This window comes from Hirsutella rhossiliensis (assembly GCF_020360975.1).
Source record: "Hirsutella rhossiliensis strain HR02 chromosome Unknown scaffold00001, whole genome shotgun sequence".
Taxonomy (NCBI): domain Eukaryota; kingdom Fungi; phylum Ascomycota; class Sordariomycetes; order Hypocreales; family Ophiocordycipitaceae; genus Hirsutella; species Hirsutella rhossiliensis.
In genome coordinates this window covers 2,663,106-2,735,194 of record NW_025408667.1, presented here as the reverse complement: position 1 = coordinate 2,735,194, position 72,089 = coordinate 2,663,106, and the positions used below count along the sequence as shown (strand labels likewise).

At 37.0% G+C, this 72,089-nt stretch overlaps 2 protein-coding genes across 2 annotated transcripts; both read right to left on the bottom strand.

The window, feature by feature from the left end:
- Positions 1-39,258: 39,258 nt before the first annotated feature.
- On the bottom strand, positions 39,259-39,591 carry HRG_00342 (uncharacterized protein; the record flags this gene model as incomplete). The annotated part of the gene is made up of 1 exon (XM_044858813.1): positions 39,259-39,591. The coding sequence occupies one exon, from the start codon at positions 39,589-39,591 to the stop codon at positions 39,259-39,261; it is 333 nt and encodes a 110-aa protein (XP_044725213.1).
- A 5,311-nt stretch (positions 39,592-44,902) lies between these two features.
- On the bottom strand, positions 44,903-46,204 carry HRG_00341 (uncharacterized protein; the record flags this gene model as incomplete). Its single annotated transcript, XM_044858812.1, has 5 exons — positions 44,903-45,095; positions 45,147-45,219; positions 45,311-45,407; positions 45,590-46,028; positions 46,083-46,204. 5 exons carry the CDS (start codon positions 46,202-46,204, stop codon positions 44,903-44,905), a joined length of 924 nt encoding a protein of 307 aa, XP_044725212.1.
- Between the last annotated feature and the right edge of the window lie 25,885 nt (positions 46,205-72,089).

The window sequence follows — 72,089 nt, the reverse complement described above, 5'->3', positions numbered from 1 at the left end:
AATGGGAATTGATGCCAATTTACCATCTGATCTTTGGCCAGAGACTTGGAAAGCTGCAGTGTTTTTGCACAACAGATCGCCCATGCAGAACCACAGCTTCCGAACGCCTTTCCAGCTGCTTCATCAGTGGCTGCGAGACAACAACAGAGACATAGGCTACCAGCAAGACCAGCCTGACATCACGTTTCTCAAGGCATACGGCTGCAGAGCCTATCCTTGACACCCCAGGCCCTTCAGAACAGACAGAAGAAGGACCTAAAGACCGACCTCACACAGAAATCGGTTATCTCGTTGGATATGATTCCACGAACATTTTCAGGATCTGGATTCCGTCCACATCAGAAGTCCGAAGGGTCCGAGATGTGACCTTCAATGAAAGCATCTTCTATGACGGAAATGATCAGCCACCAGAACCTATCCCACAGCGCGTGGAAGTACAGCTTCCAGCCCACATCGAGGACGAGTCGGATTACGAGAAATCCCCACTCAAATCGATGAACCTGAACCTGACCCCGTTGAGCAATCTCCCTCAACCTCAGACCAAGGAGACGCCACCACGATTGTGGTACAACGAACCATCTGATCATGAGGACTCGGATGATCAGGATGAGTTTCATGACATTCAGCACCCATATCCGACACCGGACCCCGGTCCGAGTGACTCTCAGCCACGGCGCTCAGCCCGCACTCCAAAGCCTCGCAAGCTCAGTGCTTTTCGACCAACACTAAGGGTCAATTCCACAGCTCTCTTTCTCGGCAGAAGAAAACTTCACAGACGACACCTTCCTCCCGAACCTACGACGTATAAGGAACTTCGCACCCACAGATTTGGTCCTCAGTTCAGAGAAGGAGCCCACGCCGAGTGGAAAGCACTCCAACAGAGAGGAACCTTCAGAGCGGTCCCCAGAGACCAGGTCACGGGCAAGCTTTGCCACTTACCTGGGTCTTTAAGTATAAGTTCGACAAGCATGGCTTTCTTACAAAGTTCAAAGCCCGTCTTTGTGTTCGAGGAGATCTTCAACAGCTAGGTGACAAGGACACCTATGCAGCAACCCTTGCAGGACGTTCTTTCCGGATTCTCATGGCCATCACCGCCAAATTCGACCTTGAGACCCGACAGCTCGACGCAGTTAATGCCTTCACAAACGCCCTCTTAGAAGACGAGGAGGAGGTCTATGTAGCCTTCCCAGACGGATACTACAGACAGGGATGGGCTCTTCGCCTCATGCGAGCCCTCTATGGCCTCCGACGGTCCCCTCTTCTTTGGCAGAAGGAACTCACTGCTGCATTCAGAGAGCTTGGTCTTACACAGTGTCCCGACGAACCCTGCATCTTCCAGAACGACTGGCTCACTGTTTTCTTCTTCGTTGACGATATTGTTTTCCTCTATCGCAAGGAAAACGAGGACGCAGCTGATGAGATGGTTGCAGCCCTCAAGAGGAAGTACGCGATGACAGACCAAGGGAATTACAATGGTTCCTTGGTATCAGACTCTACGTTGCTAGGGATCTAGTTTCTTTCTTCAGTTTGCACTGCCCACTAGCCAGCACAACCTGGGGTATGTCACACATAGGATATCAGCCTCCAACAGTCTGACCCCTATTCGCACAGTCCGTTTCCACATTTCCCACAGAAACTTCTAGAGGCATCATCAACGCATCAGTGGCTTCCAGATGATCTGATCAGATGCTTCCATTCACTACCATTCCCTTCCATTCTCATATTCAGGCAGTCTATAAAGATCTCGCCTCTTTCCCACCTTAGATAGCAGAATCAAGAGTCTTCCAGTCCTGATCTTTATGCCCACTTGCTCATCCTCCGTGCGATAGGCTTACCGCTTAGCTAGAAGGATAAGGCACTAATCGACTAGACCTATAAGGACCTATACTAAAAGGGGCGTATAGAATAGGCCATAAAGGTAACCCCGTTCGCTTACCCTATATTCGTAGTTTAGAGAACTATATATAGTAACGAAAAGGGCCGAATAGTAGTAGACCTACGCGCTCTTAATAGCGTAGCTCTCCTAGACGCCTACTTAATACCGCTTTAAGGAGATATAATCTTAAAGCTATAGGGGAAACGCTTTATTTCCGCTATAAACGCTCGGTCTTTCTTTTATTAGTTCCTTATCTATAAGAAGTATCGGGAAAGGTTTATAGTAATTAGCTATAGAGGATTAAAATAACTAACGGTAGCCTTAATAGGATATAAGAACTTACCTATATACGTTTAAAGATTTATAGACTAAATCCTTTAAGAATATATAGAATATTCCTCTAAGTATATTAATAATATCGTAATATACTTAAATATAGAAGATAACTACGTTCGTTACCTTTAGGCTATCTTCTAACTCTTCGTAGACTATAACCTAGCCCTAGCTAGATCGAAATTATTCCTAGGCTACCTATCTATAAAACTATTAAGATTTTAAGTTAATAGTATTAGCCTAATAAACACCGAAGAATAAGTATAGGCATTATAGGATATAGAGTTTCTAAATACCCTATAAGTACTAGAAAAGTAGCTCGGCTTAATTAACTAGCTACGGCACCTAGTAGCTTACTTCTCTTAGAGGGTAGAGGCGCTCTAAGTTCGGAAAATAGCGATACTTAAGGAAGTACGGGATAGTTAAGCGCCGCCTAAAGGACCGGTAAGGAATAGATATACCTCTAAGATAATATACTAACCTTCCTTAGCGGAGGAATAGGCCTTTTAAGATATTATAAACGCTCTTATAGAACTAACGTAGCTATACTATTTCGACCTACGATAGCTATTATTCCTATAAATCGACGCTAGCCGCGAGCTAGGCTTTATAGTAGTAGCCTTCTACCTTATACCGGGGGTAGACTAGAACCTAAGAAGGACCCCGCCTTAGATAAGTATCTAGCTAATCCTTTACCTTAGTAAACGCTTAACTAGCGGAGAACCTAAATACTAGCCTATAGAACTTAAAGTCGCCTATCTTTCCTAGGCTTATCGGAAGCTCTAGTCGTATATTATCTCTACCTTACTACTAAAGGTCGTCGTGCTAACTAACTACGCCGCTATAAGTATAATCTTAAAGTAAATATCGTTATTTACTACTAGTATAAAGATAAATAATTAGCTTATACTTACTTTATAGTACCTTAGCTAGTTTCCCTTAAAGGTCTATTATATTCCCGGAACCGTAAATATCCTTACTAATATACTATCTCGACTACTATCTATAATATCTAGGAAATATAAACCTAGGGAATTATACCGCGTCTAGGAAGATAAAGTACTAGTCGAATACGTATATATAGTTATAGAATCCTTTATCTAACCTAACCTATGCCGGAAGATCTAAGAAGTATATATAGAAGAACCTAGGTAGGCTAGTATACTAGAGTAGCTTAGAAGCGATAAGTCCTAGGTTAGTCTCTTATTCGTTAAGCGGAATAAGTTACTTTACTTAGTTAAGACCTAAGGTCGTTACCGGCTCTATATCCCTACTACCTACGCTAAGGAAATTATCGCCGATAACTATACGCGTAAATTCTACCTTAGACGGCGAAGGATATAAGAGGAATTATCCTCTACGTTCGCTATTACTAGCCTTAAGAAGCTTATCGATAGCTTTATCGATAAGTATAACGCTTACTATAGGAACTAAACTAACCGGTTAAAGGCCCTTAGTAAGTTGGTTCCGATTACTTCCCTAGCCTTACCTTTTTATATAATAGCTATAGATTTCGTAATAAGGCTCTTAAATGTCTCCGCGGACCGAACTCTATAAATACTACCTATTAAGGTCTACTATAATATACTACTAATAGTAACTAATAAGTTCTTAAAAATAGGGCTCCTTATCTTAGGCTATAACTAGTTTACCGCGGAGGACTAAGCTAAGGTACTATTTACTAAGTTAATACGCTATAACTAAGGGATTCCTACTTAGATTATTTCCGACTAGGACCCTAAGTTCTTTTCGGCGTTTTAAAAGGGACTATAGATAGCGTATAGGTCTAAGTTACTAGTATCTATAGCTTAGTATCCCTAGACCGACGGCTTATTAAAATAACGTAACTAGGTAGTTAAAACTACGCTTTAGTTCTTTATAACTAACTTCCTATCCCGTTAATAGGTTAACGTATTACTATTACTTTAATTTACCCTTAATAACTCTTACTCCTTAGTAATTAGCACCTCTTTAAGCGAGCTACTAACCGGGATATAGATAGATAATAGTAAGCGATACCTTAGGGAAGGCCCCCTATAGATAGATAGGGAGATACTCTAAGACTAGGCTAGGATCTCGATCGCTCTAGCCTAGGCGGGAATAAAGAAGCGGTATAACGCGAAGTACCGAGCGCTAGAGTTTAAGCCTAGGGACTAGGTATAGCTCTAGCTAGGGAAAGGATATAGCGTAGCCGGCGGATAAGTAGTAAAGTTAAAGGAGCGCTATATAGGACTATTCGAAGTCCTTAAATAGATTGGCTATCTAGCCTACCGCCTCGACCTAGCCGGATCCTTAAATATCTATAACGTCGTTTCCGTTATATAGCTATAGCCGGCTAAACGACTAAACGCCCGACCCGGCCTAGAACCTAATACTAACTACTAGGAAGTCGAAAGAATCCTTAACTCTAGAACTTATAAATATAGCTAAGGGACTACTTATACGGAATACCTTATTAGCTAGAAAGGCTAGCTAAGTAGCTATAATTCCTAGGTAGCCGCTAAGGATATTATCGCCGAATACCTTATCGAAGAATTTAACGTATAGTAAGGAGCGTTATAAGGTTATATTACCTATACTTAAAAGCTCCGCGCGCGCGCTATATAACGGTATAAGCCGCTATAGCTAGGAGAGAAATAATAGTATATAGTACGCGCCGTTACTATTTATTCTCTTAGAAGTCTAAGGATAGGTTAACTAGCTAATAAGTATTAATAGGCCGCCCGCGGTAAACGGTAATCTAATATTATATTTTAGTACCTATATTTATTTTATTTTAGGAACCCGATTTCCCTATCCTTTTACGCTCCCCTTTCTATACTAAACCGCGCCCCTCTTATACTTATATTTAAGGTTCCCGCTATCTAAGGCTATAAGTATCGTAGTAAGGACCTAGTATTTTACTAGTATTTCTCCGACTAAATCTACCGCCGACCGCCGCGCCTAAGCCTTAAGGGGTTCCGACGAGTAGTCTAATTATATAGGAATAAAGTAGAGCTCCTCCGAAACCTTAAGTCTAATATAGCCGCTTTTACTAAGTAAAAGTAAGATAATTATAGTATATATACTAACTACCGCGACCTCTTTACTAAAGAAGGATATAACCTTAACGTAGGCCTAGTAGAAAATAGTATATACTACGCCCTACTATCTCTTCCCTTATCTAAAGCCCGCGACCTACGCGACCGTAACTAGCTATACTTCTCTATACTTAGTAGCGCCGCCGCTTATTATAATATTACTATAACTCCTATAACTACCTAAACTAATAGGAATATAACGTTAACTATCCGACTATAGTAGGTTAGCGCTTCCTATCGCTACGATCTTAGTACTCCTTTATACGTTTACTTCGATAACCGTGCCCTATCGCTATCGAGCTCTAGTAATTCGTTTAGTAACTCGCTACTATTAGTCTTTAGTATTATAGGAAAAACCCCTAGTACCCCTTATAATACTTATAGGTAGTTCGCCCTATTATCTAATAAGGACGAGCTTCTCCCTCTATCGCTACGCGACCTAGACGGGGCTATCTTCCCCGATAAAACTAAGACGATAACTAGCGCCCTTAGAACCGCGTAGATCGCTACTATCTTAGCCGACGTCGTTAATAAGCTCCTATCTAGATAGGTCGCCTTTACGGACGCCGAGATACTTAAGATTATTACTACCGTTACTAGCGCAAAGTACCTTCCTACCTATCTAAAGATATTCGAGGCCGCTACTATAAAGGAGCGCGAGGCTACTAGTATACTGGGAACCTACAAGTTTAAGGAGAGCCTTAAGCGTACCCTAGCTAAACCTAGAGGATCTAGTATAGTAGACCTTACCTTCGACGAGCTATTAGGAAACCTATTCGCTAAACGCTTACTCGCCGCCGCCGCGGCCCCGCCCTCTACTCCTTTTAAACGGGCTAACTTATTCGCCGAGGAATAGGCCTTAATACTAGTCCGATAGAAGCTTAACCCCTTCTAGGTTCTAAGCCGTAGAAAACCTAGACTATTCCCTATTATACCTTTTATAGTATACTACGATAACCCGGCCGATATAGATAGCTATATAGGTATCGTTTACTCTAGGTTAAAAGCACTAGTCTATAAAGCCCTAGACGCGGCCATAATTTAAGTAAATCTATTCGCTACTATCTATAAGGAGGCCGACGCCGACCTCTCGCTCGGCTAGTATGCCGCCCTTACTAAAGTGCCTGCTAGCTTTATCTATTAGTTTGCTTTCGCCGCCTACCTCTTATACGACTCGCCTAAGCTCGCCGCGGTATATTAAAGAGCGGCCCGCGTTAGCCCCCTTCGTACGCTAGTAGCGGCCCGCCCTTATATAGCTAACGTAATAGCCTATTTTAACTTATTAAACTAGAAGCTTACCGATATATACTTAGGTAGGTTCTAGAACCTAGGCCTAACTATATAGGCACTAGTAGTAGTAATCCGTAACTAGGTTCTAGCCTCTTACGATAGACTAGCTATAATGCTCCTAGTAGAACTAGCCCTAAATAACGCCTACGGCGTGCCTATCTATAGAGCCTCCGATATATAGAATACCCTAGATAACGTGCTAGTAGGCCCCGAGGATCTAATAGAGGAGGAAGCTAAGGAGGAGATTACCCGCCTTACCCCTACCCCTACGGCGTAAGATAGTCGGTTACTAGTTTAGCCTCGTTATATCCTTAGTCTTAGTCGTTTTTTCTACTAGCTTAGCTATAGAGCGCCCTTAGTTATAATTAGTTTTCCCTAGCTTAGCCGCTCTACGCCCCTAGCCCTACTTATTTATTGCCCTAGCTTAGCTACCTAGTACCCTTAGTTCTAGTAGTATTTTACTCCTAGATTAGCCGCCTCGCGCCCCTAGTATTAGTTATACTAAGTTATATCTTAAATAAGATATAAGTTATTCCCTATACTAACCTTAGAAATCTATATAACTCTACTATAATTTCCTATTAGCGCGACTCCCGCTTAAATACTATAGGAGACTAATAGGGACGTCGGTTAATTCTTTTACCCTAGGTATTTATTATAGGATACCCTACGGTCGATAATCTAGGTACCTATAATAATATCGGCCTTTCTTAAGGAAGTTACCCCTAACTCCTTAAGGCTCCCCGCGGAAGAAAGAACTTAGTAGCTACTAGGTAAACTCTAGGAAATTACCTAGAAATCCTAGAAATAATAACTAAGCGGATTATATAGACGTTTTACGGAGATTTCCCTTAAGGATATATTATACGGGGAATATACTATAATTTCCTAAGTAATAATAGCTCCTTAGGGATTATACTAATATTTCCCTAAGAAGTTACTATAAGAATATAGCGGGGAAATTATAGAGAAATACCTATACCTACTTAGGGAAAATACTAGGAAATACCGCTAATACGCTATACTACCGTCGTACGATTATAAGGTTAAGATATTACTCGGTTAAAACCCTAAGTAAGGTCTTACGCTCGCTATAGTATATATAGAAGATAGAGAACCCGTTAGATCTTAGGCGGGTAGAGAAGAATATAGATAGTTATTACTACTCTTACTTTAACTTATAAGACTAGTAGCTAGTCTATATTTAACGCGCGTAATAACGTACGGTAGCTAGTCTATATAATATATTTAATTATATCCGGTAGCTAGTCTATTTAATTACCCGTTAAACCTATACCGGATCTAAGTAGACGGTAAGGTTAATATACTAGCCCCGTACTAAGGGACTAGTATATAATACGGTCTATCTAAGTAACCCGGTGCTCTTAAGCGGCTCGGCTAAGTTAGTCGGCTTAAATTTCTCTTATTTTACCTACCCTACTAGTCTAAATAGATACTATACTATAGACTCCGTTATTAGTTATATATTATAGCTAGAGCTAAGCGGGAAAGGGAGGTAGGTTTAGTCCCTTATTATAGCGAGAGAGCTAACTATTATCTAGGCTAAAATTAGTACTATCTAAAGATAGGAGCGGAAGGAGAGGCCGACTAGGATAGCTAGCATAGATCTAGTCTAGATCCTACCGCGTCCTCTTAGCTATAGATCTTTTTATAGAATAGTCTAATAACTCCTATATCGGTTTATAACCCCTTATTACTAGATATCTAGCTAGCACCCTAAGAGATAGAAAACTAACTCTTAATAAAAGGGGGGACACTTCTTATCTTTCTTAATTTTTCTTTTATTCTCTTAACCCTTAAGGATAAAATATAGATATATTTAGTTTCTATATATTATAGCCTCTCCCTTAAAGTTTAAACTATATATTCTTATACTAAAAAGATAGTAAAAGAAAAAACACCTAGATCCCGCGCCTAAGGGATATCGTTATATTATATTAATAGAAGCTCGCGGTAAAGGCTAATCTTTATAATTTAATATAAAAGGCTTCTTAGAGATAAATAGTATACTGTAAAATAAAAATTCTACTAGAGACGTTAAATTACGGCTAATATCCTTAAGACTAAGAGGATATAATAACGCTCGATTTAACTAGCCTTACTTAGTCCGACGATATATAATCTATCTTATTATATATAGATATATATTATACTTTTAGTACTACTAGAAAAGATATCGATAAATAATTTAGTAATTCGTCTATCCCTATACCTTAGCGTAGGGTAGGTAATCTATAAGTAATTCTAGGTAGTTACCTCCTAGAGTATTATCGAATTTATAAAACTTATAGAATATTATTTAGGTTCTAACTTAAAGATAGAAGATATTAAGGAAAGGGATAAGGGGGCTACTAAGATATCTCTAACGCTAATAGACCTAGCCTTTTTAGTACTAGTATTAGATCCTACTATTACTTTTACCGATAGCGATATAGTATAAATAGCGTTAACCTAGCCTAAGGCTAGTACTACGATATAGTTACTAGACCTTTTAAGGCTCGGTATTAACTAGTATAAGAATATACCCTTATATTCCTATTTTACTATTATAAAGAAATAATAGGCATAGGGAGGCTTTATAGAATAAGCTAGTAAAAAGAGGCTCTATAATACAGTCTAAGGGAATAACCCTTAAAAGACAAAGACCTCTACTAGATAACTATACCTTCCTCTAGGAAAGGCGGGTTAGGATAAGCCTATCCTTATAAATAAAAATATGCTTAAAATGCATAAGTTAATTACGAGCAGAACGGATACCCTATTGCCAATTTTAGCCTAGTATTTTTCCGAAGATATCCGCGATACAAGAATAGGTAGGGCATAGAACATTCTAGTTAAATCCACTACTTATGCTAGAACCCATAGTCTTACGTTAACTATTACGCTACTATTAGACCACCTACTAAGTTAAGAAGATATACTATAGATAGAGCTTTTTAAGCACTATAGAATGTGCTAGAAAGCTAACTAATTGGTCCACTAGTAGGCGAGCAATGGTCTATAAAAGACAAAGGATTTCCCTAGGAGTAGTAGATAGAATAAGCAAGTTCGCAAGCATCTTTTATAACGCTATTCTTTCAATATATTATTCAGCCCCTTATATGCTCGTTATAAATTCCGGACGAAATCCTACCCTATACTCCTTCGACCGATATTTCCGCTTACGTTATCGATTACCTAATTCTACGCTTATTGCTTATACCTTCTTATAACTAGCGTAGAGGTCGCTACTATATCCCTATTTCCTTAGTAGCTTCTAGCGTATCTACTTTAGTACCCGCTAATACTAAGAGTTTATCTTTAAAGAGCCTCCTCGATAACGATACGGGCTATTAAAGCTAGCTAGATTCTTAAGGTATATAAGCAAAAGCGGAATTTTAGGAAATCAAGGAATCACGTAAGACTACGTAATAGAGGGGAAGAAGGAGTATAAGGTAGGATTTTCAATAGAATTTATTAGTAGTGTATTGGTGTGTGGAAGAGGTGTTAAAGTTAATAATTCTCTATCTATCTACTAGCGGACATGCTGTCTTATATAGACAATTATAGCTGAACGGAAGAACCTTTCGGGACCAGATTTAGGCTGCCGTATAGCCCTAAGACTAGGGAATTCCGTGATATCTCGAGTAAATCTAGAAGTGTCTTGGTTCCACTAATATTCGTGTTTAGAGGAGGTTGGTCGTGCCGGTGTTCTTAAGAGGTCTTAGCTAGCATTCTAAGCTAGCTCTGTTCCTTCGATTCCCGATTGTACGATAACCGGCAACCCGTTTAATGCATAATGACATGCAAAATGACGAGCGATTCTTGCTCTATAGGATGAGATTTTGTCTATAATTAATATACTACTTATTGGCTTATATAATCGGGAGAGTATATTATAGCTGCTTTATTTATAGTAGGAACACCGTTCCTTATATAGATATAAGCTAATAGTAAGATATCGTACTAATTTTCAAGCGGATAAAGCCACTACTAAGAGATAGCTAGGATAGTAGTAGCCCTAATAATTTATAAGAAGTAAAGAGACTAAAGTTACCTTCCGCTACTAAATATAGTACTTTACTATATTAGCTAAGCGTTTATAAGGTTGCCTCGATACTAGTTAATAGTACGATTAATACTTAAGACTAGGTTCCTAGACTATTTTAGACTCGTTATATTAATAGCAGCTATAGTAATAAATACTATAACGATCGATCGGCTATAAAGGTACTAGCCTACTATCCTATAAGCGGCTCCCGTTTAGCGACGGCGTATTAAGGCGGCCTTATTAGTCCTTTAAGCTTACGCTTAGATACTATTACGTTTTCTTTAAATTAGCCTTTAAATAAACTCGCTTCTTATTTATATAGAAATATAACGATAAGTTAACCTCGCCTACCTAGTATACTATAGTCGCTCTAAGTTAAGCCCCGCTTAGTAGTACTATTTAGTAAAGTATAGGAGATAGGGTAAACTAAATAATATAAATTATATATAATTTTCTATATAGCTCTCTTCGAAGTATTATCCTTACTATATAACCTATTACCTAAGGATATTTCGAGCAAAGTATAGCGTAGCTAGCCTATAAGTAATACCTTAAAGTAGTATTAGAACTTATATAAACGGCCTATAGGTCTAGAGAATAGTTATATAGAAACTTTTAATAAAGAGTCTTTAAGTCGTACTAATAAGAATCGCGATAAGGGTAATAAGGGTATATCTAGTAGCGACGATTATCTAAGCGCTAAAAGTAGTAAAAGAAAGGCGTTTACTAGGCGCCGCTAGTAGTCTACGCTAAAAGAACGTCGGCTAAGAGTATAGAAGAAAGAGAATAAGTTAAAGCCTTAGATTACTTTAAAGCTTAATTAGATAATAACTATAGTTAAATAATAATAGCGTAAAATAAGTAAAGAAAAGTAGTATAAACTACTTAGGGTAGTTATCGATACGATTAATATAATATCGATACCGACTAGCGATATCGATTAATATCGATATATATAAACTATCTAATTTCCTATATATATATAATTAAAAGAAGTAAGTCTTACTATTATCGGTTTTAGCTAAACTCGTTTTTAGGTCCTATTTCTAAAATTATAATATATATAGTAGCTCTATTTAAGGAAAACGGACTAAATAAAGGTCGGATTAACTACTATTAATATCGTTTAATATCGATCCTTATATTAATATAATATCGATTAGTAGTTAAATCGATATCGATATTAACTAACTACCCTAAAACTATTTAACCTATATAGTAATTTAGCTTAGCCCTCTCCTATTATATATTAGTATAACGGATAACGTAAATAAATATTTATCCGGCGAATATAGTACTATATATCTTAGAACGTTAGTTACTTAGAGCTTACTACTAGCTTACCTCTTCTCGATAGAGCTATAAAGTATTTAGTCTCTTATAAAGAGGAGCTAGCGGCGAGAATTCTCTTAAAGCTTCGGTATCTATAAGCCTTAGATATTTCTCTCCTATATAAATATTATATAGCGTAACCTAAATCTACCCCTTAAAAATTTACCTTCTTCTAAGGACCGCTTAAGCTACCCTAAGCTACCTAAGTATACCGCCTAAGCTAACTTAAGCTGCCTTAAGTTACTAGTAGATAGTATATATAGACTATCGACTAAGCTATTTATAGACTAGCTCCTCTATATTTAAGATATAGATTTCCTTAATCGTTTTTCGCTACTTCTTTCGATATATAACCTTATCTACTTATATATATATATTAACCGTCTAACTATAAGGATAAGTATATATTAACTATACTTAAAGTTTCCTTACCCTACCGATATACTTCTTTTATCTATAAAAAACTAATTAGATTTCCTTCTTAAAAGGATTAAGAGCTTTTAGTCTATTAATTTAATACTAACTACTTATTTACTTATCTTATAATAAGTAGCCTTTCTAGCTATAAAAGACCGGAGCTTATCCTATATATATTAACTTTACCTATATACTAAATTACTAATATATAATATAAGTTACCCCTATAAGCCTCGTTCCTCTCTTAGTAAAAAATATATATAGAAAAAAACGTAACCTAAAAACCTCTTAAGCTATTTTATATATAGCTATAACTGTCGCGAAGCGTGGCCTAATTTCGTAGTTCTTAGAGATATCCCTTAGTATAAGGGACCTAGGAAGCTAAAAAACAGGTTTTAAGGAAGGAGCTAAAAGGAGGTATAGAGAGGAGGGTAGGGGTATAAGGGGAAGTAGAAGTAGCGATAGCTTCCTATAGAGGTAGCGAGAGATAAGACGGATATGCCGGCAACGGCTAGAAAGGAGGAGAAAAACCAGCAAAAAGCTCGGTAGTTAAAGGGACATTAGTAGCTTCTTTAAGCAGGATCTTCTTTATTAATTAAGATGCTAGACGGGTATAAAGAGGGGCGTTAGATAGAGGAAAGAAGGATAATAAAGGCAATATAATAATTACTCCCCTACCGCAATTGCTGCTACCGTAAGAATCAAATCTCTCTGCCCTACCTATCCGACCCCTTACTTCTAATTTTACCTTCGTGCATTTTTTATATACTTCTTATATCTCTCTTTGCGAGAGTTATAAGCCCGGGAGGAATAGAATTCCTATACCTTCCGGCTACTGTAAAAGGCACCTTTCTTATATCCCTCGTAGCTTCCTTTTACCCCTCTTACTAGACAAGCCGATTTTTAACCGACTTTTCTGCCCCCCCTCTTTCGCAACGATAACGAAAACCGACTCCTCTGCCGTCCCTATAGTCCGTAGGACGATTCTTATAGAGCCCTAAGATTAGGATAAGTAGGTAAAGGAGCTACGGGCTCGTATAGATAGAACTATCTATAATTTAGTCTTCTCTAATAAGCAGGACCCTCTCGAGCCCCCTCTTCGTCCTAGAGCAATAGAATTTATAGAGGGAGCTTCCCTCTTCTCCGAGCTAGCCTCCGCATAGCAGAGAGCTTTTTCTACTACCCTAGGCGACTACGAGAGTTACCGAAAGGAATACCTTTACGAGACGAAGCTGCTAACTACTGCTCGTATAGCAATAACGGAATCCGTTAGTGCTATAAAGCTAATCTCTCTTCGAGAGGAAGAGACTCCTAGGCAGTGGCTTTTAAAGCTCGAGACCTCGATAGCTCCCTCGAGGGGCTATATAACTAACCGTATTAGGAAGACCTATACGGCCTACCTAGGAGCCTTTTCTACTAAGAACCTACTAGCTTCTTCGTGGCTAGCTAAGTAGGAAGAAATCCTCGAGGAAGCTAACTAATACTTCCTTATAGAAGCTCTTTCCGGCTAGTAGCTATAGGATATATCTCTGCTAATAAAGCCTATTAGTAACGGTTACTCGACTATCTTCCGAGAAGCTAGCCGGGAACTAGATAAAGAGGCTGCTAGAGTGCAACAATAAGCAGTCTTATTCCTTCGTGGCTAGCACTTAACCTAGACGGCTCGACCTGCTGCCCCTATAGCTGCTGCAGCCCCTGTTACTGCGGTTCCCGCTGCTGCTGCTGCGGCTGTTGCCCCTCCGGCTCTACCTCCCTTAAGAGCCTTAACACCGTCTTTAACGGCTGCCCCGGTCCTAGCCCCGGCTTCGTATCTTGCTCTGGGCCCGGCCCCGGCCCCGTCTATTAGAACGGCCCGACTAGTCCCTTAATAGACCTTTTAGTCCGTTAGTCGAAAAATTAGGGAACTAGTCGAAATCGAACCTCTTCGTTAAAATTAATAATAAGGGGTAAAAAGGGGGGGTTTTTAAGCAGACCTTCCGGATCGGGACGAGGATTCCTCGAAGAAATAGAAGACTAGACGACGAAACGGCTGCCTAGCCTATAAATCCCTAGGCTATCGATTATTATAATGCTAGTAGGTCTTCGAGGAAAACCGACCTAAAGGATTTAACCCTTTAAAGAGGCTATAAGAAACGATATAATAGTCTCTTAAGGAGGACCCCTCGTTATAGAAGAAAATAGATAAGATTCGGGTTACTAAGAAATAGCAACTAACGCCGCTGCCCTTATTCGAGCCGCAAATTTAAGGGAAAATCGTTAGTATAGCAAATCCGGCATTCGTCTTCCCTATAGATTAGCAAGACCAACCGTTAGGACCCTCCGACTATCCCCTACGAAAATTAGCTATCCTTAACTCTAATGCTTCCCTCGATATCTATAATATACTCTTACGATTCCGGTCCTTTAAGAAGGCACGAAGGGAATATCTTATTGCCGGGGAATTAACCGTACGGATAGAAGGATACGGAAGGGTGAATTTCACGATAAAATTACCTAACGGATCTATGCGAATTCTTTAAAGAAAAAGGGTAGCTTTTTACCCTCGATTTTTAACGAGCCTGATTTCCTTCCGCTTTCTTTAAGAGGAAGGAATCTTCTAGGATACGACGTCTAAGCCTACGAGGCTAGTCTAGAAGAATCAGACTATTAGGCTTATCGAGGAGAAATTCGGTTAATTCGTTCTCGAATTCTAACCTATTTATAGGAAGGAAACACTCGAGAAGTTAGCTTTCCCTGCTAGGAGGAATGGGTCTACTATAAAAGACCCTCTTCTAGCAGCCTAAGGAGACAGCATTCTTTACGCACGACTCGGTCACCGGGCCCCTAGCTTTATATAAGCTAGGCTAATAATAGGGCGTACGAATAAGGGCCTAAAGACCGTCGAATGCGAACACTACGGCTGAAAGACTAGGAGACGAATTTCTAGACGAACGCCTTTACGGCTAGACTAGCCGTATAAGGAAATTTAGGTCGACTAGACCGACGTCTCTAGGGATTAAGAAAGCTTCGTTAGGGTAATGTTTTTTATAGACGCCTTTTTAAGGATAGTTTTCCCCTATTTCTTACGGACCTACCTAAGTAAGTATAACTAGTCTGCCCTCTAGGACTTCGTTAACTAGATAAAATCCTACTTTAGGTACGAGGTAAAAGATAAGTCTAACGGGAGCTATTTACGAAGGATATCTTAAATTAGCTTCGAAAAGGGGCATTTACCCCTCCTATTAGCACCGAATACCTAGGCCTAGAACGGAGGGCAGAAAGATTAGGGGTGCTATAATAGAAAGGGCGTACGATAAGACTTGCTGCAAAGCTTCATACGACCTTTAGAGGGAAGTCGTTAAGACCGCCTATTACCTTCGGAACCGGACCCTAGGGACCCTAAGGACCCTAGGAACTAAAACTAAGGAATAGACTAGAAATTACCCTTAAGCTCTTTACGAAGAAGAGGGCCTCGCTAGCCTACCTTCGTGCCTATAGCTATAAGGCATACGCAATAACTGCCGATATATAGCTAAAAAGGAAGAAGAAAAGAAAGCTTAATCCTAGAGCCTTTATTAGTTACCTCGTTAGTTATAATTCTATAAATATCTTCTAGATCTAGATTCCTCTTCTACGGAAGGTTATTTCGGCTAGGGATATAATTTTCGACGAATCTAGCTTCTTCGACGGAAAGAGGGATTAATAGCCCCTCTTACTCTCTTAACGTTAGCTAATTTAGAAGATTTAAATCCCCCCTTCCTAATAGTCTTAAGAAGAGGTCCTAGACGAGGAAACGGAAGAAGAAACCGACGTCGAAGTAGTCGAAGATAACGCCGACTTCGAAGAAGAGGAAGCTACTATATTAGATAATCTAGACGAAGAAGGAGACTATAGAAAAGCGGTAAAGCTAGAATACGCCTACCTACCTACGCCTCCTCCTACGTAAGAAGAAGATCTAAAAGTAGCTTTTTTAGTTAGTCTTCCCGTCTCGACCCCTAAGGGGGTAGGAAAGGCACCTCTCTTAAAGGATTACCCGGCTGCCTTTATATCCCTACTTCGAGAAGCAAAGGAAGGTATAGGGCCCGATATAGATACTAAAGAAGACTAACCTCTCCCCTATTTTAATCGTTTTTCCGACTTCTACCTAACGCTAATAGAAGACGGTTCCTACGGAGCGCTTATAGCAGGCCGGCTTTTTAAGCCACAGCTATCAGCAAGGAAGGTATATAAAAGAGACCTCCCGGACCTACCAGCAAACTAAAAGCAGCTAGAAAAACACCCTTTAAGAGACTAGTTTTTCTAAGCCTAGAGAGACTACCTAGCCTTATACGAAGAGATAGGGTCTTTCGAAGAGGTCCTTAAGGAAAAAGCAAGAGGAAAATAGGTCCTTAGCTATAAGTAGGTCTTTATCTATAAGACTAATAAACACAGCTTCCTTTAGAAGTATAAAGCCCGGCTAGTTATCTGCGGGAATTAATAGGAAAAAGGGGATCTACCTACTAGGGCAACCACCCTAGTAGGGATATCTTTTCGGACCCTTATAGCTATAGTAGTAGAATTCGACCTCGAACTTAATTAGATAGATATAGTCAACGCCTTTATTAACTGCCTACTCGAGGAAGAAGAAGTTATCTATATACGACTTCCTCTTAGTTTCTAATAACTAGGAAAGGTTCTATAGCTTAGGAAAGCTCTATACGGACTACGAAGATCACCCCTTCTTTAGCAACAGTATTTAATAGGTTCCCTCGAAGCCCTAGGCTTTAAGAAAGTCCCTTAGGAACCGTATATAATATAGAAGGGTAAAATCACGGTCTTCTTCTACGTCGACGATATTATCTAGGCCTACCTAAAAGAGGAAGAGGCTGCTGCTAGGGAGGCTATACGAGGCCTGCAATAAAGGTATAAGATAACTAGGCTAAGGGAGCTAAAGCGGTTCCTAGGGATACGAATCCTTCGGAATAGGTCCTAACGGACTATCTAGCTTACCTAAGACGCCTATATCGATAAGGTCGCTTATAAATTCCTCCCTAATTCCCTCGATAAGAAGCTTCCCTCTACGCCTATATTAGACGAAGAGCTTTTACCTAATCCGTCCTTTTAAGCTAGGGAGTAAGAAACACTAATATTAATAGAAGGTAGGCTCCTGCTTTTTAGCTATTTCTACTAGACCGGATATCTCTTTTACGGTCTCCCGGCTAGCTAGGCATAACTAGGATCCTAGCCCTAGGCATTGAAGTAGCAGATAGAGCTATCTTTATCTCTATTTAACGAGATTATATAGTCTACGCCTAGGAGGGTAGGGAAGGAAATCAGCTACTAAAATCTTTCTTTATTCGAGCGATTCGTCCTTTACGGACAATTCCTTAGATAGAAAGAGCTTATAGGGGTATATTATATCCCTTTTTAGAGGAACTATTGCTTAGAGAGCTTCGAAGTAAGCTACCGTTACTATATTAACGGAGAGCAGAGCTACTAGCTCTTTTAGAAGCGTTAAAAGAAGCGATTTTCCTAGCGGCTGCTAATATCTTTACGACTATAAATTCCGTCCCCGTTAGCTATAGAATGCGATAATACGCAGACTATACGAATTCTTACGGAGGAAAATAGTAAGCTATCGACCTAGCTACGGTATATCGATATCTACTAGCATTAGTTACGCTAAGAGGTCTAAAGGGGACTAATTTCCGTCCGTTAGGTTCTAACGGCATTAATAAAAGCCGACGGTCTTACGAAGCCCTTGCCGAAGTAGAAGCTAGCTGTCTTTTTATAGTAAATTAGGCTAGAAGACGTTCGAGAAAAGCTATCCTTAGAAGCCCGCCTTAAGAGTCTACGAGAGGAGCTAATAGTATATAGGAGGAAGGAGACGTCTATAGCCGAAGAGAGGAATTAGGACTTATCCTAGAGGAGGGCCTAGCTTAGTAGGACTTATTCTTCTTAAGGCCCCTTTAGGGACTTATCCTTAGAAAGCCCCCTTTCTTATAAGACTTAATTTCCTCCTTAAGGCCCCTTTTTCTAAAGTAGGTCTAAAAGAGCCCGGGGCTAAAACCCGGATTTCTCGAGTAGGGGATAAGTATAGACTAAGACCTCCTCTATACGCTTACTGGCCTATTTATTTTTTACCCTTTCTATAAGGGCAGGCTATAGCTAAGGGGGTATGTCATGAAGCGGCTAATTTCGTAGTTCTCGGAGATATCCCTTAGCACGAGGGACCTAGGAAGCTAAAAATAGGTTTTAAGGAAGGAGCTAAAAGGAGGTGCAGAGAGGAGGGTAGGGGTATAAGGGGAAGCAGAAGTGGCGATAGCTTCCTATAGAGGTGGCGAGAGATAAGACGGATATGCCGGCAACGGCTAGAAAGGAGGAGAAAAACCGGCAAAAAGCTCGGTAGTTAAAGGGATATTAGTAGCTTCTTTAAGTAGGATCTTCTTTGTTAATTAAGATGCTAGACGGGTATAAAGAGGGGCGTTAGATAGAGGAAAGAAGGACAATAAAGGCAATATAATAATCACTCCCCTGCCGCAATTTCTGCTGCCGTAAGAATTAAATCTCTCTGCCCTACCTATCCGACCCCTTACTTCTAATTTTACCTTCGTGTATTTTTTATGCACTTCTCGTATCTCTCTTTACGAGAATAACTCTATATATAAAGTATAGTAGTTACCGCCGCTAGGCGATAGTAAGGGTTATAAGTATCGAACCCGCGATTTCCCCGCTAGGTAGCTAGTATAGTAAGGCCTACTTAGGATAGCCTAGCACTAAGTAGTCGTCTTACTACTAGACTAGCCGACCCCCTATAGTAGTATATTAGTCTATCGGAAAATTATATATACTACTTAACTTAGTAATATCTTAAAGGCTGCTTAAAATTATATAGACTTATTACCGCTAGCTAATAAAAAGGTTTCTATTAGCTTCTCTTATATAGCGTCTAATAGGTTATAGTAATACTAAACTAATTATACCTTTAATTTAGAGTTAATAATATTCTAAGCTTTAGTTCTTATTAGTTAGAATCGTTTATAATAGGAAGAGCTTATTTATAAGCTTTAAATCGTAAAGTAGACGCTAGATAAGCTCTATAATCGGTAATATTATAAGGTATACGTAAACTTATTATATAAAGGCTCTACCTAGCATTAAAATTCTCCTTAACTAAAGTACTTATTTCTTTAAGAGCCGAATCCCTCCGCTTTATAATAGTATACTAACTTAAACGGGAATATATACTTTAATATAATAAGCTAGTTAGGATAATAAAGGGGGCACGTTAGCGACTATTAGCCCCCCCTTAAAGTCCGGAGTAAAGTTATATATTAACGACCTTAATATACTAGCTTACTATACCGTACCTACTATTATTTATCGAGCTATAGAGCTTTTACCTTTAATAATTAGATACTATAATCTTAGATATAGCTTAGTAGGCAGGGAGCTAGAAAAGCCTATATTATAAAAGAGTCTTTTTTTTCTATAACTTATATATATCTTAAGAGCACCGTTATAGGTCGGACGGTATTAGCGCCGCTAAAAAGTATTATTTTTAAGGGCTAGTATAAATAATAACCCTTACTATAGCTTAACGTCTTCGCTATAGTTAGTATATATATAATATATACCTAGAAGTAATATCGCTAAAATAGGCTAAAATAAGGGACGCTCTTTAGTAATATAAGTTTTAGTTTTAGGCTATTCTCTTATAGGCTACTCCGAGACCCTACGGCTCCTACCTTTCCGTCCCCCTCTTCTTTTCTCTAACTATACTTTAGAATACTTTAACGCTATCTCGGCTATAGCGCTATAATCGAGCTACTACCTTAAGATGCCTTATTCGCTATAATAACCTTTAATATTTTATCTATATAGCTAAGTAAGATAAAAACGCTATATATCTAAAAATACTAGAAATAGATAATAAGCTAATTTACCTAGGTATACGAAGCTGCCTATATAGGTTTATAGCGCCTATATCTATTACCGCTATAACTATAGGTAAAGATATTAGCTTAAAAGGTAGCTACGATTCGCTTCCTCGCTAAACTAATAATTCTCTCTACTAAGTAAATATAGCTTTAGGAACCCTAGGTAATATAGGCTTATCCCGCTACTATCGACGACGGAAACCGAAACCGAAATCACCCTATAGCTTAATAATTCCTTATAAGCTTCGAAATAAATATATTAAATTAGGCAAGGCAAAGACCTTAGAGGAAAAAAGGCAGCGGCCTATAGTTTTCGGGTTATTTAATAAAGTAAGCTAGTTCTATCGCTAGCTAGGCCGCGGAGTGCCTAACTCTTTAATAGACTTCCCTTTATCTATACTTATTGCCTATAATAAAATTATATACCGCTTATTATTTATAGGATTATAGTATAAGTAAGTATAGATAGAGGTATTATAACGTTTAGTTAAAAGATATAGTTCTAATTTAGAACCTAGTAAAATATAATAAATATCGTCTTCCTAACGGTAAATAGTTCTTTAATTAAACGGTAGGTTCTTATACTCTAGAGTATTATTGCCTTTTATAGGCTTAGGGAGTCTTATCTAGCGTTTAATATTATTATAAACTAGCGTAGGTACTAATCTAAGGAGATAAGATATATAACTACTTTTTAAAATACTATCTTTATTTAGAGCTAACTTTCTTTAGTCTAGATATAGTATACTACTTCTTAATTATACTTAAAGGTTCTAATATAGGTAAGGGCATAGGTATCTAAGCTATCGGTACTACTAACGCTTACCCTTCGGCTAGTATTATTAGCACCTATATTAGCTTAATCTAGCTAGCGTAAATACCTTTAAACTAAACTAAGTATAAAGGCTAAAGTACTTTAAAATGCTCCCCTAGAAAAGCACCTTAAACTACTAGTATTCTCTCTACCCTTCTCCCGCTATTTGCCCTCGTAACCCTATCTAAGTAAAAGAACTATAGCGTAGGTATAAAGAAAGAAAAGGGGATCCTACGATGCCTAAAGAGAGGGTATATATAAAACTAGCCGGGCGAGCGACTTAGATAATATTAGGAGGCATATACCGTATCTTCTTAAGCCTATATTAAAACCTACGAAAGGCCTCCTAGATATAGGGAAGGCACGATCGGGGTCTTGCCCTCGCTAGAGGCGGCCTACTTACGGAAGCGCTTGCTATTATACTAGGTAAAGGAGGTCTAGCGGTACCCGGAATAAATAACGCATTCCTCGCACGTTATTACCTTTATATGCTCGTCGGCCCTACGGGGCGCTAGAGGGTTATATAGTTTATCTCGTCCCCTTCTTCCTCGTCCTATGGTCGCGCTAAGGGACCTTAACCGAGTAGTAAGACGCCGCCCCCTTAAGGAGGTTAACCTTAGCCTTCTTATAGTTCCTAGCGGCTTTATCGATAGAGCCGCCGGGCACGACGCCGTCGAGGGGGTTATCGCCGATAACTAGGTCGGCGTCCGCACCCCTATTATCCGAGTCTTTAACGTTCTTACGCACGTCCTAGCACGAGGGCCCCGAGCGATTATCGCGGTCGAGGGGGAGAGACGGAGCGGCGAAAAGTTCGAAGCAGACAAAACAACGGTCACGCGAAACGCTATAGGGGCGAGCAATACGCTATTTAATTAGGTAGCGCCTCTTCGTGCCTTTGCTTTAGGGTGCTTCGAATGCTGCTCGAAAAAGCAGTAGGTGTCGCGAAGACCGTTGCGCTACGTAGGCAAAAGTAGAACGCGCTCCGATAAGAGCACTGCAATTAACATATATCTTTCTTCTTAATAGTAGGAAAAGCAATATACCTTATCGTAGTATCCTATTATAGTATCCTATATCTATAGTTGCGATGCGTATTCCTTCTATAGGACGATGGTAGGCAGCTATAGATAAATATTCGTAAAACCTATAAATAAACTGCCTATCCGAGTCTAGGCAGAAATAAATTAACGTATTATCGCTAGGATAGTATCGAAGTATTCTTAGGTATAGTTAGAGAGAAGAAAATAGAGAAAGGAAGGTAGGAGATAAGGGGTCTCTAAGTCGTCCGTAAGAAAATAACTAAGAGCTAAAACTTATACTGCTAGACAGCGTCCTCTTTAAGACTTACTTTAGCAACGCTACTTTTAGGTATATATACCTAAACACCTACAGCGATACTGCCCTAGCCGCGACGGGTAAATAGAGCTTTAAGGGCGGTCTATAGTGCATACTATAATTATATTAGAGGTATAGTAATTGCTTTATTATAGTTACACTAACTTAAGGATTCGCCCGAAGGCGGGGGTCACGTGCGAGACCCGGGGGGCCTCCGACCCTTATTAAGACGTTACCTATAGCTAGCTCTATATTGCTCCGAATACTACTATTAGTTTAGAGTTTATGCACGGCAGGTCCGTATGTATTAGCGCGTGCTATGGTGTCTATAGGAGTATCCTTGCAAATGCAGATCGTAGCTCAGCTACATTTTGCGCCTCTATATGCAAAGAGTCTATTAGTTTAGTAATACCGGCCCCTAAGTTATAGCTAGGATGTAAGGGAGTACTTACGAAATGCTACCTATAGTGCCACCCCTCTTCTTAAAATAGTTGCCTTACGTAAGGACATAGACGTTGTTATTCTTTAAGGAGCTACACCGGTAGCCGGAACCCTCTCCCGCTTTATACCTTCTTAAGATAGTTGCTATACTTAGCAACGGTTAAATATCAACGCCTCTATAAGTCGCCGCGCTATAGCTAAAATGCGCCTCTACTAGCTGCCCTATAGCTAGTAAGCACTCCTACCTTATAAGATAGATGCCTCTACTAGATAGCTGCATACCTAATAAGGACTAGGATATAATAGGTCTAAAGCATACTATAGTAGGATATCTATCGGAGGGATCGAAGCCCCTCGCGCCTAATAATGCTCCTCTATCGCTAGATAACGCCGGCCTACGCCGGCCCCTAGCAGACGGCACCGCCTCCTAAGGTTCTACCGACCGCTAGGGATAACCCGATACACCCACGAGCTTGAATCCGAGCTGCGACGATTACGTATATATCTCCCACGTAATATCGACGAATAAAAGATAATGCCTAATAGGCATCTATGCAGCGACCGTTAGTACTAGGGGGGTCTAAAAGTCGACCCCCCGCGCTTAAATATTAAGCACGGGGGGTGTATTAACTAGGAAAAGGGTCACTAACTAGGAAATAGAATATAGCTATATAAAAGTAGCCGCGTAATACTTATACATTTAGGTACTTTACTTTTAAAGTATAACTTTAATATAAGAATAAAGTCCTTATCTTCCTTCTAGGAAATTATATATTAATATACTAAACGCTATATATAGTATTACTACTACTATAACCTTTTTTAAAGTATAGCTATTATAATAGCGCTATAATTACTCTAGCTTTTCTTAGTATATCTTTTTTAAGCGTCGAACTACCTATAGTCGAGAGATAGATCGATATAGATACTAAGAACCTAAACTTTTCGCGGAATACTCCTAATAACCTCGAGACTTAAACTATCGCGGCGGCCGAACTATATTATAAAGGCTACTACCCTATAATTAAGGTAGTAGTAGCTTCTCTTAACGTGCCGTATAAACGAGTATAGTTACGTGCTCGAGGGCATTATCCGATCGCCGAGAATAGCGGTAATATTATGCTATTAAAACTAAAAGAAGAGGAGGAGGTATTATGCTAGGCGTATCGCCGGATCACTTAGGGGCATTATATATAACGGCGCTCGCTATAATAGCACGCTAACACTATTCTTAAAGCTCGAGGCAGCGAAGGCATAGTATTAGGATCGTGGGCATCGCGCTTTATGAGGCGCAATAAAGAGTATTTCCACCGCCGCAAGACAACAACGCGAGATGCGAAGCGTAAGGCGATGTAGGAGCGCGCCCGAATCGAAGCATTCTTTAGGGGCTGGGACAAGTTCGTCTCCGAGAACGGCGTATCACGAGAAAATGCGTGGAATTTCGACGAGACTAGCTTTATAGTCGGATATCTTTAGAAAGGCATATTTGTCTAGACTTTCAACGAGATCGAGAAGCCAGTCTTAACGGATTCTTATGATACTGTCTCTATGACCGCGATCGAGTTAATTTCTGCTACTAGGAAGAGCATTCCGTCGTTCCTGATCCTTCCGGGCGTCCGGATTCCCGTCCGCTAGATTAACAACGATCTCGACGGCGATATAGTTATCACCACAAGCCCTAAAGGCTATATCAATGATATCATTACAATCGAGTGGATCTGCAACTTTGAGCGTCACACGAGGCCGGCTGACCCTTACGAGAAGCGAGTCCTACTAATGGATGGCTGTAATAGTCACTTCACTAAGGAGATATCCCACTTTTGCTAGTGTCACAACATCGAGCTCTTCCCGATGCCTCCGCATCTTACATATTATCTTTAACCTCTCGACGTCGGCGTCTTCCGCTCATATAAGCACTGGCATCAGCAGGTCTTATATCACGAGATTGCTGACGGCGCTACTGACTTCTCTCGCGAAGAGAGATGCGAGAAGTGCATGTAAAATGCACAAAGGTAAAATTGGAAGTAAGGGGTCGGACAGGCAGGGCAGAGGGATTTGATTCTTATAGGAGCAGCAATAAAGGTAGGGGAGTGATTATTGTATTGCCTTAATTGTCCTTCTTTCCTCTATCCAACGCCCCTCTTTATACCTATCTAGCATCTTAATTAATAAAGAAGATCCTGCTTAAAGAAGCTACTAATGTCCTTTCGACTACCGAGCTTTTTACCGGTTTTTCCCCTCTTTTCTAGCCATTGCCGGCATATCCGTCTTATCTTTCGCTACCTCTATAGGAAGCTATCGCTACTTCTGCTTCCCCTTATACCCCTACCCTCCTTTCTATACCTCTTTTTAGCTCCTTCTTCCTTCTTCTATACTAGGTATTTTTAGCTTCCTAGGTCCCTCGTGCTAAGAGATATCTCCGAGAACTACGAAATTAGGCCACGCTTCGCGATACACCCCCTTAGCTATGGCCTGCCCCTTAAGGGCATAGCTAATACGGCTTCGGGCTAGTAAGCGTATAGAGGAGGTTCTTAGCTCTATACTTCTCCCTTTACTCGAGGAAATTAAGGGCCCTTTAGGTCCTAGGCTCTTTTAGACCTACGTTAAGGAATAAGGGCCTAAAGAGGGGAAAGTCTTATAAGAAAGGGGGCCTTCTTAGAAGGGAAAAACCTAATTAAAATAGGGGGCCCTCTAAAGGGAAAAACCTCTTCCTTTTCTTCGGCTATAGACGTTACCTTCTCGTACGGGCTATTAGCTCCTCTCGTAGACTCTTAAGGCGGGCCTCTAAGGATAGCTTTTCTCGAACGTCTTCTAGCCTAATTTACTATAAAAAGATAGCTAGCTTCTACTTCGGTAAGGGCTTCGTAAGGCCGTCGGCTTTTATCGATGCTATTAGAACCTAATAGACGGAAATAAGTCCCCTTTAGACTTCTTAGCGTAACTAATATTAGTAGATATCGATATACCGTAGCTAGGTTAATAACTTACTATTTTCCGTAAGAATTCGTATAGTCTACGTATTATCGTATTCTATAGCTAATAGGGTCGGAATTTATAGTCGTAGAGATATTAGTAGCCGGCTAAGGAAAATCGCTTCTTTTAACGCTTTTAAAAGAGCTAGTAGCTCTGCCTCTATACTAGAAGTCGTAACGGTAGCTTGCTTCGAAGCTCTCTAAGCAATAGTTCCTCTAAAAAGGGATATAATATACCCCTATAAGCTCTTTCTATCTAAGGAATTATCTATAAAGGACGAATCGCTCGAATAGAGGAAGATTTCGGCAGCTTATTTCCTTCCCTACCCTCTTAGGCGCAGACTATATAATCTCGTTAAATAGAGATAAAGGATAGCTCTATCTACTACTTCTTAATGCCTAGGGCTAGGATTCTAGTTATGCCTAGCTAGCCGGGAGACCGTAAAAGAGATATCCGGTCTAGTAGAAATAGCTAAAAAAAGCAGGGAGCCTACCTTCTATTAATATTAGTGTTTCTCTTGCTCCCTAGCTTAAAAGGATAGATTAGGTAAAAGCTCTTTATTTAATATAGGCGTAGAGGGAAGCTTCTTTTCGAGAGAATTAGGGAGGAATTTATAAGCGACCTTATCGATATAAGCGTCCTAGGTAAGCTAGATAGTCTATTAGGACCTATTCTAAAGGATTTATATCCCTAGGAACCACTTTAGCTCCCCTAGCCTAGTTATCTTATACCTTTATTATAGGCCTTATATAGCCTCCCTAGTAGTAGCCTCTTCCTCTTTCGGGTAGGCCTAGATAATATCGTCGACGTAGAAGAAGACCGTGATTTTACCCTTCTATATTATATACGGTTCCTAAGGGACTTTCTTATTGCCTAGGGCTTTAAATCTTTTAAATTAGCTAACGTTAAGAGAGTAAGAAGGGCTATTAATCCCTCTTTCCGTCGAAGAAGCTAGATTCGTCGAAAATTATATCTCTAGTCGAAATAACCTTCCTTAAAGAGGAATCTAAATCCGGAAGATATTCGTAGAATTATAACTAATAAGGTAACTAATAAAGGCTCTAGGATTAAGCTTTCTTTTTATCTTCCTTTTTAGCTATATATTAGCAGTTATTACGTATACCTTATAGCCGTAGGCATAAAGGTAGGCTAGCGAGGCCCTCTTCTTCGTAAAGAGCTTAAGAGGGGATTTCTAGTCTATTCCTTAGGTAGTCCCTCTAGGGGTCCGGTTCTAAAGGTAATAGGCGGTCTTAACGACTTCCCTTTAAAGGTCGTATAGAAGCCTTATAGTAAGTCTTATCGTATAGGCCCTTTCTATTATAGCACCCCCTAATCTTTCTACCCCTCCGTTCTAAGCCTAGGTATTCGGTGCTAACGGGAGGGGTAAAATGCCCCTTTTTTAAAGCTATTTTAAGATATCCTTCGTAAATAGCTCTCTATTAGACTATATCTTCTTTACCTCGTAGCCGAAGTAGGATTTTATCTAGTTAACGAAGTCCTAGAGGGCAAACTAGTTATACTTACTTAGGTAGGTCCGTAAGAAATAGGGGAAAACCATCCCTAAAAAAGCGTCTATAAAAAACATTACCCTAACAAAGCTTTCCTAGTCCCTAGAGACGTCGGTCTAATCGACCTAAATTTCCTTATATAGCTAGTCCGGCCGTAAAGGCGTTCGTCTAGAAATTCGTCTCTTAGTCTTCCCTTAGCTATAGTATTCGTATTCGACGGTCCTTAGTCCCCTTATTCGTACGCCCTATTATTAGCCTAGCTTATATAAAGCTAGGGGGTACGGGTAACTAAGTCGTGCGTGCTAAAGAATGCCGTCTCCTTAGGCTGCCGGAAGAGGGTCCTTTATAGTAGACTTATTCCTCCTAGTAGGGGAAGCTAACTTCTTAAGTAGTTCCTTCCTATAAATAGGTTAGAATTCGAGAATAAATTAACCGAATTTTTCCTCGATAAGCCTAATAGTCTAATATTTCTAGACTAGCCTTATAGGCTTAGACGTCGTATCTTAAAAGATTCCTTCCTTTTAAAGAAGGCGGAAGGAAATTAAGCTTATTAAAGATCGAGGGTAAAAAGCTACCCTTTTTCTTCGAAGAATTCGTATAGACCTATTAGGTAATTTTATCGTAATATTTACCCTTCTATATACCTTTATCCTTACGGTTAATTCCCCGGTAATAAGATATTCCCTCTATGCCTTTTTAAAGGACCGGAATTATAAGAGTATATTATAGATATCGAGGGAAGTACTAGAGTTATATTATAACCACGGCTACTAGGCCGCTAACGGTCGACCGCGTTAAGCACGTAATATAGTCTAACGGATAAATAGTCGGTATAACTATCTAATAGATATAAGATCGAGGGGATTATAGAGATCTAAGTAATCTAGGATTAATAGGATTACTACGCTCTATACGATCTAATATTAGGGATTATAGCTAGGTCTATAATCTAAGGATAGTCTTTATAGGTATATATAGCTACCTACTTTTACTCCTTTAGATAAATAGCTCTCTAGCTTTTAATATAGATCTTTATTACGATTCTATCTTTAATTCTAATTACCTAATTATAGTCTATAGTCTACGACCTCCGACTTATTACTAACGTAATATATATATTATTACTTAGACCACGCCTTATTATATCTACTAATATAAACCCCTTAATAGGTTTATCCCTTAGGAATAATATTAGTTATTATACGTTAAAAGCTCTTATTTAGTATAATACCGCGTTACTTTAAGCAATATCGTAACTATTAATATACCTATATAGTAAACTAGATTAACTAACTCTAGAGCTACTATATCGCCTTAGGATATAATACGCGAGATTATTACCCTTCGATATAAGGTATAGTTACTTAGGAACGGAGGAGGTAATAGATAAGTTAGGGACCTTAGAGAAGTAGTTAAACTAAAATAGCTAGGACTATTCGACGGTACTTATAGTATACTTCGAGACTTTCTTACCTAACTTAAGGCCTACTACTAGTTTTACCCTACTAAACTCTTAGACCTAGTCGAAAAGGTACTCTATATAAGAAATTATTTATCTAAAATAGCACTCGCTTAGTTTAGACCTATTATAAGGGACTTTCTTAATAACTAACTAGCGCGACGAGATAATAAGATAGATAAAGTTTTTGCTAGTTTTTAAGGATTTAAAGAAGCTATGATAAAAGTATTTAAAATAACCGATAAGGAATAAGAAGCTAAATAAAAACTCTAAGAACTCCGATAAAGGATCTTAGTATTAGATTATACTATAAAGTTCCGTTAAGTTACCTTAAAGCTTAATTAGGACGACGAATCCCTTATATTATAATTCTATAACGGGCTTAAAGAAGAAGTTAAGGACGAGCTCTATAAGGAAAATCGACCTAATAACCTCTCGGACTATATTACTATAGTAATATAAATCGACGATAGATAGTATACGCGATACTAAGAAAAGAAATAAGGAAGAGGAAACTAAAACCCTTCTTATAAGAATAACTTTAACTAACGCGCTAACTATAAAAAGAAGCGCGAAACTCCTATTACCTATGCCTATATAACTAACCTAGGTAAGATAGATCTAGATATAATATAGAAAAGTAAAGGAAAGTATTTTAACTATAGGAAACCTAGATACTACTTTAAAGAATATAGATAACCTTATAAGGAGAAGAAAACCTACTAGGTACTAGCCCTAGAAAGTAAGAAATACTTAAACGCTATTAATAGATAGGAACTAAAGTATAAACTCCTTAGTTAGACTATATACTATAACGATAAATATATAGTATACTTAAGCGATAAAAACAGTACTAAATAGTTCTTAAATCTATTAAAGAAAACCTTTATAATAATATAATAAAGGGATCCTAAAATATAGAAATAAGTTAAATTTATAGAACTAAAATACCCTTATCTTAAAGGAGTTTCTTAAGACTAGATTAAGAAGAACGGTAAATAATTCTAGGAAGATATATAAAATAAAAATCGATAATAATAATAGGCAGTCTATAAATAATATAATAAAGAAGATATAGATATAGCTCTTATACTTATAAAACTTAGATAATAACCTAAAGAGGAATAACGAAGTATCGATAATATAAGCTCTAAAGAATAAGAAATACTTAGAGAAATAAAAGATAAGAACGAACTTATACTACTACCCTCGCTACTAAGGGAGAATACTATAATTAGAGAATATACTCTATACTTTAAAGAATTTAAAGAAATACTTAAAATTAGAACCTAATAAACGCCTTAAATTCTTATAGAAAACTAATAAGCTATATTAATTTAATATTAACCGGTACTATATAAAGGAGACTATACTATAGCTATCGCTATAGTCGATACCTTTATAGCTTTATAACGAGAATAGTAACTATAAGGAGAATTTAAAAACGATCTATAAATACTACTTACTTATAAGTACTATAAGTATATTTTATAGATATTATACGTTTACCTAGATTATATAATATACTTCTAAATAAAGGCATAATATAATGCCTTCCAAGTTAGGTTTAAGGGATAAGTACTTTCGAAACCCTACTTAAGTATAGAACTAGACTATTAGAAAATCGATTAACGCTACTTAAACGACTAAGTTATATTATTAGAACCTAATTATAGTATACTACTTAAATACCGCGATAATTATAGTTTATTAACGAGATATCGTTTAAAAATATATAAAATCTATAAATATACTAAAATAAAAGAATAGTATAACGCTACTTACTCTAAGGTATCTAAACCCTTAATCTTCTAAAAACTTATATAATAAGTTAAATGTAACGAAGAAGATTATAACGAATATATATACCTAAACTATAGAGTTTATAAATATAAAAAAGTATAAGTATAGTATAAACGATATAATAGTATACTTAAAGATTATTAGTAATATATATAAAGGCTATAGGCTATATTCGACTAAGGGAAAATCGATATAAAAACACTATATATAAAATAGAAAGATATAAAACGAAAACTCGACCTTTAGTATAAAAATAAATAGAATTATAAAGTATAATACGTAATTAACTACGAAGTAGTATAATATAAACGATATAGCGTTAAGAAATAAGAAATCTTCGATTAGCTATAAGAAATTAGTCTCTTAAGCCCCGATATAATACTACGCGATAAAAATATAAAGAAACGATATTAATAATAAATCGAAGAAGAATACCTAAATAAAACGAATAAGGACTAGGTAAAAAATAAGGTACGCTATCTATAAAAGGGCTATAAACTAGCACGATATAATAAGATCTAAGGACCCTATATATAGTAATAGTAAGCTATAGTAACTAAATAGTATTAGATATCTAAATCGCGGGATATTATATACGTATACTTTTAGATTATAGCGCGATAGGTAATTACGTTTTACTTAAAGTCGTTAATCGTTACTAACTTATATAGAGATATAAGGAAGATCTATATAAACTTATAAATATTAAAGGAGAGGCCTTTAACTATAATAATAGAATTATTAATATAGAGATTAATTACCTTAATATTAATATCTAAGGCTACGACGAATAAGTTATCTTTAATATTATAGATATTAAAGAATACGACCTTATATTAAGGCTTTTATAGCTATAGGAGAGCAACCTACTAATTAACTAGAAAACTAGCTAGCTATATTAAAATAAAGATATAAGTTTCTAGGACTAGTAGATTTAGGAGAAAGTAAGATTTTACGATAATTTAGCTACTAAATAGGATAAAAGGGATAACCGTTTAAGTAAATTATTACGGGCTTTAGCGATATAAACGAAAATAGTAACTAAACCGGCGGATATAATAAAATCGACTAATAAGACCTACGTACTAACTAATATAGCTATATAACCTAGCATCCGATATAAATAGAATAAAAGATATAATATAAAGATCTAAAGAGTTATTATTACTTTAAGGAAAGACCTTAAATAAATTAATAAAGAGCTTAAGTTAAGAGAAACTAGCTCTTAAAAGAAAAAATAAAGCCTATAAGATAGAATAAAGAATATCCCCTAGGAATACCGGAAATATAATAAACTCTTTAAGGAAGAACTTAAGATAGGGTTACTTAAATATAGCTAATAAGACTATAAAATTTATCTTAAAGATAGAATAACGCCGACGTTTTATAAGATTTATAACTTAAACGAAAAGTAACTATAAACGCTAGGCGACTACCTTAACGAGAATCTATAAAAGGGATATATATAAACGTTAATATCTAAAGTAAGCTACCTAGTTATATTTATTTTAAAGAAAATAATAAGCTATAACTAGTTATCGACTATAAATACTTAAACGATATTATAATAAAAGACTAAATATTATTACTACTTATATTAGAACTATAATATCGACTATATAGTAAAATATAGTTTAAAGCCCTCGATCTTAAAGGCGCCTATAACTTAATATATATAAAAAAGGGATATAAATAGATAATAGCCTTTAAAACGAAATTTAGACTATTCGAATATCTAGTAATACTATTTAAACTTATAAATATACTCGCTACCTTCTAATAGATAATTAATAATATCCTATATAAATACTTAGATATCTTTATAGTAGTATACCTAGATAATATCCTAATCTTCTTTAATACCCTAGAAGAATATAAGGAATACGTTTATAAGGTACTCCGTATACTTTAGAATATAAAGCTACTAGTTAAACTAAAGAAAATTAAGTTCTATATATAGGAAGTAGACTTCCTTAGATATACGATCTTACTAAGAGAGATATAAATATAATAATATAAGATTAACTCGGTTAAAGAATAGCTAACGCTAAAGAACGTTAAAGATATATAAAGTTTCCTAGGATTTATAAATTACGACCGACGATTTATTAAAGATTTCGGAAAAATCGTAGTACTATTATACGACTTAACGAAGAAGGAAAAAGAATTTATATAGGACGATAAAGCTAATAAAGCTTTCGAATATATTAAAACTATAATTATATAAGAACTAGTTTTAACTACCTTTAATCTAAAATAATAAATCGAACTTAAAACTAATATATTAGACTTTACTTTAAGAGTATAAATTAGATAAAAGGATAATAAAGGAAGACTATAACTAATTATATTCTACTTAAAAAAGCTATATAGCGTAGAACTTAATTACCCTATCTATAATAAAGAATTCCTTATAATTATTTAAGCTTTTAAAGAATTTCGATACTACCTTCTCGGAAGTAAGTATAAAGTTAAGGTCTATATAGATTATAAGAATATCTTATATTTTATAATAACGCAATAGTTAAATAGACGATAGATCTAATAGGCCGAATACTTATTAGAATTCGACTACGAAATAATCTATAGAAAAGGAATAGAAAATAGTCGAGCTAATACCCTTAGTCGATAAAGCGACTATAATATAAGGGCACCTATAGTAAAAGGATAGCTCCTAAAAATCAACAAAAACGGGAACTACTAGTAACGATAGCTAAACGTAATATTTAAAGTATAACCTAATAAATCGACTTACTAAAAGATCTTAAAATAGATAAAAGGATATAAAGTATTAAACGGATACGATATAGAATATTTAGAAGTTTTAATATATAAAAGTAAAATCTAGATACTACTAGAATTATAAGATAAAGTTATATAAGATATATATAAATATCTAATATATAGATATTAAGGAATCTAAAGAATAATAAAACGGATTAAACGATAATATAACTTTTAATAGCTTAAAGAAGTAGTATAATAAGTTATTAAAGAATATAAACTTTACGTACGAAGTAAAGCTAAACGATATAAACTATATAGAGAATTATAACCGCTACTAGTACTAAAGAAACTATAGGATTTAATAGCTTTTAACTATATTATAAAGCTACTACTATTAAAAGAACCTATAACTAACGTTAAGTATAATAGTATATTTATTATTACTAATAGATTAATAAAGTATAGATACTTTTTACTATATAAAGAAGTAAGTAATATAAAAGAGCTAGTATATATATTCCTATAAATAATTATTAGTAATTATAGACTATTAAATAAGATTATCTTTAATAAAGGAAGTATATTTATAGCTAAGTTTTAGTAAGCTCTTATAGTATAATTAAGGACGAAATATAAGCTTAGTATAGCTTATTACCTATAAATAGATAGATAAATAGAACGACTTAATTAAACGCTTAAATAATATTTATAATACTATATTAGTTATAAATAAAACGATTAAGTTAAATAGCTATTAATAGCATAACTAGCTTATAATAGCTTAGTTATAGAAATAACTAAGCTCTTACTAGTATACGCTAATTATAGATATAACCTAGAAGTATTTAAGGTTACCTAATAAGGACTATAAGTAAAACGAGCGATACTATAAGTAGATTAGCTATAAAAATTATATAAAGAAATATAATAAGAACTTTAATTTATTAGAGAACGAATATCTACTTACTATAATCGGAAAAGATTATAGGGACTAATCTTTTAAGAGGGAGATATAGCCTACCTCGTATAATAAAATATTAAAATAAAATAACTAAGTAATAAATTAGATTTTAAGAAACTTAGACTATTTAAAATTAAGAAGGTTATTTTAAAAGTTAACTATAAACTTTCGCTACTAATAATAATATAGATATACCTAATATTTTATATCTCGTTATTAGAACTAGTACTATGAGACGCTAAATTATAAGATAAAATCGAAGTCGACGACGATTAAGAATATAAAGCTAAATAAATACTAGATATAAGAAAATAAGGTTAGTAATAAGAATACCTTATTAAATAGAAAGGATATAGACTAAAAGAGAATACCTAGGAACTACTTAAGTACTTAACCTACTATAGCTCTTTACTTTAATAATTTTATTAAAAGGTTTAAGAGGGATTAAAGGACTAAGATCTATAAACTCCTTACTAATACTAAATAAGGACTAATTCGCTTTATTAAGAACGCCTAACGATTATAAGTTATTTACTACTTAATACTTATACGTATTAAGCGTAGGTAAAACGCTATCCTTAGTATCTACTTCTTAGATACTACGACGAAATAACTTAGAACTCTTTTCCTTTATATAATTTTAAATCTTCTAGATATAAGCTAAACGATTAACGGTAATAAATATTTACGACTAAAGGTTCGTAAGCTATGCCTAAAGCTTTAATAAGGCTTCCCTAGCTTACTCCTCTTCGGAATATAGCTTACGCTACTTTACTAATAATTTAGTTATTAAAAGAAATATATTAGCTACTATATATAGAAAGAATTAAAAGATACCTATAAGAAGAGGCTACTAAAACACTATTATAATAAGGACGACTACTAGTAATATAATTATTATAGCGCGAAGAATTTTCGGCTATCCGATAATTCGTCTTCTTTACCTTAAAGTATCGAGTGCACGGTATATTAATAGGATCTCCGCTTAAGTCGATATATTCGGTAAGAGTAGCGCGCTTAGAAGCTTTTTAGGAACGATTTTTTAGTATACGACTAGATATACTATTAGTAGTATATCCCGAAAAGATAAAGAAATAAGGAACGATATACTTATATATAACGCGATAAAGGTATATTTATATACGGCGGCTAAGGCAGCTATAGTAGGTCTTACGGATAAGACTAAAAGGAGGGGAGATATCGTATTATAACTATAGCTACTAGGCCGCTAATAGTCGACCGCGTTAAGTACGTAACACGGTCTAACGGATAAATAGTCGGCACGACTATCTAATAGATATAGGATTAAGGGGATCGTAGAGATCTAAGTAATCTAGGATTAATAAGATTACTACGCTTTATACGATCTAACGTTAGGGATTATAGCTAGGACTATAATCTAAGGATAGTCTCTATAGGTATATATAGCTACCTACTTTTACTCCTTTAGATAGATAGCTCTCTAGCTTTTAATATAGATCTTTATTACGATTCTATCTCTAATTCTAATTACTTAGTTATAGTCTATAGTCTATAACTATCACGAAAAAGATATAGCCGCCTATTAGATATAAGCGACAGCGTTAATTAACGCATATAGTATACGCGACATACCCCCTTAGGGATATCGGGTTAATTCGTCCCGGGATACCTAGATATCCTAGACCACAGCGGGAATTTTTATATAGGCAGGCCCCATGCTGAAACCGCGCTCAATTACGCTGGCGGGACTCGAACCACGGGCCTTTCGGGTAGTGCGCGCCAGGCTAGCCAGAAGAAGTGCGTGCGCAGTCACCGGGAAGTTCCCGGAGGGGTAACCCCTCCGCCCGGGCTCATAACTATTACGAAAAAGATGTAGCCGCCTATCAGATATAAGCAACAGCGTCAATTGACGCATATAGTATACGCGACAATAACCTCCGACTTATTACTAACGTAATATATATATTATTGCTTAGACTACGCCCTATTATATCTACTAATATAAACCCCTTAATAGGTTTATCCCTTAGGAATAACACCGGTCGTTATAAGTTAAGGATAGCCGATTTTCGTAGGGGATAATCGGAGGGCTCTAACGGTTAGTCTTAGCCTTATTAATCCGTAGGGAAGATAAAGGCCGGATTTACTATACTAACGATTTTTCCTCGAATTTATAGTAGCGGCGTTAGTTACTATTTCCTAGTAACCCGAATCTCGTCTATCTTCTTCTATAATAAGGGGTCCTCCTTAAGAGACTATTATACTGTTTCTCGTAGCCTCTTTAAAGGGTTAACTCCTTTAGGTCGGTTTTCCTCGAAGACCTACTAGCAGTCTTCTAGCCGATAGGGCTTTTTATATGCTTAGTAGGTAGGTCGATTCCTCCTTATACGTTGTCTCTTTAAGGAATCCTCGTCCCTTTTTAGAAGGTCTGCTTAAAAACCCCCCCTTTTTGCCCCTTATTGCTAATTTTAATAAAGAGGTTCGATTTCGACTAGTTCCCTGATTTTTCGACTAACGGACTAAAAGGTCTATTAGGGGACTAGTCGGGCCGGTCTAACTAACGGGACCGGGGCCGGGCCCGGAGTAAGAGGCGGAGCCGGGCCTAGGGCAGCCGTTAAAGACGGTGTTAATGCTCTCGAGGGAGGTAGAGCCGAAGGAGCAACAGCCGTAGCAGCAGTAGCGGGGGCCGTAGCAATAGGGGCTACCGCAGCTGCAGGGGCAGTAGGTCGAGCCGTCTAGGTTAAGTGCTAGCTACGAAGGAATAAGACTGCTTACTATTATACTCTAGTAGCCTCTTCGTTTAGTTCCTAGCTAGCTTTTTAAAAGATAGTCGAGTAACCGTTACTAATAGGCTTTATTAGCAGAGATATATCCTATAGCTACTAGCCGGAAAGAGCTTCTATAAGGAAGTATTAGTTAGCTTCCTCGAGGATTTCTTCCTACTTAGCTAGCTACGACGAAGCTAGTAGGTTCCTAGCAGAAAAGGCTCCTAGGTATACCGTATAGGTTTTCCTAATACGGTTAGTTATATAGCCCCTCGAGGGAGCTATCGAGGTCTCGAGCTTTAAAAGCCACTGCCTAGGAGTCTCTTCCTCTTAAAGAGAGATTAGCTTTACGGTACTAACGGATTCCGTTATTACTATGCGTATAGTAGTTAGCAGCTTTGTCTCGTAAAGGTATTCCTTACGGTGACTCTCGTAGTTACCTAAGGTAGCAGAAAAAGCTCTCTATTATACGGAGGTTAGCTCGGAGAAGAGGGAAGCTCCTTCTATAAATTCCGTTGCCCTAGGACGAAGAGGGTGCTCGAGAGGGTCCTGCTTATTAAAGAAGACTAAATTATAGATAGTTCTATCTATATGAGCCCGTAGCTCCTTTACCTACTTATCCTAATCTTAGGGCTCTATAAGAATCGTCCTACGGACTATAGGGGCGGCAGAGTCGTTTTTCGATATTATTGCGGGGAAGGGTAGAAAAGTTAGGTAAAAATCAGCTTTTCTAGTAAGAGGGGTAAAAGGAAGCTACGAGGGATATAAGAAAGGTGCCTTTTATAGTAGCCGGAAGGTATAGGAATTCTATTCCTCCCGGGCTTATAACTCTCGTGAAGAGAGATATAAGAAGTATATATAAAATATATAAAGGTAAAATTAAAAGTAAGGGGTCGGATAGGCAGGGCAGAGGGATTTAATTCTTATAGGAGCAGTAATAAAGGTAGGGGAGTAATTATTATATTGCCTTAATTATCTTTCTTTTCTCTATCTAACGCCCCTCTTTATACCTATCTAGTATCTTAATTAATAAAGAAGATCCTACTTAAAGAAGCTACTAATATCCTTTCGACTACCGAGCTTTTTGCCGGTTTTTCCCCTCTTTTCTAGCCGTTGCCGGCATATCCGTCTTATCTTTCGCTACCTCTATAGGAAGCTATCGCTACTTCTGCTTCCCCTTATGCCCCTACCCTCCTTTCTGCACCTCTTTTTAGCTCCTTCTTCCTTCTTCTATACCGGGTGTTTTTAGCTTCCTAGGTCCCTCGTGCTAAGAGATATCTCCGAGAACTGCGAAATCAGGCCACGCTTCGCGACAACTTTAATAAGACTGACTTCCTATATTATCTTTAAGAAATACGTAACCGTATATTTAAGAAGATAACGATTCTGACTTCTTAGGAGAAATGCGGCCTTTTCCCTTACAACCCGGCCGTAGTACTCGACCAGCTATAAGATTCACTCTCTTCGTTACCTCACGAAGTCGAGGAATGCAACCTCTACGGCGTTATCGAAAACTCGGAAGAAGAAGCTATCACAACACCACGTAGGGCGCCGCGGAGCCAATCGCTAAGAAGGAAAAGGAAAAGGAAAAGGAAAAGGAAAAGGAACAGGAACAGAATGCCGTTGACTGCATCATTATAGCTCACTCGCCGCTCGCGCAATAAGGCGAAGGCGTTATCACGATATTGGATAATCAAGGTTATGAGGGAAGCGGGGAAGAAGGTTATGCACTTAAACGAGGAAACTGAGTACATGGCGCGGCTATGTTATGCTTGTAAATTTGGTTGGCGCTAATGTACCCTACCGTTTCCCAGTCAGTGACCCTTTTCCTAGTCAATGCACCCCCCGTGCTTGATGTTCAAGCGCGGGGGGTCGACTTTTAGACCCCCCTAGTACCGATCCCAGACCTATCTGGTCCCGAACCGCGGCGACAAGCTCTTCATGCCTGCGACCGTATGCGCCAGGGTGTTGGGCTATAGGACCCATATCTGGCGTCCACAAAAATAGGTCTCTGTACAGGTCATCGCGAGCCGGGCACACTCCCTTGTATTCCAACGTTCTTGGCATCAATTGTTAAGGAATTCGCTGTGCCCAACACACGGCCGCTGACAAGGGCGTCCAGCACCACGCTCAGCGCGAGCTGATGGAGGCGATGGCGCCTAACCCCGTGGACGAGGCGCGACTGACGTCCCAAGAACAGGAGCCGATGACTCCTACGAACGCTTCTGGATCCAGAGAAAGTTTTCCTGGTGGCGGAATTCCTCCCTAGCTTCCTGGAGACTTTCGACGTAATCTTCCTTGGCCTCCCTGAACCTGGCCTCATTCTCGAAGGCTGCTCTCAGGGGCTTTGGCCCAATGGACTCAACAGCGTCGCTCCAGCTAAGGTCTGCGGGTTCCTTCAACACCGAGGTTCCATCGGGATCAACGTAATCCCAGACCTCATGCGTGACCGCAAGAGACTTGATTCCCCTGATCCAAGGGGTCCAGTCCAAGCTCTCCTTGAGCTTGGTGATGTACACCTCCTTGCCTTGCGCCGGGAGGGTCATTTTGCTGGAGTTAGTGATGACCTCCTTTTCTTCAAAGGAGGGATGCAACGAATGCCTGTATGACCTAATTGACTAGGTCCTCACGTCAACACCACAGGAGAGGGGTTATTGGCCGCGTTGGGGCTCGTGATAGCCTCAAATGGGTTGTTGCCGAGTGAAAGATGCCCTAGTCATGCAACCGGGCTCATAACTGTCAAGCTGGTAAAATATCGCTACACCATGCAAAATGAGGGCACCCCCGATAGCGGTGTTACTAACGCGTATTATAGGCCCTTTCTTGTCAGTATCTATTCGTATAAATACCCCTTCAATGTCGCACAGATAGATAGAAAACATGCATCATCGTTTGGACTCAATTGTGCCTGCCCTTATCCTTCCGCCCGCGCTCTCAGCTTGCTGAGAGAAGTCCTTTCGTTCCTCAAGGCAAAGCAAACGGCCTAACCTGTTCAAGGCACCAGTCGTACCACCTTTCAGCCATTCCAGTTCCGCCTTCACACCGCGAACGTGACCCTTTCTCTAGATCCGACCGGATTGCCGCAAATCTACCCCAGGGAATAACTGAAAGAATGTATTAGCGTGGCCTTAATCCTTCGCTATTAATGAGCTTACTATAAGTTCCGGAATTAATAGCAGTAACATCAGGGGACAAGCCGGAGAACAACTCAGTGTACGCGCCATTAATAGCTGGGAAACAAAACATTCCCATAACGCACTTAATGATCCCGCTTTTATAGTATCTCTGCAGGTCTGTCTTGAGATTCCCCGGATTGCAATACTCCATATTGTTAATAGAATGCAACAACTCGAACGAACTGGGGCGAGACTTACAATACTCAAAATACCACAAGCCTTCTGTCTTCTAGCAAACTCTGTCGCTTGGTAGTAAACACCGGCTTTGCTTACGCTGTACTTAAAGTAGGTACTTCTCTCTTCTTTAGAATAGTCGATATTATTAGGTTCAAACCCGTTCTTAGGTGACCCCAGCTCTCCATATAGGGAACCTACCCAAATCACTCTAACCTTACCCACTGGCTCACAGGCAGCGGTATGAGTAAGAGTCGGCTTGAGGAGCTCAGTGAGTAGTACGTGGCCGAGGTTATTCACTCCTAGTTGCAGCTCATAGCCTTGCGCTGTCTTAGAACCTTGAGGTGGATGCATTACCCCAGCATTATTGAAAAGAACATTTAGGCGTTTTTCCTTCGCTATAAAAGCCTTTGCCGCTTTTAATACAGATTTAAGGTCGGCAAGGTCCATTACGAGTGGTTCTAGGCGGCCAGACGAGGAAGCGTTTCCATGGCGTATATCAGTAATAGCTTTCGTAGCCTTCTGCTCGCAACGTGCTCCAATATAGACGGTAGCATTTTTAGAATAGAGAACGCTGGCGAGTTCTCTACCGATGCCAGAATTCGATCCTGTAACTATATAAACCTTTAATATCCAGGTTAGTAAAGCCTAAATTGTAAATTGCAACGTAACTATACCTTTCCAGATAAATCCTTCAGGTCCACCTCAGTGAAGTGGGGTTGTGGGGGCCATAGTTGACTAAACATCACTGCGATTAACGGGTATCTTCTAAACCCTACCAGGCGATGAGGTGTATAATAATTATCGCGATCCAAGAGTCTTGTAAGGGAAGACTTTATATAACTAGAGATATTATGCGGCGAGACTAAGCTTACTAACCCACTGGCTAGCCTTTAGAAGGTTATAGCATATAAAACTTAGACACATTCTTATCATTTAAGTGCTACAGTCACATACCTAGCAGTATTAAAGTCACATATCTAGCAGTGTTGAAGTCACATATCTAGCAGCGTTAACGTTATATATCTAATAGTGTTAAAGTTATATACCCAGTATACCAAGCAGTATTGTAATTACATACTAATATTAACTTAAACATATTTTGATACTGTGTTGAAAAGAAAGACAAGTACGTTAATTGCAGCGCACCTCTCACACACAGACCACATGCCATAACTGTCAATTGCGCACCACTTGCTGGAGAGCGCGTTCTCCTTTTGTTGCAATATATCGCACGGAAGATAAGCAAGTGAGCATAAAGATCAGGGACTGGAAGACTCTTGATTTTCCTATCTAGAGTGTATAATGTGCTGCATCTTTATAGGCGATGCGAATGAGTGACTAGAAGCTGATGGAAGGTTCTGTGACTGTTGAGGTGGTGACTACTGTGCGAGTCAGGGTTTCAGACTGTTGGAGGCTGACGTACTCTGTGTGACAGCACCTCTCGGAGCGCGCGTTCCACTTTTGCCTGCGTGGCGCAATGGTCTTCGCGATAATTTGACTGCGAAAGTTATAGCAGTGTTCTAGATAGTCGAATAGTAATAGTATACTTCTCTAGCAGTGCTGTTAGAATGACAAATCTAGGTAGGTTTGTAATACATAAATATAATGCTCGGTGAGATATATAAATAGCGGTTATCCCACCGCTTATAGCTATAAACGTACTCACAATCTCGAAATTACTTGCCTATTATATGAGGCAAATTTCAACTGAGCTTTATAGAACAGAAACTAAAGATATGTCTATTTCCTTTTTACGAAATAGTTCAACACAGTAGTAAGTCTCTTATAACTGGTTTGGGCAGTGAATCTGCTAATCTGATATAGTCTCAGCAAGAGAAGTCGACTTAATGACTCTCCTAATATTCGGTCGGTTCTTTTATTTAACTGGACCGACACTCGTATATTCCATTTTTGGCTCCTACAGGCTATGGATATTCTGGCTTTCCTACTTTGTGCCGGAGCACTTATCTATCTACAACCTGTAGTCCCTACCGACCTTAGTAGAAACTATAACCCGACTAGGACCAACTCTTTTGTTTTCGATAATACATCGACTACCGAAGAGACTCAACAGTTATTCAGTGTCGAGGCGACCCGTCTTTCCCTGGATGTATGGTTTTCGCTCAGCCTGACAACTGCCGTGGACTCCTTAGCCGTGGTGACCACGTTTAACCGCGCCCTAATTAGACAGTTTCATCGTGCTGTGAGCCTACGATTAATGCTGCTTGCATGCGTATTATCCATTTGCGTATTGCTGCAAAAGTCAAATAATCCCATGACAGGCTCGACTATCGTTTTTACTGTCTATATTCTATTACAGGCTATTTCAGATCGGTTCAAAGGACTAAACTATACCAACATTCTGTCTTCGCCTCGAAGAACCATACAACAGTATAGCGAGGTGTTGAGCGTATTTGATGTACCATGGTACCGAGCCGGTCTTATGGCATGCACTACAGGAGTAGTTGGTCTGATTTGGACAGCGCTCATTCCGCCTCCATGGTCCTGCCTGATACCAGTAATGATAATTTTATTTGAGGAAGGTTATTTAATGCTACTACGATTTAGCTACGAGTTGGCTAACATCGCATTTATATTTAGGCTGCCTGTCTTTCTGCTATGAAAGGCAGAACGGCTCGATACACCATTTTAGCCTTTCCGTTATTACAGGCCATCTTTTTTTTTCATTGGGGATTCTTGCCAGTCAAAGCCGGCCCAGCACTGTCCATCTCGCCGCTGAGGTGTGTCACGTTGGTGCTGGTAGGCCGCTTATTGCTTGATCTACACATTTGGACCGTGTTCCGACATCGCGCAGAGTTGCATTGGATTCGAAGGGAAATCTTGCCTTCAACTCGTTTAATCTTAGGACTATGCATTACTGCTCTTTTTCTAGAGCATCTTGGTTTAAAAATTATTACATACATTAAACCACTTGCTGTATATACTGTTTTTATTATTAGCAGCTCCCTGTACCCTGCGCCGTTCGCTTATATTCTTGCTTTTAGTCGGACTAAAGAGTTAAGAAAATAGACAAAGCTATCGCGAAGCACATTATAACGACGTTCATAACCCCAGCCCTTTTTAGACCTGCGTCTGATGCCCGAGGACCTGCTCCTAGACATCCCCCCCCCTCGCCAACCTGATCAAGGGCGAGAAGGTGGTATCGGATGCAGATACCTTCTTCTCGGGACTCTTCAACAGCTGCGCTGGCGATACTATCTTCGTCAACATGTTGACGAGCTACCAGGACGTGGCGAGGAAGTGGTTTCCGGACTTGCTACCCCTAGCGCTAAAGAAACAGTCCGAGGCCAAGCAGTTAGACCAGCAGCAGAGACGGTCGGGTGAAGAAAGTTAATGTCAGGGTGGCAAACCACGCAATCAACGCAACCGAGTGACGGGATTGCGTGGATTGCCAGCTTACATCATCAAATCCTCGATTGCGTTGAGCAATCTGAATCTCAATTGCGTGGATTGCGTGGATTGCTGGCGTTGACGGTTGTCAATATGCTATTCGGAGATAACGACAAAGTCCTCTGGCCCGTCCTCCCCTTTCTCAGAATTATCCTCTGCGGCCTCCACGAAGGCGTTGTCGTCTACCGATGGATCAACGACTCCCTGGTAGTTGTGTATTAATCCCGCGTTCAGCCAAGACCGGATGGACTGTGCGGCGCTGATGGTCTTCACCTCAAGTCTCCTGCGCAGCCGGGTAACCATCAGTCCAGCAAATGAAAACGCCCTTTCGCACTCGGCAGACATGGGCGGGACGGATAGCATATCGAAAGCCATCCGCGCCAGCCGCGGATATGTCGCCTCTTTGAGTTTCCAGTACTGAAATGGATCATTGATCTCCCCGTCGTCTGCCCCGATATCGACGGTCCAACGATCCAACTCGTCGGCGATAGGGCGCGTCGGCAGCCGGTAATCACCATTCGTGATATGGCTCGATTGCACCTGTGCCTCATTCGAAACTTTGGAAATCGTCCAGATCGTCGGGTGGCTGGAAATTCTCCACAGCAGTGGCTGGACCCTCCTCCTCGACGTTCAGCGACTTATAGTCACTTTCCCAGATGGCTCGGACGATCCGCCGGGCTTCCGTGACCCATTCGGGTCGATGAGCCCAAGCTTCTTCGAACCACTGTAACCGCAAGGCAGGATGCAGAGCGATGGCCGAGTAGTATATCGGACACTCGATGAGTTTCGCGTAGTACTTATCCAATTTTTCCAACCCAATTCGACGTTGATTGCGAAGTGGCCAGAATCCGGCAGGTCTCTGGCCATCGTTTTGGCTTCTTCAAGCTTCTCCAGAAGATATTCGAACGCCTGGATGATATCCATGCGGTTCCATAGGCTATGAGCTCCGTCTTTGCGGACACGGACTTGCGCGTCTCCTTCAAGTGCCTTGAGAGCATTGGCAAAATGTCTCAGGACATCTCGGAAATTGCTGATCACCATCCAATCGTTCTCCGTCAGTAAATCCTCATCTCGTATACACGCAGGCCTGGCTCTACTTCTCGACCTGCCTCTGCTGTGCTCGAACCGTTCGATCGCGACAAGGTCGTCGAGAAATTCGCGAAGGAAGAGCCCGATCCATCATTTTGTAATGAGACAGCCAGCGCGTCATGTTATAGGTCACAACGTCGACCGGCCTTTTCGTACCATCCTTCTTCTCCTGCAGGCTCCGTAGTAGATAGGTCAGCCTGTCGGATCGATGAATCAATGGACGAGATTGTGGAGTTTGCCGATCGGACCTTTTTCGCCAAAGGTTGTGCTGAGCCAGGTCGAGAATATTGGTACGATCTTCTGAATCGAAGACCTCGTCGTCTTTTCCAAGAGCAGTGCTTTCGCTACAAGGTTGATAATATGTCAAAGCAGCGGACCCTTCTTTGCCTCCCATCGAAACTGAATTGGTCACCCAGGGCCCTCATCGCGGTGTCGTTGTTCTCCGCGTTATCCAACGTGAAGTAGCCAATCTTATCCTGTATCTCGAACGAGGTGATGACTTCTGCCACCTGAAGCGATGTTCTCCAGTATGGGACTGCCGCAACTCAGGCATTCCGAGAAGTATTTTTTGTGGGCGCTTTTCCTTGGACAGGTAGAACGCAGCAATCCCGTACACAGCGTGCCGATTGGGCGATCTCCAGCCGTCAAACGCAAGATGGATACGGCCGGGGCACTCTTTCAATTCCTTCACCACAACGCCCTTGTATTGGTGATACTCTTCGAAAAGCCTGGACCGAATGGTCGTGTGAGTCATGTGTGACTGGGTCAGGCCAATTGAAGGATTGAGATAGTCGAGCAGAGAACGGAATCGAGGGGCTTCGATGGCGCGAAAGGCAACATTTGACTCGGTGATCCAAGCAAGTAGGAGTGATTGGAACACATTCTTATCAAAGTGATTCTTGAGCGTGTTGATCAAGGCCTGCTCTTTGCCGTCGTTTGCGTCGAGCTCGAAGAACTGTGCGATAGAGCGCTTCTTTGTTGTCGTACCTTTCGGCAGACGTTTCCCCAACGGCCCAGAAATGCGGTGCGCATCGTGCAGATGGCGCTCGATATTTGTCGTTCCCTTCGCTGCAAAGCTTGGGGGTCCTTGGGGCGATTTCTTGACCGAACAGGTCCCGCATACCCACAGCCTATTGTCCCCGTTGTCTTGATGCTCAATGTCAAACCCAAAGCGCCAAATCCACGACTTGAGCTTGCCGGCGCGTTGGGATTTGGTGTAGCCGCGAAAGTGCTGCCATGGAAATGTTTCCCATTCTCGACTGCCTTGGGGGCCTGCAGAAGGCAAAGAATCGAGATAGTCGCCCATCTAAGAGAAGAGTGGGATAATATGAGAGGCGTTACAAACATCCCGATTGCGGCACGATGATTGAGTCACTTTCCCCCTTACTCATGAACGCGTGGACGCCAGGTTCAGACACGAGCGCGTCGCGTTCATAACAGCAAGGGACTCTTGTCAGAATGGATGATTGGTCCAATTGTCAATCTGCCCCTGAGCTGCTGACGCTTCGGCTTGGGTGAGATTTCTTCATATAATCCACTGGTCATCTACCCTACACACTTTCCACCGTCAACGGCAATTCCGTCAATCCCGTCAATCAACGCGAGATCGGATTGAATTGCCGGCTTAATCAGCCGACCATCGATTGCGTTGATTGAGTTGCCAGTTGCTCAACTGGATTGAGCAACCGGTTGCCAGGATTGAGTGGTTTGCCAGCCTGGTTAATGTTATGACTGCTAGATATGTATTGCACTCCTTGCTTTATTGATATATGATTAATGAAGAAGTCAGATTATAAAGAAGTGATGTTAATAAACGGGGTTGGCTGCAATGCCATCGAATGCGGGGGGTCTGGCTGTAGCTGTCGCGAAGAACGTCTCTCGATTGAGTCAGCCAGGTCACACATGGGTAGCTGGGCCAACAAGGAAGCTGTCAACCAGGTCAAACGAGAGGCTGGAAAGCTGCTATTTGAGACTGGAACGTCTCCAGTCGAGAGGCTGGTGTCACCCAGCCTCCCTCAGCCCATTACCTATACCATGCTTACCCCCCCTTCTGCTCACCCCCCCCTTATGCTCCGCAAAAATGTTGCCGCTCTATACAAATTAGACCAACTTTACTTATACAGAATCTACTCAATTTAAAAGCTTTTAACGAGCAGTCACCCGTAGCAGGTATAGAAATAACCGAACTTATATTTTATGAAGTCAACTGATGACCCTAAGTGTCGTGGTCCGTGACACCGTAGCGTCGTAAAATAGCAATCTCGACCCCTAATCTCCTCCTAACAGGCTGTCTAATCATACGCGTATGGTTTATATAAACCATATATTGCCTATATATTGCTAATAAACCTATACTATATAAGATTAGTCGTATAACTATATATAGCTATACGCGGGGGAAAGTTCCTCCGAGGTTATAATTTCGGCGAAGAAAAGATTATTCGGCGATTAATAGTTACATACTAATATCTCCTAAGAAATATATCGGAACTATAGCAATATACTCTATTACTCTATTAACGTTCGGGGAAGATTCTATAATAAAAAAGACCGAAATAACTAACTGCTCTATATATATTTATTATTACGGTAGAAATAAGTAAAGATCGCGCGATATTATAGATTATACCTCTAATTATAAGGGCTTTTACCCTATATAGGCCTAGACTAGGGTCTAGGCTAAGTCTATATATAAGCGGCCTCCGCGCCTATATAAGCTAGGCCTATACTTCTTTTCCTTTTCTCCCTCGTAGATTATTAACCTTCTTTTAACGGACCATACCTAAGCCTACGCCTCTACCTACTCCGCAATAGTATAATCTACCCTTTATTTTACCCTCTCTATATCCCTATATATAGAATAGCTATTTTTAGCTGCCTTTAAAGCCGACGTTTAATTACCTAGTCTAGTTAAACCGCCCGCGCCGGTATATATATACGCGAAATATCTATACTCCTATAGTTATAAAATTAAGGCGAACGTAATACTTAGTTCGCCTAGGCAATTAAAAGCCTCTTATAATAGTAGGGCTCCGCACGACTAAGAGCGGTACTACCGCACCTTAGTAAGTTCGACGGCTCCTCCGCGGAGCTCGAGCTATAGCTACTTTATATAGAAGCAAAGCTCTATACCGATAGCGCCGTAATAGGGGATATCCGCGCCTAATTCGACTATCTTTATACGAGCCTATCCTTACGCCTATAAAGGTATCTCTTACTAGTTACGCGTACTAGTATAAATAGACTAGCCGACCTCCTTATAAAGCTCTATACTAATTACGGCGAACTTAATATAGCTAAGTTAGTAGGCTAGGAGCTTATAACGCTCCGTTAAAAGCGGAGTAAAGCTATTCCGGCCTACCTTATATAGTTCGAAGAGGTGCTTTATTAAGTAGATATATATAGCTAGCCTAACGCGGTAAAGTATAATTACCTCGTTATAAGCTTAAATATAGATTAGCGTACCTATTTAAGCGAAAGGTCTATACTACTAAATATATATACCGATCTTATTTACCTTCTTTATAAGCTTAGTAGTAATAAGTTTCTTTTTTTATCTTCTTTTATAGTATAAGAAGAGGATAATACTAGTAATACTATAGATATCTCTATCTCCGCCTTAAGGACTAAGGATAGAAAGAGGTAGCGATAGGAGGGTCGCTATATAGGCTATAGCAGTAAATCCTACTAGTTTTTAAAGTGCCCGCGCCGGGAGGCGCGGGTAAACGTACTCTAAGTAGTAGAGGGGCGCACGCGCTATATTATATACTAGTCCCTCGGTACGGGGCTAGTACGTTAACCTTACCGTCTGCCTAGATCCGGTGCGGGTCTAATAGGTAATTAAACGGACTAGCTACCGTACGTAATTAAACGTATTATATAGACTAGCTACCGTACGTTATTATGCGTATTAAATACGGACTAGCTACCGGTCTTATAAGTTAAAGTAAGAGTAGTAATAACTATCTATATTCTTCTTTACCCGCCTAAGATCTAGTAGGTTCTCTATCTTCTATATATACTATAGCGAGCGTAGGACCTTACTTAGGGCTTTAACTAAGTAATATCTTAACCTTATAATCGTGCGATAGTAGTATAGTATATTAGCGGCATTTCTTAGTATTTTCCCTAGGTAGGCATAGGTATTTCTCTATAATTTCCCCGCTATATCTTTATAGTAACTTCTTAGGGAAATATCGGTATAATCCCTAAGGAACTATTATTACTTAGGAAATTATAGTATATTTCCTATATAATATATCCCTAAGGGAAATCTCTATAAAATATCTATATAATCTACTCGGTTATTATTTCTAGGATTTCCGGGTAATTTCCTAGAGTTTACCCGGTAGCTTCTAGGTTCCTTCTTCTACGGGGAGCCTTAAGGAGGGAAGCTAATATCGTTATAAGTACCTAGATTATCGACCGTAGGGTATCCCGTAATAAATACCTAGGGTAAAAGAATTAACTAACGTCCTTATTAGTTTCCCGCGGTATTTAGGCGGGAGTCACGCTAATAGGGAATCGTAGTAGAGTTATATAGATTTCTAAGGTTAATATAAGGAATAACTTATCTTTTATCTAGAACGTAACTTAGTGCGACTAATATTAAGGGCGCGAGGTAGCTAAGCTAGGAGTAAAATACTATTAGGACTAAGGGCGCTAAGTAGCTAAACTAAGGTAATAAATAAGTAAGGCCGGGGGCGTAGTATAGCTAAGCCGGGGAAAACTAATTATAACCGGGGGCGCTTTATAGCTAAGCTAGTAATAAAATAAATAGGGCTAGGGATACTACGAGACTAACCTAGTATCCGACTATCTTACGCCGCGGGGGTAGGGGTAGGGCGGGGGATTTCCTCCTTAGCCTCCTCCTTTATTAGTTCCTTAGGGCCTACTAGCACGTCGGCCGGGGCATCCTATATATTAAAGGCTCTATAGATAGGCACGCTATAAGCGTTATTTACGGCCGGTTCTACTAAGAGTATTATAGCTAGTCTATTATAAGAGGCTAGAATTTAGTTATAGATTACTACTACTAGTGCTTATATAGTTAGGCCTAGGTTCTAAAATCCGCTTAAGTATACGTCGGTAAACTTCTAGTCTAATAAGTTAAAATAGGCTATTACGTTAGCTATATAGGGGCGGGCCGCGGCTAGTATATATAGGGGGCCGACGTAGGCGGCTCTTTAATAAGCTATAGCGAGCTTAGGCGAGTCGTCTAAGAGGTAAGCGGCGAACGTAAACTAATAGATAAAGCTAGCGGGCACTTTAGTAAGGGCAGCGTACTAGCCGAGCGAGAGGTTAGCGTCGGCCTCCTTATAGATAGCGGCGAATAAATTTACCTAGATTACGGCCGCGTATAGGGCTCTATAGACTAGCGCTTCTAACCTAGAGTAAATAATACCTATATAGCTATTAGTATCGCCCGGGTTATCGTAGTATACTATAAAAGGTACGATAGGGAATAGTCTAAGCTTTCCGCGGCTTAGAACCTAGAAGGGGTTAAGCTTTTATTAGACTAGTATCGGGGCCTATTCCTCGGCGAATAAGTTAGCCCGCTTAGAGGGAGTAGAGGGTAAGGCCGCGGCGGCGGTAAGTAAGCGTTTAGCGAATAAGTTCCTTAATAGCTCGTTAAATATAAGGTCTACTATACTAGATCCTCTAGTCCTAGCTAGGGTACGCTTAAGGGTCTCTTTAAACTTATAAGTTCTTAGTATACTAGAGGCCTCGCGCTCCTCTATAGCGGCGGCCTTAAATATCTTTAGATAGGTAAGGAGGCACTTTATACTAGTAATAGTAGCGATAATCTTAAGTATCTTAGCGTCTATAGAGGCTACCTATTTAAATAGGAGCTTATTAACGATATCGGCTAAGATAGTAGCGATCTACGCGGTTCTAAGAGCGCTAGTTATCCTCTTAGTTTTATTAGGGAAGATAGCTCTATCTAGGTCGCGTAGCGATAAGGGAAGAAGCTCGTCCTTATTAAACGATAGGGCAAACTACCTACGGGCGTTTTAAGGGGTACTAGGGGTTTTCCTTATAATACCGGAAACTAAGGGTAGCGAGTTACTAGATAAATTACTAGAGCTTAATAGCGATAGGGCATAGTTATTAAAGCAAACGCGTAATAGAGTGCTAGGAATAGGGCGATAGGAAGCGCCGACCTACTATAGTCGGATAGTTAACGTTGCGTTTACCTTAGTTTAGGTAGTTATAGGAGTTATAGTAGTAATATAATAAGCGGCGATACTATAAGGTATAGAGAAGTATAGCTAGTTACGTTTACGTAGATTATAGGCTTTAGCTAGGGAAAGAGATAAAGGGGTATAGTATATACCGTTTTCTACTAAGCCTACGTTAAGATTATACCCTTCTCTTATAAGGAGGTCGCGGTAGTTAGTATATATACTATAATTATCCTATTTCTACTTAGTAAATATAGCTATATTAGACTTAAGGTTATAGAGGAGCTCTACCTTATTCCTATATAATTAAACTACTTAGTAGAATCCCTTAAGGCTTAAGCGTAGCGGTCGGCGGTAGATTTAGTCGTAGAAATACTAGCGAAATACTAGGTCCTTACTATAATACTTATAGCCCTAGATAGCGGGAACCTCGAATATAGGTATAAGAGGGGCGCGGTTTAATATAAAAAAGGGAGTATAAAAGAATAGGGAAATTAGGTTCCTAAAATAAAAATAAACGTAGGTAAATATAGAATTAAGTTACCGTTCGCCGCGGGCGGCCTATTAATACTATTAGTTAGTTAACCCGTTCTTAGACTTCTAGGAGAACGAATAATAACGGCGCGTACTACGTACTATTATTTCTCCCCTAGCTATAGTAGCTCGTACTATTATATAGCGCGCGAGCGGAGCTTTTAGGTATAGGTAATACGACCTTATAATACTCCTTACTATATAGTAAATTCTTCGATAAGGTCTTTAGCGACGATATCCTTAGCGGCTACCTAGGAATTATAGCTACTTAGCTAGCCTTTTTAGCTAATAAGGTATTTTATACGAGCGGTCCCTTAGCTATATCTATAAGTTCTAGAGTTAAGGATTCTTTCGACTTCTTAGTAGTTAGTATTAGGTTCCGGGCTAGGTCGGGCGTTTAGTCGTTCGGCTAGCTATAGCTACGCGATAGAAACGATATCGTAGATATTTAGGGATCCGGCTAGGTCGAAGCGGTAGGCTAAATAGCCGATCCGCTTAAGGACTTCGAACGGTCTTATATAGCGTTCCTTTAACTTTACTACCTATCCGTTAGCTACGCTATATCCTTTCCCTAGCTAGAGCTATACCTAGTCTCTAGGTTTAAACTTTAGTACTCGGTACTTTATATTATACCGCTTTTTTATTCCTACTTAAGCTAGGGCGATCGAGATCTTAGCTTAGTCTTAAAGTATCTCCCTATCTATTTATAAAGGGCCTTCTCTAAGGTATCGCTTACTATTATCTATCTATATCCTAGTTAATAGCTTACTTAGAAAAGTACTAATTACCGCGGAGTAAGAGTTATTAAGGGTAAATTAAAGTAGTAGTAACGCGTCGACCTATTAATAGGATAGGAAGTCGGTCGTAAAAAACTAAAGCGCGGTTTTAACTACCTAGTTACGTTATTTTAATAAGCCGTTAGTCTAAGGATACTAAGCTATAGATACTAGTAACTTAGACCTATACGCTATCTATAGTCCTTTTTAGAACGCCGAAAGGAACTTAGGGTCCTAGTTAGAGATAATCTAAGCGGGAATCCCTTAGTTATAGCGTATTAACTTAGTAAATAGTAAACTAATTATAGCCTAAGATAAGGAGCCTTATTTTTAAGAACTTATCGGTTACCGTTAGTAGTATATTATAGTAGACCTTAATAAGTAGTATCTATAAAGTTCGGTCTATAGGGACGTCTAAGAGTCTTATAACGAAATCTATAGCGATCGTATAAAAAGGTAAGGCTAAGAACGTAATTAGAACTAACTTACTAAGGGCCTTTAACTAGTTAGTTTAGTTCCTATAGTAAGCGTTATACTTATCGATAAAGCTATTAATAAGTTTCTTAAAGCTAGTAATAGCGAATATAAAGGATAACTCCTCTTATATCCTTCGCCGTCTAAGGTAAAATTTATATATATAGTCGTTAGCGATAATTTCCTTAGCGTAAATAGTAGGGATATAGAGCTAATAACGACCTTTAAACTTAACTAAGTAAAGTAACCTGTTCTACTAAATAAATAGGAGACCGACCTAGGACTTATTGTTTTTAAGCTACTTTAGTATACCGGCCTACCTTAGTTCTTCTATATATACTCCTTAGATCTTCTAGCGTAGGTTAGGTTAAATAAAGGATTCTATAACTATATATACGTATTTAACTAGCGCTTTATCTTCTTAAACGCGGTCTATTTTCCTAGGTTTATATTTCCTAGGTATTATAAATAGTAATTAAGATAGTATATCGGTAAGGATATTAGCGGTTCTAGGAATATAGTAGACCTTTAAAGGAAACTAGCTAAGGTACTATAAAGTAAGTATAACCCGATTATTAGTCTTTATACTAATAGTAAATAGCGATATTTACTTTAGGATTACGCTAATAGTAGCGTAGTTAGTTAGTATAACGACCTTTAGTAGTAAGGTAGAGATAATATATAACTAGAGCTTTTAATATACCTAAGAAAGATAAGTAACTTTAAGTTTAGTAGGCTAGTATCTAGGTTCTCCGCTAGTTAAGCGTTTACTAAGGTAAAGGATTAGCTAGATACTTATCTAAGGCGGGGTCCTTCCTAGGTTCTAGTCTACCCCTAGTATAAGGTAAAAGGCTATTACCGTAAAGCTTAGCTCGCGGCTAGCGTCGATTTATAGGAATAATAGCTATTATAGGTCGAAATAGTATAGCCGCGTTAGTTTTATAAGAGCGTTTATAATATCTTAGAAGGCTTATTCCTCCGCTAAGGAAGGTTAGTACGTTGCCTTAAAGGTATATTTATTCCTTACCGATCCTTTAAGTAGCGCTTAACTATCCTATACTTTCTTAAGTATTACTATTTTCTAAACTTAGAGCGCCTCTACCCTTTAAGAGAAGTAGGCTACTAAGTACTATAGCTAGTTAACTAAGCCGAGCTACTTTTCTAGTACTTATAAGGTATTTAGAAACTCTATGTCTTATAATACCTATACTTATTCTTTAGTATTTATTAGGCCGATACTATCGACTTAAAATCCTAATAGTTCTATAAATAAGTAGCCTAGGAATAATTTCGATCTAGCTAAGGCTAGGTTATAGTCTATAAAGAGTTAGAAGATAGCTTAAAGGTAACGAACGTAGTTGTCTTTTATATCTAAGTATATTATAATATTATCGATATACTTAAAGGAATATTCTATATATTCTTAAAGGATTTAGTCTATAAATCTTTAGACGTATATAGGTAAGTTCTTATATCCTATTAAGGCTACCGTTAGTCGTTTTAAGCCTCTATAGCTAATTACTATAAACCTTTCTTAATACTCCTTATAGATAAGGAACTAATAAAAGAAAGACTAAGCGTCTATAGTAGAAATAAAGCGTTTCCCCTATAGCTTCTAGATTATATTTCCTTAAAGCGGTATTAAGTAGGAGTCTAAGATAGCTACGCTATTAAAAGCGCATAGGTCTATTACTATTTAGCCCTTTTTATTACTATATATAGTTCTCTAGACTATAAATATAGGGTAAGCGAACGGGGTTACCTCTATAGCCTATTTTATACGCCCCTTTTAGTATAGGTCCTCGTAGGTCTAGTCGATTAATACCTTATCCTTCTAGCTAAGCGGGTAAGCCCTAAACGCTAGTTTATATAAGTACTAATTTTCTATTAGCGGAATATATATATAGTAGTCTAGGTAGACCTTAATAGTACCTTAGTCCTTTTATAGGGTCGGGAAGGAAGCGACTATATATTAGATCTTTTCTATAAATATAGGGTCCTAATTATAGATTTTAACGTCCTTTAAAGTAGTTATTTCTAGGAAGCTATAGTCTCGTATAATCCCGATCTTATAGTTTAGAGTCTATCTATATATCTATAAAGGGAGTTCCTCTTTAGTAAACTTAGGGCTCCCTTCCTCTAGGGTTTCTATTAATAGGTTAGTAACTTAGTATAGGTCGCTATATTCTATAGTTTTCTATAAGGCCGGCTCTTTAGTTAGAGTTACCCTAGCTAGGGTTTCCTTAGGTAGGTCGATCTATAAAAACTATATTTCGTCGCTAAGGTCTATTAATATTCCTAAGTACTATCCTTTCTTAAATCTAATATAGCGAGCGGTAGTATTAACTACTATAACTAGATTTATACCTTAGATTAAGTTATAAGCTAATAATAGGTCTCTTAGAAAGAATACTAAGTTACGATCTCTTAGTATATCCTTAATCTACGCTAGTAGGCGTTCTATCCTATATATAGGGACGTTAACGTCGGCTTAGTACGTAACCTAATAATAGATCGCGTAGCCCTATTAGGTCGAGCGAGCTATAACTATTAGGTTGCTATATAAGCTAATAGATATTATTCCCTTAGAATTTAAGATATTAACTTCGTTAAGTACTAAGAAATCTTATCTAAGTAATAATCCTATAGATAGGGTCTAGACTACCTAAGCGCTAATAGTAAATTATTTAACCTTAAATCCTATTCCTTATTTTCCTAGGATATTTATTATTAAGGTCGCCTAACCCTTAGTTTAGCTTTTCCCTATACTAGATAGTAGGACCTACTAAGTTATATCGAGGGTTATATCGTTAAAGTAGTTAAGCTAGTCTTCCTTAATTATAGAGCGGGCTATACTAGAGTCTATATATATATTTAATAGCTAGTCTAGGCCTTTAGTTCTAAAGATAGATATCTAAGCGTATATAAACTAAGACGGCTTTAATAGATTTAATATTTCGGTTTATAGCGCCGCTCTTATAGTTAGCTAGTTCCTTAGTATTCTAAGCGAACGGCTTAGTCCTATAGGTTCTACTTCTATTATATCGGGAATAAATAGGATCTTATCTTCTATTTCTTTAGTTTCTTCTCCTATATTAGCGGTAGTATTACTATCTTCTAGCCCTTTATTCTAAGTAAATAGGATCTAGTTTTATATTTCCTAGGAAAGATAGATCCCGCCTTAGTCGTTAGTTAGTGCTACTTAAAGCTAATAGGCGAGGTTAATAACGATTAGGTTTTCCTAAGAGCCCTCCTTTAGTTTCGAATCCTAAGGCTATAGTTTAGTTTAGGGACTAGTTAACTAGTTTAGTACTAAGCCTATATCTACCTAGCGTAGATTATTCTATCTTAATATAGTCGTTATATTTCCTTTCTATTAGAATTATCCTTATTCTTAGGGTTTCTAGTTAGTTAGTTTAGCTATAAATATAATAGAGTTTACTATAGTCTTATTCTTAGTTTCGCGTAACCCGCTTTATATACGTCCTTTTACTACGTTGCTTATTTTCCCTTATAACCTAACCATTAGCTTAGTTTCTAACTATAGGATAAGTTACTTATAGTTATTAATCTAAGTATTAAATAATTCTAAACTAATAGGTTAGTAGAATAATTCTTATAGTAATACGTTTAGTCGTTAATAGACTAGTATAGTAAGGTGCTCTTCTAAGTATAGTACTACTTTTACTTTTCGGTAGAGCTTTAATGTCTATTTATAGAAGTTAGCTCTATTTATAATATCTAAGGTAGTAAATCGTTTTATTTATAACGATCTTAAAGCTACTTCCGGCTAGATAGTAAAGCGTTTTTATAGTTTAGTATACTAAGCGGTATATCCTTAGTCTAGGGTATAAAGTATAGCTTAGTTAGATTCGCTAAGATCGCTAGAATACTATTTAATAGCGGTTCCGCGGAGTAAACTAAGGATAAGTATTACTAGTTCGTTAGCGTATTCCGGTCCGCGGATAGCTACCCGTTTTAGGGAATTAATAAATTAATCGACGCTTCTATATATAATTATTTTCTTAGTTTCTTCGAGGATATTAAACGTTATATCGAAAGGGCTAGTAGGGTTAAACTTCCTTATATCTTTTAGTTTAATATATACTAAGGGTACTTAAGGAGGGTTTATAGTAGTATTATCCTTAATATCTCTTACTATAGCTTTTACTAGTAGTCTTATAAGAGCTTCTTTTATAATTAGACTTACTAGCTAGTTCGCTAAGGTTATTATCGCGAACGTACCGTTAAAGGTAGTATTATTTAAAGGTTCTTCCTTACTTTATTCGTTATAATTTAGCGAACTTCTTAGCGAACTTCTAAGGCTTTATCCTTCTAATAAAGGTAGTTAGGGCGGGGCGGGAGAAGCTATACTATACCGATTTCTATATAGCTCTATTACTTATAGCTAATATTACCTTATTACTAGAACGTATTCTAGGTTATTAATTCGTTCCTATAGGCTTTAACGATTAGCTAGGTAGGCTAGTAAGTCGTATCGTAGAAGTTCCGCTCTTAATTCCTCTAAGTATCGTTCCTACCGCTAAGGTAGGCGATCCGGCTATCTTTTATTTCTATAAGCACTTAACGGGAAATATCCTAAAAATAGGTATCTTTCTAACTACTAATAGAAGCTCTATAATACTTAAGCTTTAATACGTCGAAGTTCTACCTCTATCTAGAGTTCCCTAAGTATTTCTTCTATAAAAAGAGATTAGGAAGCCGGTATTCGTTAGTATATAAGTAAGAGCTTTCTTTCTAAGAAGATATCGGGGTTTATAAGTTAAGGTTAACTCGTCCCTTTCCCTATTCTCTATCTTACGTTCTACTAAATATAGACTTTAAGAAAATAGATAGTTAAGGGAATAGGAATTACTACTATTTATTATATACTAGTCCCTCGGTATAGGGCTAGTACGTTAACCTTACTATCTACTTAGATCTAGTATAGGTTTAATAAGTAATTAAATAGACTAGCTACTATATATAATTAAATATATTATATAAACTAGCTACTATATATTATTACGCGTATTAAATATAGACTAGCTACTAGTCTTATAAGTTAAAGTAAGAGTAGTAATAACTATCTATATTCTTCTCTACCCGCTTAAGATCTAGTAGGTTCTCTATCTTCTATATATACTATAGTAAGCGTAAGACCTTACTTAGGGCTTTAACTAAGTAATATCTTAACCTTATAATTATACGATAGTAGTACGGCGTATTAGCGGTATTTCCTAGTATTTTCCCTAGGTAGGTATAGGTATTTCTCTATAATTTCCCCGCTATATCCTTATAGTAACTTTTTAAGGAAATATCGGTATAATCCCTAAGGAACTATTATTACTTAGGAAATCGTGGTATATTTCCTATATAATATATCCCTAGGGGAAATCTCTATAAAATATTTATATAATCCGCTCGGTTATCGTTTCTAGGATTTCCGGGTGATTTCCCGGAGTTTGCCTAGTAGCTTCTAAGTTCCTTCTTCTACGGGGAGCCTTAGGGAGGGAGGCCGATATCGTTATAAGTACCTAGATTATCGACCGTAGGGTGTCCCGTAATACGCTAAGATAGAAAGGAGGTTAGGTTCGATAATATTAACTCTAGTAATAAGTAATCTTAGTAATACCTCTATAAGCTTTATCGGCGTCTCCTTATATATAGTAGTAGCTACTATATAAAAGGGATATATACTTATAGTAACTAAAAGGGCAGCTAAGATATAGGAAGGCCGCTAATATAATATAACTATAGTAAAAGGGAGTGCCTATATAGCCCTATATAAGAGGGAGCGGAGCCTTATATACTAAAGTACCGTCCCTTACGTTATAGTACTAAGAGCTACTACCGTACGCCGATATAAGGGGGGCGGGATACTATAAGCTTACTAAAGCTAGCTACGCGCTATTCTATATACCTCTACTCCCTAGCTAGAAGTACTAAAGCCCGACTCTTAGGGCGCGGCCCCTATTAATAATATAGTCTATCCGAGAAGCTCGCTTAAAAGGGTATTATATATTATTTACTAACGCTTTTTCCGCGACTAGGCGTATATAGTCTACGCGAGGGTTCCGTTCCCTTAAGCGCGGTATTAGGTATTATTTAAAAGCGCGCCTCTTTAAAAGCTAGGTAGGGGTATAATATAAAGGCTTTTACCCTATATAAGCCTAGATTAAGGTCTAGGCTAAGTCTATATATAAACGGCCTCCTCGCTTATATAGGCTAGGCCTATACTTCTCTTCCTTTTCCCCTTTATAGATTATTAACCTTCTTTTAATAGACCGTACTTAAGCCTATGCCTCTACTTACTCTATAATACTAATCTCGCTAAAGAAGAATAAAAAGTTTAGATTAGTATCGCTTAAGCGGTTCTAAGGTAACTAATATTATATTAAGCGTTACCTCCTATAATCCTATATAGGTAGATCGGAATAAATTAAAGCTACTAAAGACCTTAAGATATTTAGTTAGTAGTTAATATTCTTCGTTACTTAGGGTTTTATACTATTATTTATCTAGCTTTATACTATTTACGACTCTAATAATAAGTCTACCTATCTTCCGCGGGCTAGCTAATAATAATAGTTTCGTATCCGCTATAGCTATAGAGGCCTTTAAGATCTAAGATATATAAGGCTTAGTATCGTTTAAACCTAGTACCGCGATAACTTCTAAGCGTAAAAGAATAACTATAGCGGATGCTACTTAATAATATATATAGAAACCTTAGGGATCTAAGCTTAAGCGTTATAGGCTAAAACGGGATTTAGTATTCTACTATAAGTATTATAATAACCCGTCTTATTCGACTTACGTCTCTACTATATTTCGTAACTATCTACTAAAGATATATATAATAGACGTTACTAGTCTTAAGTTAACCCTAGCTAAGAAAATATATTATAACCTTCTAAAAGACGCTTTTAATAAAGCTAGAGAGGTTAATCTTATTAAGTTTTAGGAAGGAAAAGAGTAGGTTTTATAAAAGGCAATTAATTTAAAGGCCGTAATAAAAGCTTTAGTTTAGCTTATTACTATACGAAACCTCTTATATAACTATAATACCTAGCCTAAGTTATATACTTTGCTTATAGCAGCGAATTCTACTATAGAAGGGCTAATTAGCACCTTATATAGCTATATTTAAAAGCTTTATATAAACTCCTATATAATCTATAAAGATATCTAATAAAAACGGCTTTAATCTTTACCCTCTAAGCTTTACCTCTCTACTAACGTATATAGCGCGCCGAATTATAAAGGTTTCCTTAGAATATATATCTAGTTTATATAAGATAACTAAAGAAACCCTTCTTAAGTATTACTAGCTTTTATTAAGATATAGACTAAGATATATTTAGGTAGCACCTATAAGTATTAAGTTACTAGATAGTAGTACGGACGTGCCGCTATATATATATATATATTAAGAGCTATTAAATAGAATAAAATAAAAGTAAGTTTAATCGTAATAGGTTATATACCCGGTTGCTTTTATTATACTTCTACTATACGATTAAACTTAGTATATAAGAATACTTTTTCGTTAAGAATAGATAGTTAATAGTAAAGACCTAGTACTATAGGTAAGAAAGACTATAAAGGAACTATCCTTAATAAAAGAGACTCCTTTAATAGCTAGAAGATAGATCTTAAAGATAACTTATTAAGTAACGATCTTATAAACTATATTACTAGTAAGGCAATAGCAGAATCGTTAGATTTATTAACGCTAAGAGAGAATACTATAGATATTAAAAATATCTCTCTTATAAGAATAAAAATATAATAGAGTATTAACTAGATCTATAAGAACTTAGTTAACTATCTTACTGATCTATAAGTAATTTATTAGTCCCTCGTTAAGCGATATATAATATTAAATAAAGCGTACCTTTAATAGCTAATATAAATACTATACGACGTTAGTATATAGATAAATAGAACTATATAGGAGAAGGTCGACGACCTAAAGCGACTTTAAGCTTAGATTAATAGCTAAGATAAGGATATTATTATTTATAAATAGCTATTAATTTACTTCTTATAAATAAGTATAGACGATGCTTTTAATACTATAGTCGATATCTTAAACGCTTTAATAGAGATATTAATAATACAAAGGCATAGAGCTCTCTAGAAAGTAAAGAGTTAAAGCTCGTTAATATAATAATTAAGGGAGAAACTATATAATTTATAGGTCGTAGCCGTAGTATATAAAATAAAGGGAATAATAGGTCTAAAGTATAGGATAGTAACGATAATAGTAAGGAGGAGGTACTATTTAGCTATAGATATAAAAAGGTATAGCGCTTAAGCTAAATAAGAGGGCACTGAGCCTATATAATCTAAGAAAAGGATAGCGATAATAAGGTAGCGCTAAAGTTAATCCTAAAGATACTTAAAAGACTACTATATACTAAGCTAGGATACCCTAGAAAGTATATAGAGGGCAAACTAAACGCTATAATAGATAATCTTAAAAATATCTTATTCTACTTATTATTCTACTTAAGCTATACTAAGGCTAAATATAAGGGAATACGTATTATAGTACGATTAGTTAGGTAGTAGAGATAGCTAGAGGTACTACGCTATATATATTATATTCTCCTCGTCGTAAGACTAAAGCCTACTAAAAGAGGGATTTTTTCCTCTTTAGTTAGAGTAGCGAGAGGTCTATAATATATAAGCGGGGTAGGCACGATTCACTACCGATACCCTACTAATATATTAGTACTACGTACCTAAGTACTTTATTAGCCTATACCTCCTAGTAGCGCTCTTATACTAAAATAATAAGAAAGGTCTTAAAGGAGCTAATATCTACGGTAATAGAAAAGCTAGAGAGAGTCTATATAGATCTTTAAGGGCTAGTTAAGCTATTACTTTAAGGAATAAAGTATATATTAATAATTACTAATTAAGCTACTAAGCGAGTTTAGGTTTATTTTTCTAAAGATAAAACGAGAATTACTAATAAGATTAAAGCCTAGGTAGTTATTATAGAGGTAGAGTATCGCTAGTATAGAAAAAGCGAAAAGGTTAAGGCGATACGCTTTAATCGCGGAAAGGAGTTTCTAAATAAAGTAATAAGGGTATTTTATATAAGGAGAGCTATTTAAATTAAACTAATAGTAAGCTACTACCTAGAGGGGAATAGTATCTCTAAGAGGAGTATAAGAACTATATTAAAAAGGAGGTCTACTATATATTATAAAATAGACCTCCCGGTAGTATACTAAGAGTTTTTAAATATAATAGTAGCTTATCTAAGAAATAAGGCAGTTATTAAGGGAATAGCTAAAAGCCTATAGGAGTTATAGTATAGAGAGAAGCTAAGATTAAGGTACTTAAGAGTATTCGGATATCTTACCTAGGTATTTATTCCTAAAGAAAAGAGAATATAGCTTTTAAAAAGAGTATAGTAAGGAGTTTTTATTAGATATAAAGAGGAGATAGATAAAATCTATCTAGTCTAGAACCTAGCTAATAAGAAGGTCTATAAGGTTCGATTTATAGAGTTCGATAAGAGTAAGTATATAGATAATAAAATTAGCTAAGAATTATAATTATAGTATAATAATAAGAAGGAAGAGAAAAGGGAGTAAGGGGAGCTTACTAATAATAACTTAAATACTAAAGATTCGGTTAAGGATAGGACTATAGACTAAGAAGCTATAGAAGCTAGGGAGGATACTAAAGAAGAAGCGGATAGGAACCTAACCGACTAAGATACTATAGATTTAAAGGAATAGCTCTAAGAAGATATAATTATTATTAATATAAGGGAGGCGGATATAACCTCTCTTAAAAGGAGTCTACCGAAAATAAGATCCTAGATTTAATAAGAAGCCGTAGTACTTAAAAGAGTAGAGAAGTAGTAAGTAAAGCTAGAATAGTAGTAAAGAGAAGAATAGCGTATAGTAAAACGTTTAAAGAAGTATAAGAGCGCTACTAAGAGGTATAGGCTAATAAAGTACTTAGGTACGTAGTACTAATATATTGGTAGGGTATCGGCAGGGAATCGTGCCTACCCCGCTTATATATTATAAACCTCTTACTACTTTAACTAAAGAGGAAGAAATCCCTCTTCTAGTAAGCTTTAGTCTTATAATAAGGAGAATATAATATATATAGCGTAGTACCTCTAGCTATCTCTACTACTTAACTAATCGTACCGTAATATATATTCCCTTATAATTTCTAAAGCTTCTCTTTTTAGTTACTCTTAAGGTATATAAGCAAAAGCGGAATTTTAGGAAATTAAGGAATTACGTAAGACTATATAATAGAGGGGAAGAAGGAGTATAAGGTAGGATTTTCAACGGAATTTATTAGTAGTATATTAGTATATAGAAGAGGTATTAAAGTTAATAATCCTTTATCTATTTACTAGCGGACATACTGTCTTATATAGATAATTATAGCTGAACGGAAGAACCTTTCGGGACTAGATTTAGGCTGCCGTATAGCCCTAAGACTAGGGAATTCCGTGATACCTCGAGTAAATCTAGAAGTGTCTTGGTTCCACTAATATTCGTGTTTAAAGGAGGTTGGTCGTGCCGGTATTCTTAAGAGGTCTTAGCTAGCATTCTAAGCTAGCTCTGTTCCTTCGATTCCCGATTATACGATAACCGGCAACCCGTTTAATGTATAATAACATGCAAAATAACGAGCGATTCTTACTTTATAGGATAAGATTTTATCTATAATTAATATACTACTTATTAGCTTATATAATCGGGAGAGTATATTATAGCTGCTTTATTTATAGTAGGAACACCGTTCCTTATAGTTACTTCGTAAAGATAGCTACTTAGAGAAGACTATATAACGCTCTTATAGCGCGATATAGTAGTTAACTAGTTAAGGCCTCTTTATTACGTATATTAAGTATCTACTTAAGAAATAAAGAATAGAGAGATATATCCTTAAAATAGACCCTTATTATAGACGATATTCTAGCTATATTAAAGATATCGCTACCTATAGGTATAAGACTACCGACTCGCTAAGAAAAGCTTATATCTTTATAAGCGCGTATTAAGGAGCTAGAGGAGATAAAACGCTTATAAGATCGCATTATATAATTAAAAGAGGAAATTACTAAACGCGCTAGTACTATCGCTATTTATTTAGGAAAGCATCGATAGTCTTACTCCCTTAAATTAGACGGTAGTCGCGGTAGCGAGGTTAAGATTAAAAATATCGCTTAATTATCCTAACCTACTAATATATAGAAACGTCTAGACTAAACTTACGATCTAAAGGACGCCTTTAGGGCAGCGCTTAAATACTTTTATCGCAATAAAATAAAGATCCTTTACTTAGTAGATTATATATATAGCGACTATAAAGCGAGATAGCGCCGATACCTTAAAGAATAGACGCCGATTAACTAAACTAAATATAGTATAGGTTAAGTATACTTTAAGGAATAGATACTTATCTTAATTAAGGATACTATAAATAAGGAGATACTATTAGCGATATAATTAAAGGAGGCTTACTAATAAGAAGGCTAGTTCCTTTTAAAGTTTAGCTTATACCTTAACTCCTTAAAGAGGTATTTTAAACGCTTATTAGAAAAGGCGCGTACTCTTATATTTTTCGCTAAGCTATAGCTATAACTTTAAGACTAAATTAACCTCTATTTAATACCTATTTATACCTATTAATAGGAAGAGCTTATATAAGTCGCTTAATAATATTAGGATACTACTATTAATAAGAGGCAACGTATTAATATTACTTTTACCCTTAGAGGAACTAGGAATAGAAATAGTACTATACCCTAAGGTAGTATATATAAGGGAAGGAATTAAAGAGGCTAATAAGCTAGGCCGAATCGTTAAGGAAATACTACTAATTTAACTAATAACTAGTAAGCTAGCGATATACCTACTAAGGGCTAAACTAAGGGACGTTATTAAGGAAGAGGATCTTTTACTTAATTAGGAATTATATATTTTTAATATATTAAGCTAGGATATCTATCTATAGAATATACTAATTCTTTAAAGGTAGAAACCTTAGTAAAGACTCTTAGACTTAATACTATAAAATAAGGAAAAGGTAAGATATTAAGGTAAACGCCTCTCCCTTAATAAACTTAATACTTATAGGATAGTTACTTAAAACTCCTATAACGATATTAAAGCGAAACCCTACTAAAGTCCCTATATACTTAAATACTTATAGTACTATTAACCTTATAGATATATACTTTACTTAATAATAGGGATTACTATAAGTAGCGCTATTATACCCTAAGTTATTAGGGCTTAATAATAATAAGGTAAGGGAGTATAGAGTATAGTTAGTACTACTTTAAATAATAAATATAAGAGGCACTAAAAAGATAATTACTCGTTTCTATATTAATACTAATAAGTTAACGCTAAACGATTAAGTATTAATCCTTTTATTAGTTATTACCTTAGAGGATAAATATATCTATATTATCTTATAGAAACGATAGTAGTAGTTTAAGTATTAACTAGGCGGCGAAACCCTATAAAACCCTTATAGATTCTTTTAAGAATATAAGAACGAGGTAAGGGTATATATAATAGCGCTTAATCCTAAGCTAATCCCGCTACTAGATAAAGACGAGGATAAAGGGATTTTATAAGAAGAATAGGCCGAAATCCTACTAACTCTCTACTAGTTTAAAGATACTTTCTCGGCTAATAAATCCGACTTATTACTAGTTAGAAAGGGAACGGATTACTTAATTAATTTAATCCTTAATATAGAACCCCTTTATAGACCGATTTACCCTCTATTATAAAAGGAACTCTAAGTATTACGCGACTAGATCTAAGACGCGATAAAAAGGAAAATAATCTAGGAGTTAAAGAGCTTAGCTAGGGCGCCTATCCTTTTTATTTTAAAGAAAGATAGTACCTTACGGCTATATATAGACTACTAAGGACTCAACTAAGTTATATAAAAGAATCGGTACCCTTTACCCCTTATTTTAGAGATTATTAACTACTATTAAGGAGCTAAGTATTTTTCTAAGATTAATATATAGAATATATATTAACGTATTTAAATTTAAGAAGGAGATAAATAAAAGACTAGTTTCTAAACGCGTTATAGATATTTTAAATACCTAGTAATGCCCTTTAGACTTACTAACGTACTAGCTACGTTTTAAAGTTATATCTATTAAGCGCTTAAAGGGCTTATAGATATAATCTATATAGTCTACCTCGATAATATCCTTATATACTCTAAGATAAGAGAAGAATATACTAAATACTTAAGATAAGTAATAGAAAGGCTAAGGGCTATAGAGCTTTATATAAAACCATCGAAGTATATCTTTTATTAATAGTTAGTTAAGTTCCTAAAGTTTATATTATCTATCGATAGGGTATCGATAGACCCTCGATAGGTAGAGGTAATAGCTTAATAGCCTAAACCTATAACCTACTATAATATTTAGGTTTTCCTTAGGTTCTATAATTTTTACTAATGATTTATATATAGGTACTTAAGAGTTATAGCGCCCGTAACTATATTATTAAAGGGGAGTAAGAATAAGAAGAAGCTAAGGAGTATAGATCTAAACCTTACTAAAAGGGTAGCGTTTTAGGCTCTTAAGGATGCTTTTTAAGGAGCCCTACTCCTTTAATATTACGATCTAGAAAGATATATTTATATCGAAATAGATATATCGTAATTCGCGATAGTAGGGATTATCTCTTAACCTAATAATAAAGGGCGTTACTATCCGATCGTATTTTAGTTAAGGAAGTTTACTAAAGCTAAACTTAATTATAGTATTTTAAACTAAGAACTCTTTACTATCGTTAAGTTATTTAAATACTAGCGATACTATATTAAAGGGGCAGCGTATAAAGTAGAAGTATTATTAAACTACTATAACTTCTAAACGTTTATATACTAGACCTCCTTAAATAAGAGGTAAGTAAGATAGTATATATATTTAGTACTATTTAACTTTACGATTAAGTATTATATAGGTAAATCTAACTTAGTAGACGCGCTATCGAGAATACCTAGATATAAGGGCGAGAAGCCCTTATTTATAGAACTATTACTAAAGCTATAAGCGAAACTAGCTACTATTAATACTATATTTATATAAAGAAATAATAAGGCGTTTTTATAGGTAAGGAGATACTTAACCTGAAGTTAATATAAGCGTAGTAAAGTGCCTTTATATAAGGAAAATATATAAGCTTATTTATAGTAAAACTATAATAATTTAGGCGTAAGACCTAAATAATTAGCCGATTAGGCTAAAGAGAGAGCTAGTTATAAATAGTTACGCTTAAGGAAGACCGCTAAAGAAGCGGCCTACTATATAAAGGTTTATATAGTAAAAGTTCTAGAACCGTTACTAGAGTTACTAAAATATACTTAGTCGGTTAACGTAGCGATTAGTAGGCTAAAGGAGACTAAAGACTTCTTAAAAGGGAAGGGTTTCTAGTTAATACGCCTAGATAGACTACTATTATAAAAGGGTTATATCGTAGTGCCTTTAAAGGTAGCCTTATAGTAAGAGCTAATATAGCTCTTTTATAATAATCCGTTAGTAGGATACTTTAGCTCTTAATATACTAGTAAACTATTAGTAAGAAACTTCTACTAAGATAGAATAATAAAAGATATAAATAAATATATCTAGTTATACTTAGTATATTAAGGTATAGTATCTAAGAGGCATCGCCTTTATAGTACTATATAATCGTTACTATATCCTATACGACTATAGGAAGAATTATTAATAGACTTTACTATAGGTCTACCTAAAGTATAGTATAATAAATAAGACGTTAATACGATCTTAGTAATTATAGACCGATATACTAAGCATTGCCTCTTCTTTCCTATCTCTAAGATAATAATAGCTCTAGAGCTAATAGAATTATTCTATTACTAAGTTAAATTAGTATATAGACCTCTAAAAGGTATTATCTTAGATAGAGGGTCCTTATTTATAAGAAAGTTTTAGTTAGATCTTAATTTTATTTTATAAGTAAAATATAGGCTATCGATAGTATTTTACCTATAAACTAATAGGTAAATAGAATAAATAAACTAAGCTATATAGTACTACTTAAGATACCTTACTAACTTAGAATAAATTAACTAAGCGTTACTCTTATATATTACTTAATTTATATATAATAATATAAAGAACGCGATAACTAGGTTATTACTTAATAAAGCGTTAATAGGTTACTAACTAAACTTCTATATTAATATTAAGGACGATACCGCTTATACTAAAAGTAAGAGACCTTATAGTATTATCGATAAAGTATTTACGCCTTAAAAATAAAAAAATAAAACTCTTACCTAAGTATATTAGACCGTTTTAGGTCCTATAAGCTATTAGAAAGTAAGTATATTATCTTATACTCCCTAAGAAGTACTTATACCTTTATAACGTTTTCTATATTAGTCTCTTAGAGCTATAAAAAGAGCGAAAAGGCACCTATAAAGATAGTAAAACCCTATTAATACTAGACTTAGAGGATAATAAAGGTAAATAGGAAGTCTAAGAGATTAAAGACTAAAAGAGATCTAAGGGCGATACCTTTTTCCTTATTAAATAAAAAGGATAGCTAGCTAAGTATAATTAATAGGTCGATACTAAAGATATAGCGAATAGCTAAGACTTTATTAAAGAATATACTACTTACTTAACTAAGAAAAAGAGGCATAAGACTAAGTAAGGTAAGAAAACCTATTAGTATAAGGAGACGCTACTAAATTAGTAATAAATCCCTACTAAATCGCTACTAACCTATTAATATATTAGTATACTTAAACGTCCTATAACTATATATAAAATAGTAAAATAAGAGAATAAAGGAAAACTATCTATACTACCTATTAAATATTATTAAGGAAAATAAAACTAAACTATAACTTTATTAAGACCTTAATAATAAAAGAGAAAAGGATAGTTATAGCTAAATAAAAAAAAGATAAGACCTATTTATTACTTTTAACTACCCTTTTTCTTTACTAGTATAGCGGGAACTAACTAAGGCGCCCCTTCTATTATACTAAATACCTCTAGAAATACTAGAACTACCTTATCCTCCGCTCCTTCCTTATCCTCCGCGTTAAGACCTATCTTTATTAATATAGTACTTACCTTAGCCTTAGTAAATAGTAGGGCGTATTACTATAAAGTATAGCCTATATCGTAGTTAATAAGGCGGAGTTTTAACTAAGATTCCTAGGCTTAGTACTCTAAGCTTATATAAGCGATATTAAATAAAGGCGCGGGGTTAAGGCGAATAATAAGCTCGCGGCGCTTATTAATTAGTATATAGTAGTCGGTATACTCGACCTAGTATATCGTTAGGCGGTCGCTAATAAAAGGGTTAGATAAAACTTATAATAGTAGACTTTTATATACCTATATTCCTAAAGGACTTACGATAGGCCGCCTTAGCGGCGTTAAAAGCCTTAGCTAAATACTATACTATAATAGCGAGATAGCGCCGATTAGCCTCCTTAAAAATAAGCACGCCTACGTTTAAGCTATTATCCTTAGTATCCTTATTACTAGTCTTTAGCTTATTAAGCTTATATAAGTACTTAATAATAGCGACGATACCGGCTTAGTTACTAAATATAAGAGTAGCGGCCTTAAGAAGGATTAGCTTATTAATTATAATATTTAAAGTTAAGGGGAAACTTACTTAGTTATAGGTCGCGGTATATTTATAGTACTACTTATAGCGCGTCGAGGAAACCCTTAAGAAAATATAGCTAATCGAGAGCACCTTAATAAGCTTAGGCTTAGTCGTACTATACTCCTTAATAACTATCCTAAAATAATATATATACTAAAGCTTATAAGGGGTAACCCTATAGGCCTTAACTAAGCGGGCTTTAGCCTTAGATTAAGTATACTTTTTTATAAAAGCGCGACCGCCTTATACCGCCGCCTAGGTACCTTTATCTTTAGCGCCGCTATTCTTAGGTTTATCGGTAAAAGGAGTTAGATCGCGGCTATCTTTATTATTACCGTTATCATTATCTTAGCCCTTATTTAGCTAAGTATTAAGATTATTTTAGCCCTTATTTAGCTAGGCCTTATCGTTAATATCGGCCTACTTATTTTAAGGAGTAGCTTAGGCAACGATCTCTTATTCGCTAAAGCCGCCCTATTAAGATAGAGTAGCTAGGTTATTAGTACTTACCTAGGAGCGCCTAAGCACGATCTCCTTACTAGTATTAATATCGTTAATAAAAGTAATAAACTTATAAGTTTCTTAGCCTATAAAGGTAGGATTATCGATAGTTAGAGTTAGGGTATTTAGTAGGGTAATAGGGGTATAACCCTCGCTAACGTTAGGTCCTAGACTAAAAGTCTCCTAAGACTAGGATTCCCTTATACCTTTCTTAGCTTTCTTTGCTAAAGGGGAACTAGCGTTACTATAAGACTTCTAGGCTAATCGCTTATACTTTAAGGGCGAACCCGCCGCTACCTACTCCTATATATAGTATAGGAAATTAGTATTATAGTTCTTTATCTTCTTTAGCGTAAAAGGTATTATTATTAATAAATCGTCGATAAAAAGTAATATAAAAAGGTATAAGGGATTAATAAAAAAAGGCATAAAACTCTATAGTAATTATAAGCGGAAGAGTTAAAAAAATAAAAATAAAAGAAGTAAAAGATAGGTATATACGCTCTGTATATTATAGTTATATAGCTATTATATAGGCAATACCTTAACGGTTACTTAGCGGTAACTATTAATATAATAACTATTAACGTTATAGAGCGTAAACTAATATATACTTATATAGGCGTATATATATAATATATAACCGAAACTACCTCTCTTCTTAACTAAATATATATATTATAGCGAAATTAATATATATTAAAGATATAGCCGAGACGTTTATATAAGAGGGGAGATAATTATAAGAGCGCTACTAAGAGGTATAGGCTAATAAAGTACTTAGGTATATAGTATTAATATATCGGTAGGGTATTAGTAGGGAATCGTGCCTACCCCGCTTATATATTATAGACCTCTTACTACTTTAACTAAAGAGGAAAAAATTCCTCTTTTAGTAAGCTTTAGTTTTATAATAAGGAGAATATAATATATATAGCGTAGTACCTCTAGCTATCTCTACTACCTAACTAATCGTACTATAATACGTGTTCCCTTATAAGAAGCGAGGGGATAGTAGTAGGAAGGAAAGAGCTATAGTAGTAAGGACGCTTCTTTAGCTTAATATAGACCTATATAACTTTAACCTAAAAAAGCTTACCTTTTAATAGGTAATAGAAGGTAGTAAGAAGGATTAATAAGTAGGAGCTATAAATAAAGAAGTTTAAAATCTTATTCGATAATAAATATTCTTAAAGGGAATTAATAAAGTTAATATATATAAAGAAGAAATAGTTAATACTAAGCTTATATTTAATTATAAGAAAGATAAAGAAGGGAAGATATTATAGTATAAAGTATATTTAATCGCGAGAGGGTTTATATAGAAATATAAGATTAATTATAAGGAAACCTTTATACTTATAATCTAGCTCGATATAATAAGGATTATTCTAGCTTTAGCGGCGAAGAAAGGCTAGAAGGTATACTAAATAGATACTATAGCTACGTTCCTTATAATAGACTTAAAGAAAAGGATCTTTATAAAAGTACTAACTAAGCTCTAGTAATATTTTAGGAAATATATTTAGATCTTAAAGAGCTTATATAGATTAAAGTAAGCTATAAAGATATAGTATTTACTAATTTTAAAATATCTTAAGGAGATTAGTTTCTTACCGATAATAGTAGACCTAATAATATTTAGATATATAGAGTTAGGGGTAATTATTAGCGTATATATAGATAACTTTATAATTATAAGGGGGGATAAGGATACTATTAAATAGGTTAAGGAAAAGCTAAAGGGAAGATTTAAGATAAAAGACCTTAAAGAAGTAGAGAATATTCTGGGAATTTAGATTTAAAGTTATAAAGGAAAGCTAATAATTAATTAATTATAATTTATAAAGGAAATTATAGTAGAATTTCTCTACGATAACTTAATAAAGTATATAACCCTTATAGAACCTAGAGCTATATAGAAGCTCGCTAAGGAACTAAGACGGCCTTTAAACTATAATAAATAGTTAAAATATATAGAATTACTTAAAAAGCTAATTTAGCTATATAATATAAGG